This window comes from Lagenorhynchus albirostris, chromosome 8 (genome assembly GCF_949774975.1).
Source record: "Lagenorhynchus albirostris chromosome 8, mLagAlb1.1, whole genome shotgun sequence".
Taxonomy (NCBI): domain Eukaryota; kingdom Metazoa; phylum Chordata; class Mammalia; order Artiodactyla; family Delphinidae; genus Lagenorhynchus; species Lagenorhynchus albirostris.
In genome coordinates, this window is record NC_083102.1 from 1707917 (window position 1) to 1780005 (window position 72089).

A 72089-nucleotide genomic window follows, 5' to 3' on the forward strand; every position below is an offset into this window, starting at 1 on the left:
CGTTAGTCTCCAAATTTTGTAAAAGTCACATCAGATCAGAACAGCTCCACTGTGATAGTTTCCCTGATAACCAGCCAGCCTGACGTCCATGCCCCCTGTAACTCCACCATTGAAAAGTGAGCACACGCCAGTGTATGTGGATTTACTCATTTAAGTGACGTACATGTGTATGGCTATATATAAGTGAAACAGATGAGTGTTTTAAAAGGATGGGGTAAAAAATAAATAGGAACATACATTTAGTATTTCCTCCCACACGACACTGGGGCTGTTCTGCACCCTTGGCAGGCCTGCTCCTGGCCTTGGCAACCTGTCTGTCCTTTTCCTCCCAGGCCGGGCTTCCTGTCTCCTTGCCTGCAGTTAGCTGTGGCTGCAGTCTTGGGTGCCAGGTGCCCCGGCGTGGCCACAAACGTCTCTGCCTCAGCACATGGGAGAGTCACTGGGGAGCCCGGGCAGAGCCACAAGCCACGGGCCACGAGCCAGGGTCCACTTAGAGAAGCCCCTCAGCCCTCACCCGCTGCCGAAGGGCTGCGGTTCAAAAGAACAGGCCGCTTTGTCCGTCCCTGAGGCTTGGGCCTCATCTGTTCCAGCAGCTGGGGCACCTCACCATCACAGCTGCGCTTCATTCTTGTAAGTGACCAGGCTCCCAGGAAGATTTCGTGGATTTCTTCACGTATGAACTAAAACAGTGTATGTGGCTCTAAGTCATTACTATGTGATTTACTGTTTTCTCATGTTGAAACCACTGGATGTTTTATTTTCATATCTTGGGTTTATATATTCAAAGTGCTGAAGTACAACAGTAAAGCAAGAGTTAGGAGCGGCAGAGGACCTTTAGGTTACTAGCTTGTGGTCGACACTAGCTGTAGGTAAGTACCCAGCCGCGCAGGGGCCAGGCCTGGGAAGACAGAGTATTGTAACCCTACCGGCAGCCCCCCTGCGGGCCAATCAGAACCGCTGTGGAAATGGGCCAGTGAGCCAGGCTACTGTGTCAGAAGGGAGTCCCTTTACCGTTACGAGCAATTCCAGCTGGCCCACTAGACGCAGAGCAAATCAGCAAATTACAGAACCTCTGAGACAGAAGGTTTTAGTCCGTGCCTCACTTACTTCAACTGATTAAGCTCATGAATCTGAAGTTTTCTTTTTATAAAGACTAAAATTGGATGGGTTGTCAGCTTTTAAAATATCGTTAGCTTTCCTAAGTACAACCACCAAAATTAAGGTAAACCTTTCCCCCCGAATTATATAATTTTATTCCTGTGAATTCAACATTCAAGGATTTTCTTTGGATAGCAAGAGCGGCAGAGAGGACACACGTGGAAGGGAGAACTGTCCCCCAAGGAGAACTCCTCCAGAGCAAGGAGACACGTGTGGTGAAACACGTGTGAGCAGGACAGGAGGACCGTGTGCCGTGACGAGGGCGCCGGGTGAGCCTGGCTGCCCACGGAGAGCGGGCTGAGGCAGACGAGCGCTCGGGGCTGTCCGCAGCAGGGCCTGCAACACAGAAGGACGCGGGAGTTGGTCACGCAGGTTGTTAGTTTCATCATGATAGGAAGTTCCGGAAATTTGAGTGCGAGCTGTATACTGACAGACGTGGATCTTCTAAAAATGAAGACACTTCATTCTGTGTTAAAATGGCATTCATTATATACGTACTCTGCTAGTCTTATGAAAAAATGGAAAGGGTAGAAACCCACCTGGGATAACCCATTTTGAAACACAAATAGTTTATAAAATGCTGAACATTAATAATATAGATTTTCTTTTAATTAGGCAAGGAAGAGTAGTCTTTTTCAAAATTCTTGGTACTCTGTAGCTGCTAAACTTCTTTATACATTTTCCTCTTTCTGTGATTTTCTAAGCAAGTGTTTCCTCTGTGGGATTTGGAGTGTCGTTCTTTCACGGCTCCTACAGATGCAAGAGGAGGGCAGGCTGGGACCTGCGGGGAAGCTCCGGGGGGCGGGGGAGGAGCATGTGGGGAGGCCTTTTCCCTCGGCGCTTTCACAAAATGCCATCATCAAAGCGGAATTTCACACTCAAGGGCCTTGGCGCTCACCCCAGAGTGGGTGGTGAAGGTCCTGGGGCCCCACGTGCTGTGGGCACAGGCCGGGCCCCCCCCTCCTGGTGGGTCCCCCCCCAAGCAGCACTGCAGAGCCGCTGGCAGTCCTGTCCTGGGCACAGCCTACCTGTGTCTGGATCTTCCCCCAGTCCTCTTCCGTGAGCTCGTGGCCACATGTGTACTCCAGCTGCTGCAGCACGCTGCGGTTGAGGGCCAGGCAGCGGTCGATCTCTGAGAAGAGCTCGTCTATGTCCGTGTGGTAAGAGCACAGCAGGCGGTGGCTGATTTCTGTGAACTGGGGACACGGCGGGGGCACACTTACTCACAGGCAGTGAGAAGTTCTGGAGGTAGGTTGAAGGGAAGCCCCTTCTTGAGTCCCGACCACCCTTCCTGCTAATTTCCCTAAGGCCCTGCCTCTGAATAGTATTTCTTGGGGAAATAGACACACGGCGATTTCCTTAATCACTCCAAGTCCAGAGAATTGGTGCAGAGATTTTACCAGAACGGGGCACCTGGTTGTAAGCCTTGCTTGTTAGCAGGGAATACATTGATGAGAAGTTGAGAGGAGAAAGGATTAGAATTTTGCACAAGTAGTCACATGGTCATCCTGGTCTGGTACCAGTTACTCTAGTCTTCACAGGGATGGTCACTGCACAGTGCCGCTTTCCTGGGGACACCACCAGGCCATCGCTAATGAGAGCTGCTTCGCTTCCCCTTGCTCCACAGCATCTTCCCCTGTGGTTGCAGATTGTGAATGATCATTTTAGTGTGAACGTTTTAAAATATGTTTTTTAAAAAACATTTAGAAAGTAATCTTTCCAAGAGAAAGATTATCTCTTTCTTTCAAACCGGTTACTCAATTCTGCTTTTCTCACCAAGCTCTAAAATCATAATTTTGAACCCCACCCCTTGCCTAAGGACCTTAAAAAATAAGCTGAGTTAATCAGTTTATGGACAATTGTATGTCCCCTTGCTACAGAACACACCTTTAGGATTTACCTTAAAATCCTGTTTTCACTGCTAGCGTAAATATGGAGACGGCGTGTTACATTTTATCTCAAACTTTTGTTCTGCTTTAGAAGTATTAGCCTTAAATACAGTCTCTAATGTTCCGCCAAGCTCAGTCCTTTTATAAAAGTCTATATTTTGATACAAAAAGATTTAGAAAAGCACAGTGATCTCAGGACAAATGAGTGAGTTGTTGGCTGTGGCATGCTGTTGCCTCCTGATGGCAACAAACCAGAATTGCCAGGATGAATGCACGCATTTGCAGTGCAAGTTCCCTCACCTGTGATTCGTAAAATGCAACATGCCTAGACCACGTGGGAGGTACGTGGACTCATGTGTGACTTCCCCCAGATGGACCAAAGTGTGTGCATTTTTGGTCCGTTAAGTGGTAACAGTTGCTCACTGCAAAGTAGTGAAACTGTGATAGCCTCCAGCCTCCCTACTCTGGACTCAGTCTGGCCTTTGGAAATATTTACTGTGTGAGTCTCTCTGATCTCTGTGAATTGTAATCTCCCAAATTAGGAATCTTTTAAGTCTTCTGTGTATACCCTTCCATCAAGATGCCATCCACTCCTTTTTAAAAAAGACAAGGTCGTATAATTATTGGTTTATTAGAAATTTAACGTCTTAAACTTTTTAGGGTTTTTGTTAGTGTTTTGGTTACAGTTGCGCAGGTTTTAGATGGCTTGCCCATTTTCCCATAAGTCCTGCATGATTTTTCAGGAACATACACATTAGCAGGGATGCCTAGATAGGTGAGTGAGATTGTGATTCCAAAGGGCTTCAAGATTCCAGAAGTTGGTCTCCTTAGATGGGCTGGGAAGGAAAAAGAGTTTCATGGATTTCAGTTACATTGTAAAGACCTGGATTATCACTGTGGGTTCAAATCCAGATTCTCAGTTACTAGCTGAGTGACCTTGGGCAAGTTACGTTCGCTGTTGAGGGAATCTTATGAGAAAAGACTGGGCAAGTTCATTTGTACCCCCTCCCTTTTCTTTTTAATTCCACATACAAGCTCTATCATATGATATTTGTCTTTCTCTTCCTGACTTACTTCACTCAGTATGAATTTATCTACAAAACGGAAATAGAGTCACAGATTTAGAAAACAAACTTATGGTTACCAGGGGGTGAGGGGAGAGGGATAAATTGGAAGACTGGGATTGACATATACACACTACTATATATAAAATAGGTAACTAATAAGGACCTACTGTATAGCACAGGGAACTCTACTCAGTACTCTGTAATGACCCATATGGGAGAAGAACCTAAAAAAGAGTGGATGTATGTATATGTATAACTGATTCACTTTGCTTTACACCTGAAACTAACACAACATTGTAAATCAACTATACTCCAATAAAAAGTTAAAGAAAAGAAAAAGGCCTGTGAACAGCTGGGGCACAGGAGTAAATGGTTTTTATTAAAGAGATTTGGGGATAGGGATGTATTTGGTCTTATTTTTTTTCTCTCCCTGGTCTTCTCAAAGTGCTGTATGATATACTTGGAAAAAACCCTTTTAGTATAATTGTTTTTAGAACTTTCTAAAATGTAAGACTTCACCAGCTAGTCTAGATCAACACCGTCCGCAAGAAATGTCACGTGAGCCATGTCTAATCTTAAAATTTATAGGAGCCACATTAAGAAAAGTTTCTAAATAGGTGGAATTAAATTTAATATTTTACGTAACCCAACGTATCCAAAATATTTATCACTTCAAAATGTATCAGTTGAATAAGCTACTGAGATCTTTATATTCTTTCCTCCCTGAAAGGCTTTGAAATCCGAGCGTGTTGTGCACGCGCATCCCATCTCCATCTGGACTGGACGGCCACAGGTGGCTTGTGGCTCCCTGCACTGGACAGCGTGGCCTCGTGGCTCAGAAAGACATACACTAGAAAGGAGTGACCGTCATGTCTGGGCACAGAGAGGTAGCCAAGCCAGGGCCACTCCGATAGCTCCTTTGTTAAACGTTTCAAGACTGATGTAAGTGGTAGGGGTGATCTGTTGTTTAAAGGGTGTGGCAGTGGTGGCTGTCACCTGATGGCTGTCTTGCTCGTCCTTCCCCAGCACAGAGCAGTCTGCAGAAGTTGGTGTCCCATCCAGAAACGACATTCCCCATTCCCCCTGTGCTAGGTGGGGCCACGTGACACAGCATTTCCAATGGGAATGGGGTCTCTGGGCTGGACACACAGGTCTCTGAGGCCCAGGGGATGGTAGGGCAAAAGGATGGTGGGGGGACAGTATCTGTGTCTCACAGGGTGGCACGCTGTGACTCAGGTCACTGAAGCTTCTATTTTCAGTCGCTGAAATTAGGGGTTTATTTGTTTCAGCAATTAGCAGTGTCCTGGTTGAGAGATTGTGGCTCTTTCACGGAACTGGGCAGGATGAAAGGAACTCAGCCCATCGAACCTCGCAGTCATTTAGGAGCGTGATGCGTGGAACGTGTTCTCCATGGACGTGGGGGACTTTCCCATTTCAAGTATCCTACTCTACTGGACATCCCGTGTGCGCGGTTTGTCTGTTCATTTGTTTTTATGTGGATAACCTGGCGGGATGCCATGTCTGTGTAAGTCACCTCCATTAGAAGTTGCCTTCACGGACCTGGTGTTCCCTTCCAACTCCCATCTGTCCTGCAAGAAGACTCGAGCCTGCGCGGGCAGCGGGCAGCGGCTGTGGTGAGTGAGCCTGCCCAGCCTTGGTCCCTGGGTGTTAACCAGGATGCGTGCTGGGTTTCAGGGAAAGGCCGTGCTGTAACACGGCAGGCGGCCCACGGGCTTTGAATCCAGGCACCTGTGTTTTGGGGTTTTGCATGCAGTTGATTTTCAGCCATACTTGGAGGTCTGGAGGAAGAAGCTTTTCCATCTATGAATCCAGTTCTGTTTCTTGCTGATTCTAATTACACTTGCCTGGCAGCTGGACCCTGACTTATGGGCTCCAGCTGGCAGTGTTTCATTTTCTCTGTTCCTCAGCCTTTCAAATACCTGATAATCTCCAGATAAATTATTGAAAGTAGGAGAGTTCCCGATACTTTATAAAAGGAAGAATTACTTGGAAATGCATACAGCTGCCTTCCAATTAATGTTTTATAACTCACGTTTTCTGTAAATTGGGTTTTCTTGAAGTGTGAGATATTTCCCATTTAGACCTGTAAGGTAAGGTCTTTTCTTCCTCCAAAATGATACCTCAGAATAAAAAGGATCACGTTCTGTTCCAGAGTGTCTCAGATTGTGAGGTATGTTCTCAAATTAGTTCTGAACAGAAGTGCTACTTGGAGCAGACAGGTTGGTGTGAAAGGATCGCAATGCTTCTTCTCAGGTGAGGTCCCTGGACCCGCAGCATCTGCATCACCTGGTAACTTGTTAGCAATGCCAACTCCCGGGCCAGCCCAGCCCTCCTGGGTCAGAACCTGCAGGTAGGAAGCAGCCGTCTGTGGTTGAACAACCCCCACGGGGTTCTGATGCTCACTCATGCTTGAGAACTGCCATCATAGAAGTTTCCCGATTAATTTTTGAGTCAAAGTTATTTAACACAGCTTTAGTCATCATTCCTGGAGACGTAACCACCCAACTCCCAAGTGTGAGGTGTCCCCGTGAGCTTTCAAAGGTCACGTAAGAGAGCAACGGAGTAAATGTGGAGGCCACGAGTATTTATATATCCCTCTCTGTATATATATGTTAATGTCACGTGTGTGGCGAGGTATCTCTGTGGTGCTCTTCCTACACGTTAAGTGAGTTCTCACGGCTTGAGTTGGAGCTGGTGTGCACGCCGCTGGGTCCCACGTGGCCCCAGTGGGGACAGTCCCTGATGTCGCCTCCCTGCGCTGCAGGCCGCCTCCATTCCTTCTCACTGTCAGCTCAGGCGCTGGGAGTGCTGCGCTCAACGCTGGCCCACCGTGCAGAATTCTCCCTGGGTCCCCGGGTTCCCGCCTCTGTTTGTCTGTGGGTCGCTCTGTATGCCAGTTACGGGGGACACAGCAGAAACACTTGCTGAAGAAACGGGCTCGTCAGTTTCGCAGATGCAGCTAGTGCCTCTGTGGAGGGCGGGTCTTAATGCGCCCGGCCGGCCACGCTGGCCTCCGACCTTAGTCTGCTCCCTGCCCCTTCGTCTCTTCGGGGTTTCTCCATGACACGGCTGGTTGAAACTGATACCGTTGTCAAAGAGTGTTTCCTGCCTCTTTCCCTCCAGGAAGGTGGGGCGCACCCAGAGGAGGCCGTGAGTCTGGTGGGGAAGCAGGCAGGGGCTCCGGGGCGATGCTCGGGTCTGCAGAGGCCGCTTGAAAACAGCCGCTCCCCACCTGGAACCACGTTCTGAACGGGCGAGGTGCAGGGTCAGTGCCGGACGCAGGTGTGCTCGTTTGTATTTTCCTGTCCGCCACACCTGGCATCACTTTCACACTCGTTAACGACCATGCTTTCTTCCTCGGCTTAAATGGAAAGCATGGCGTAAATGAGAAAAATAACAATCCCCTTTATATGCAGTGGTGGTTAAAGACTTAAAATGCAGGTTATTCAACCTAAGCTAAGTAATTTTGCCTTTACCCTGCCGTTTAGCTGTGGCAGGGTGAGGGATAGAAAGCATAGATGGGTCCCAGAGGAGCCTGGGCCGGGCCGGGCTGGGGCACATCTTGTTCCTTTAACGACAGGGCGCCCAACCCAGCAGGAAGGCGGGGTGGGGCCGGGAGAGGGTGCGGAAGAGAGGGTCTGACAGCGAGGTGCAGGGGCAGAGGAGGAGCGGGCAGGCGTAGGCCAGGCGCCCCCAGCTGCTCCCTCACCCTCACCGCCTGCAGGGGACACTGCCGTCCCCACCTCGCCCTCCATCGCTGATGCCAGCTTCTCCCCAGCCTCGCCCCCGCCTCTCCTCAGGAAAGGCACTACTTTGCCGTAGGGATCTTCCGGTCTGGCCAGACTCACTCAGCCCACGAATGACCGTCATGCTCCTCCGTCTCTGCGACCTCTGCACGGCCCGTGCGTCCCCCGCGCCTGGGCTGGACGTGCGCTCTCTCCGGACGCCCAGAGAGCACTTTTGGCCCCTTCGCTTGACACTTGTCACCGGCTGGATGCTCATACCTTTTTCCTGTGTGTATTTCTTATCTCCTCGTTCCTTAGATTCATCTTGGCGAGGCCCTTAGCGTTCAATAAAAAATGTCGACTTTAAGTTTGCAATAGATTAGAAATGGAGACACATACATGCCCTAATGTGCATATTCTAAAGGACTGCAGTACAAGTTCCTTTGTGGGGATTAAAAAAAAGGACAGTGTCTGCGTGGAATGATGCTGAAGGAACCTGCCGTGTCAAGATTCAGTGAGGCATCAACGTTTGGCTTCTAATTATAACATTGACGTTAGCTTGTTAATAAACATACCGAAAATCCTTCAGTTTATATTTATGGCAAATTTCTAAAAGTGAACTGATGTGACTGTCTTTATTCTTGTGCTTCAAGTATTGGAAAGTTAGCAAGGGTAATATTTTAAAAACTTAAATCATTATATATTTACGGACTACCTATCGTGGCCAGGTCAGAGCGGTGTCCTAAGTGTAGCTATTATGAAATATTTCTTAAATGTCGAATTCCTGTGTTATTAGCATCCTTCTTCTCCTGTTTACTGCCTCACTGTCACACGGGTCAGAGGCCTTCCTTGATTGAAAAGGCAAGCACCACACATGCAAAGACGATCGAGGTCTAGTTTTCAAACTAGGGGTTAATATTAATTCTATGGACAAAATACATACATTTTTCAATTAAAAAAATGAATATCTTCTTATATTTTTCTTTTTAAGTTTCACATTTCAGATATTTGATAAATTAAGTAATTACAAATTCAGGTTATTGATATATAAAGCAATTACTGGTCATTTACAAGTACATCCTGGCTAAACAGTAAAAAAAATATCCTAACAAAAGTGCCCAGGTGAACTCTGTCTGCCCAGGAGGCCCCTCTCAGCATCCATCTTGATGTCAGCAATTGCTTACTAATGTGTTGACTTACGGCCGCCCTCAAAAGCCAAGTGAAAAGCCTGGAATTTACAGCATATCAATGAATCAGTTGATAAGCTTTTACTGGTTTAATATCCTCCTCGTCTTGCTGCTTGGAGCCACTTCAAGTTAGCAACAGAATGTTTGCCATCTCTATGTGATAAAGGAAGCCAAAGGACTAAACAAACTTTAAGACCATTATGCTGTTTGGCGAGATGTAAATGAAAAAAAGTAAGAGAAATCTCCTGCGGGAGGGTGTGGGAGCGGCAGCCCCTAAAGTCAACCACAGCATCTGACAAATCCCTAACCTCACTTTTTAAACAATGGTCAGGACTTTTAGCTTGGGTTGAGATAGTATAATGCATTTGAAAAGTTTTAATTGCAGCAATAAAAGGCCATACCTCAATTATATGACATATGCTAGCAGAATTTCTAGATAAGGATCAAAGGCATTCAAGGACCAACCACTGCATTCTGGGCAACACTTGGGCTTTCTGTACACACTGGTGACAGGTATGAGCACAGCAGCTCTAGTGACCTCTCCAGGCGGCTTTGATCTGAGTTCACCAGACGACGCAAGAGCGCACCAGGCCTCCTGGATCATCCCTACGGCCCCAGCGCCCTCCATGACAAAGGCGCTGCTGACTCAAGGTTACTTTCTGACGCTTACTTGTGGGTACAAAACGCAACATTTGACCCGCACAGTTCTTACCACGGGACTGCCATCTATTTAAAAGAACCTACAGTGTGACACAACTTCACTTTGCTCTGTTTCAGTCTTGTTAGGAACGTGCCAGTGATATTTCAGAGCAAGGCAGATCTGCGGAGAGAAATCCTCAGCATATGGAAGCATGACTATTTGTAGAAAGATGACCTCTGTATTCTCCTAATTAGTTAAGACCCAGTAGATGCAGGAAGACTAAGGTAAGAAAAGACTTCATTAATCCCCTCTGCAACAGAAGAGTGAAAATGCAAGGCCACAGTTCTTTTGCAAGTAAGATAGATTAATTTATAAAAATAGAATGGCCTGAGCTAATCTAATCTAGAGTATTAAAAACATATCCATCTTGGTGAGATCTTGAAACTTTAAAGGAAACAAGCACTTCCTCATTCATTGTGCCTAAAAATATCACATTATTATCCCTCTTTGCCTTTCTTTTCTGTTGATTAGACTTCTTTTCCCTGAAGGTAATTAAACCAGTGGTTCCCAAGTATGACAAAGAAGTTTTCACCCATCTGCCAGAAAAGAAAATAAGTGAATTCAGTGGAGTGAAATTTCTTAAAGCTAAATGGTTCAGTGTAAAGGCATATCCTTTACACTGTGTGTGTGTGTGGTCAAGTATTTCCAACTTTCCTGGTGTTGAAAAATAGTCCTCCTTTTATGAGATGATTCTGATGGTGTATGATGCTTGGTTTTAACTCTAACCTGGCAAAATAGAAAGGTGTTGAAAGTTGGCAGTGACCTTGTTGGAGCCCCGAGTCTCTCTTTGACCATCGGTAGACTCCAAAGGTCTGGAGACCGCTGGAGTACAGAATTGCAGCAGGCTGCTGGGGGAGAAGGCAGAAGCTGCTGCAGTGTCTTGGTCTCACTGACCAATGAGGTGGTAGACCCGACATTTATCTATCTGCCGTGGGCAGCGGGATGTATCGCATGAAATTTGCAATTTCAGTTGTGTAGACTAAACATAAGATGAATTTGCATTACTGTAACTGTCACCAGTGGTGAGTACGGAGATACAGCTTGGAAATGTGGCTGGTGGTTGCACGACACCCCAGGTTCAAGAACTGTTGTTCCACAGGTAATGAAGAATTTTACCGTATCTGATCCTGTGGTCACTGCACATTTTGCTTTGTAAACGCTCCAATTTCTAAAATTCAAACACTGGATCCCTCATAGTACACTGATCTAAAGTTCTGTGCACATTTAGATTGTGAGGAGGGTGACGGGGTGAAGACACGGGTGTCAAACTGCAGAGCTGAAAGGCAGGCCTGTGCAGGAAACCTGCCACTCCTGGAATGTCCCTGTCACAGAGCTAGTCTCCCGCCCCAAGGAGCCTTGATGAACTCACTGTTCACTTTGGCTTTGGAATTTATCTTTCACTGCATCTATTACTAGGAAACCTACAGACCCCAATTCTTCTGAGGCTGGGCTTCAGGGTACATGTTTAGCTCTGAAAAACTGTAAAGATGAATATAATGAGAATCCAGGACCAAGAGTTATATTTTTATTTTAAATATCTTCACCTGTGATTTCTAGACTTTAAAGCCTCATTATACTGACAAGCTTAAGTTAAAGTATTTTTACAGGTATTTAAAGGAAAATGATCAAACTTATTTTTTTACTGAAACACACGTTTGTTCCTCGATGAACTGAATAAATTCAGTTTCTATCATTAGAAAAATGCTATTTAGTTCTTTTGTAAAATGGGGTACACTATTAAACTAAGATAAAAGTCTTTCCTAAAGGCACCTCTGGATGATGATTTCTTTCTTTACTGACTCAGGGTGCATGGTTGTTTCATGTCTAACATTCTTTGTCATCAGGCTGTTCTAGTATTGCACTGTGAAATACTTATTCTACTCACAGGATTACAGCTTTTAAAAACCACAAGAAAATAGCCGAAACCCCTAAAGAATATATGTGTCTTAATGTATGTATAAGCCAATGCTCCACTGTTACTAAAAATCCAAGTGAAGGTGGTCACTTTGCCTTGTCGACCGTCAGTGTGTCCAGTGCTTTTCTGCACAGCGGCCTGGAGAGGTGGGGGCCGCTGACCCCTCGCTCCACCTGCAGCGTCAGCGTCGAAGCTTCTACCTCACACTGGGGTCACCAGGCCGTTCCCCCTGCCAGAGTGCGGGCAGAGCTCAGTGCCCAGTATGACATCTATGTTGTATTCTACTAATTTTATTTATTCACTTAAAAAGTATTTACATAATTAATCCATGTGGAACTTTTTTGAGGATAAGGTATGAAGTAATGTCTATTTTTCTCCTTCACATGAATGCATAAATTAATTGATTTTCTCAATCTTTTTCTTCACTGATCTCATGTGTGTCCTTTACTGTAGACTTAGAATCCCTGTGCACTGAGGTGGGTGACTTTCTGCTGGTTCATCACCTGTTCATCTAACATTTCACAAGAATCTTAGTTACCAAAATTTTATATATATTTTGATATTTAACAAGGATGTTCTACCTCATTACAACCTTATTGGGATATAACTGATGTACAACATGGTGTAAGTTTAAGGTGTACAGTGTGATGATTTGATGCATTTATATGTTGGGAAACGATGACCACCGGAAGGTTAGTTAACACCCCCATCATCTCACACAGTTACCATTTCTTTTTTGTGGTGAGAACGTTTCAGATCTCTTGGCAACTTTCAAGGCTATAATACCATACTGTTAACTGTAGTCACCATGCTGTGCATTAGGACATCTCCTAACTGGAAGCTTGCTCTCTGACCGGCATCTCCCCATTCCCCCCACCCCTCTCCCCAAGCCCCTGGCCACCACCATCTGCTCTGTTTCTTTGAGTTCGACTTTTTTAGATTCTACACATAAGCGGAATCATACCATATTTGTCTTTCTCTGCCTGATTTATTTCATTTAGCATAACATCCTCAAGGTTCATTCATGTTGTTGCAAATGGTAGGATTTCTTTCTTTCTCCTGGCTGAATTCCATTGTAGATGTACCACATCTTCTTATCCATTTATCTGTTGACGGACACTTAGGTTGTTTCTGTGTCTTGGCTGCTGTGCCTAATGCTGCCATGAACAGGGAAGTGCAGAGATCTCTGTGAGATCTCGGTTTCATCTCCTTTGGAAGGACAGATGCCCAGGAGTGGGATTGCTGGGTCATATGGTAGTCCTACTTTTAATTTTTTGAGGAACCTCCATACTGTTCTCCATAGAGGCTGCACCAATTTACATTCCCACCAACAGTGCAGGAGGGCTCCCTTTTCTCCACATCACCAACACTTGGTATTTGTTGTCTTTTTGATGACAGTCATTCTAAGAGGTGTGAGGTGATATCTCATTGTGGTGTTGATTTGCATTTCCCTGATGATTAGTGATACTGAAGACCTTTTTCATGTACCTGTTGGCCATTTGTTATGTCTTCAGAAAAATGCCTATTCACCTCCTCTGCCCAGTTTTTTAATCAGACATTTGGGTTTTTTGGCTATTGAGTTGTATGTGTTCTTTATATATTTTGGATAAAAACCCCTTATGAGATATATGATTTGCAAATATTTTCTCCCAATTTGTAAGTTGTCTTTTTTCATTTTGTAGACTGTTTCCAGTGATGTGCAGAAGCTATTAAGTTTGATGTAGTCCCTTTATTTATTTTTGCTTTTGTTGCTTGTGTTTTTGGTGTTATATCCAAAAAATCATTGCCGAGACCATTGTCAAGATTTTCCCCTGTGCTTTCTTTCTTTTTTAAAATATTTATTTAATTTAATTAATTTATTTTTCTTTTTTTGGCTGCATCGGGTCTTAGTTGTAGCACGGAGGCTCTTAGTTGTGGTGCGCAAGTTTCTCTCTAGTTGTGGCACGAGGGCTCCAGAGCACGTGGGCTCTGTAGTTTGCGGCACACGGGCTCTCTCGTTGAGGCGTGTGAGCTCAGTAGTTGTGGCACGCGGGCTTATTTGCCCCGTGGTGTGGGATCTTAGTTCCCTGACCAGGAATCGAACCCACGGCCCCTGCACTGGAAGGCGAAGTCTTAACCACTGGACTGGCAGGGAATTCCCTGCCCCTGTGCTTTCTTCTAGGAGTTTTGTGGTTTCAGGCTTTAGGTTTAAGTCTTTAATGCATTTTGAGTTAATTTTTGTTATATCCTCTTGATGAATTAATCACTTTATAATTATATAATGACCTTTTCTGTCTGTTACAGCTTTAAAGTCCATTTTGTCTAACAGAAGCATAGCTACCCCTGCTCTCTTTTGGGTTCCACGTGAGTAGAATATCTTTTTCTGTCCCTGCACTTTGAGCCTATTTGTGCCCTTAATGGTGGAGTGAGTCTCTTGTCGGCAGCATATGAGTTTTATTTTTTATCTATCCAGTCATTCTATGCCTTTTGATTGGAGAAATTAATTCATTTGCATTAAGGGTAATTACTGATAGGTGAGGACTTACTAATGCCACCTTATTGTCTTCTGGCTGTTTTGTAGTTCCCTTGTTCCTTTCTTCCTCACTTGCTGCATTCCATTGTGAATTGATGACTTTCCAGAGTGGTACACACTCATCCTTTCTCTTGATCTTAGTGTATCTACTGTAGGGTTTTGCTTTGTGGTTACCATGAGGCTTATATAAAACATCGTATAGGTATAAGTGTATTTCACACTGATAACTTTGATTGCATACAAAAACTTTACCCTCTTACTCCCCCCTTTTGTGTTTTTGATGTCACAATTTACATCTTTTTTATAGTGTATATTCATTAACAAATTATTGTAGCTATAGTTATTTTTAATACTTTTGTCCTTTAACCTTTATAAGAGAGTTAAGTGGTTAATACACCATAATACTACAATATTAGAATATTCTGAATTTGACTATGTACTTTCTTTTACAAGTGTGATATATATATTCATATGTTTTCATGTTACTAATTAGCCTCCTTTCTTTTAAGCTTGAAAAACTCCTTTCAGCGTTTCTCATGAGGCAGGTCTAGTGATGAACTCCCTCAGCTTTTGTTTGTCTGTGAAAGTCTTTAATCTCTCCTTCATTTCTGAAGGACATCTTTGCCAGATAGAGTATTCTTGGTTGGCAGTGTTTTCCTTTTAGCACTTGGGCATCTTCTGAGGTTTCTGCTGAGAAATCCAGTTAGCCTATGGGCATTTTCTTGTTAAGTTAGTTACAAGCTTATTGTCTCTTGCTGCTTTTAAGATTCTCTCTTTGTCTTTGATTTTTGAGTTTTATTGTAATGTGTCTTGGAGAAGATCTCTTTAAGTTGAGTTTGTTTGGTGACCTATGAGCTTCATACACTTGGATATCTAAATCTCTCCCCCATCTGGGAAGTTCTCAGCCATTATTTCTTTATATCCTTTCTGCCTCCTTCTTCCTCTCTTCTCCTGGGACTCTAATAATTTACAAATTGTTTCTTCTGCTGTATCCCAAAGATCACATATGCTTTCTTCACTCTTTTTCTTTCTTTTTTCTTTGTTCTCCTCCTACTGAATAATTTCAAAGGTTTTGTCTTCTAATTCACAGGCTTATTCTTCTGGTTGATCCGTTCTAATGTTGATGCTTTCTACTGAATTTTCCATTTCATTCATTGTATACTTCAGCTCCAGAATTTGCTTGGTTCTTTTTAATTTTTTCTGTCCCTCTGTTAAACTTCTCATTTTGTTCCTGTATTGTTTTCCTGATTTCGTTGAGTGGTTTTTCTGTATTTTCTTGTAGCTCATCGAGCTTCCTCAAAACATTTATTTTGAATTCTTTATCACGTAAATCACAGATCTCCATGTCTTTGAGGTCAGTTATTGGAAGATTAGTGTGATCCTTTGGTGTTGTCATATTTCCTTGATTTTCATGTTCCTTGAAGTCTTGTGTTGCTGTCTTTGCATCTGAGGAAGCAGTCACCTCCCCCAGTCGTTACTGACTGGCTTCAGGAGAGAAATCCCTTCCACCAGCCCTGCTGGGATACTGAGGCTTCTCAGACGGTCTATGGATATGCCTGCTCCACGCTCCTTGCTCCCTCTGTGGCAGAATTCCAAGCATGTGTGCCTTCTCTCAATCCTGCAACACATCAGGCTAGGTGCTGACAGCCTCCTTTGCTTTCCCAAGGTGAGGCTGGAGCTCGAGTCGGTGGTGCCTCCCTGCCTGCAGACCCGGGCTGGCTTTCTGCACATGCTCACTAGCTATCTGCCAAAGCTGGCTCTCACTATCAGGGGTGCACCCAGGGAGCCAGCCACGTGGTGTGGGCGAGGCATGTGGAGTGCTGGGGCCAGGAGAGGGAGCTACAGGAGAGGCATCCCCAGTGGCTCCTGAGGGGGCTTCTTGATGGAGTCCTCAACACTGTTGGTAGGATCCATATCCCTTTAATGTCCTCTGAGAGTCCTATTTACTGCTTCCCCAGTCTTTTCCATCCCCAGTCATGTGGCTCATAATTCAGTACTCTGGATGGGGTGAGGGAAAGATGAGCCTCTTTGGCAGTGTCCCACATGGCTGGGGAAGCCAGGCACTTACTCACATGCCCTCATTTTCCCCTGTGGGGGAAATCACTTGGCCCTGAGCTGTGCTTCCTTGGGGGGAGGGTGACGTGGGTAAAGTCAGGCTATTCTTTCCCTCTCCAATGTGTCCAAACTTGTATTTCTTTTTGTTGTTCCAACAGTGTGCTGGAACTTTGCCTTTGGAAACGTGGGCTTCCACAAAGGCTTTCTTGTTGGTAGGTGATTGTCTAAGGCAGTGCTCTCCAGGGGCACCCAGGCTGCAGGTGAGAGGGGCTGCGGCAGCCTGGAGCAGGTTCAAGGGCCACTTCAGGGTCCACAGCCTGGACCAAGGTGTGTGTGCCTGTGACTCGACGCTTGGGTGGGTGAGACTCCTCCCGGGTCCCTTGGCTTATGGAGCTGGATCCCACAGCTCCCACTAAGGCAGTTTTGTCCGTGGATGAATGCCAAGCTATGTTGCTGGTTAGGGGGAATACAAGTGAGGGACAACTTATTTGGCCATATTGCCAATGTCATCCTCAGAAAAACTTTTCCTTATCAGTATTTATATATTTCTTGTAAGTTTATTTTTAGGTATTAACTATTATGAAAGGGATCCTTTTCCATTGCATTTTATATCTGATTATTGTTGCTATACAGGATGCAATTATTATTGCATATTTATCTTGAATTTGAACATCTAATGGTTTAGTTCTAATAATTTTTCAAATGATTTTATAGATTTAAAATCCATGTGTATAGACAGTAAATATGGATTATATAATGCACACACATTGTATTTTTGTTTTCTTGTATTATTGCATTGGCAAGGAATGGCCAAAGTGTGATTGTGGGTAACCTATTTAGCATCTTTAGGGTTTCACTATCTAAAATAATGTGTTTTTAGTTTCTGATATATAGTCTTTATTGAGACAAGGAAATTTCATTTAGTTCTAGTTCGCTGTCATTATTAGGAATGGCTGTTAAATTTAATATATTTTCAGTAAAGATTGAGATGCTTTAGTATCATTTTTCTGTCATTTTCTTAAAATTTATTTTATTTTTGGCTGCATTAGGTCTTCATTGCTGCGTGCGGGCTTTCTCTAGTTGCAGCGAGCAGGGGCTGCTCTTCGTTGCGGCGCATGGACTTCTCATTGTGGTGGCTTCTCTTGTTGTGGAGCATGAGCTCTAGGTGTGTGAGCTTCAGTAGTTGTGGCTCACAGGCTCTAGAGTGTAGGCTCAGTAGTTGTGGCTCACGGGCTTAGGTGCTCCAAGGCATGGGGGATCTTCCTGGACCAGGGCTCGTACCCACCAGAGTCCCCTGCATTGGCAGGTGGACTCATAACCACTGCGCCACCAGGGAAGCCCCTTTCTCAGTCATTTTTATATTTTATATTTCTTTCTATGTTTGCTATTTTTATAGGAGGTAATTTCAATTATATTTTCAGATTTAACAGCACAAAGTTGTATACAATAGTCTTTTATAATTTAGAGATAATTTCCACATATGTGATTATGCCTCCCATTCTGTGTATCTGCATTCTGCTTTATCTAATTTGTTTTAACCCTGGTGAGACTTTACCTCGTAGTTGTACCTGTTTTTTTTTTTTTTTTGGAAGAGCTTTTTTTTCTTTTTTAACAGCTTTATTGGAGTGTAATTGCTTTACAATGTTGTGTTAGTTTCTGCTGTATAACAAAGTGAATCAGCTATACGTATACATATATCCCCATATCCCCTCTCTCTTGCCTCTCCCTCCCACCCTCCCTATCCCACCCCTCTAGGTGGTCACAAAGCACCGAGCTGATCTCCCTGTGCTATGTGGCTGCTTCCCACTAGCTATCTATTTTACATTTGGTAGTGTATATATGTCAATGCCACTCTCTCACTTCGTCCCAGCTTACCCTTCCGCCTCCCCGTGTCCTCAAGTCCATTCTCTACATCTGCGTCTTTATTCCTGTCCTGCTCCTAGGTTCATCAGAACCACTTTTTCTTTTTTTTAGATTCCATATATATGTGTTAGCACACGGCATTTGTTTTTCTCTTTCTGGCTTACTTCACTCTGTATGACAGATTCTAGGTCCATCCACCTCACTGTTAATGTTTTTTAAACTCTGATGAGCTGTTTATCTTATAGTTTCTCTTTTCCAAAGTACCAGCTATTGGCTTCATTTACCAGTTTTACTTTTATCCTAATAAATTACTTATTTTATTTTTATACTTTCTACTTCCTACATTTAAAGATTTGAATGGTTGGTTCATTATTCTTTCATCTTTCTTGTTCAATAATAAATGTATTTGACACTACTGTCCTCTAAGTAAAGCTTTAGCTATGTACCACAGAATAGCAGTGTCATGAACACCAGAATAGTGTATGTTAGATTCCCAAATACACTTTAAAATTCATTTATTTTATTGTGATTTTCTATTTTATTTCTTTTGTTTGTGCATTCCTCATTTATTCTTGAGCATGTCTTTGTGTAGAACATTTTTGTTTCATTTGGTTCAAATCTCCCATAAGCAGCTACTAGCAGATTTTTTTTCAATGTAATTCAAGAATCTGTTAATACAGAAATTTATCTCAATTGTTGTTTGTTGTAACTGTTATCCTATCATCTTACGTTTTCTACACATTATCCTTTCTTGTTGCCTTTTCCTGACTTGTACGGAATCTTTTTTTTTTTTATTTTTTGGCCATGCTGCGTGGCATTCGGGATTTTATTTCCCTGACCAGGGATCGAACCCGTGCCCCCTGCAGTGGAAACGTGGAGCCCTAACCACTGGACCACAAGGGAAGTCCCTGTAGGAAATCTTTTTATATCACCACATATATATCCACTTTGGTCTTCATAATTGCTATGAAGAAATCATTGTATGCATGCTTCCTTGGTGGCAGGGTCTTGGGTTGTTTATCGTTCTTCCTCTTTTATAATCATTGCTATAGTTAACATACTCATGAATGTATCTTAGAAAACATTATGAGCATATCTGGGGGGTAAATTTCTAGAGAAGGGATCAAAGGGAACTGTCAGCCAGCAGGATGGTACATTCTTAGTTCTACCAATGGCTTATAAGACTATTTCCCCCTCCTTCTTATCAGCTCTAGATAATTATCAAAATTTTCAATTCTTGCCAATCTAATAGGTGAAATAGGTTCTTATTCTTGCTTTAGTTTAGTTTTCTCTAATTATGAGTAAGGTTGAGCGTCTTTTTATATAGTAATCACGTATCCGTAGTCCTGTAAACTGCTTGTCACATATTAAGGAAATTTGCTTCTAGTCCTTTGAATTGCAAATATGTTTTCCTGATTTGTCATTGGTCTTTCAATTTTTTCTCCCTATACATATGTTTTGAAGTTTTATGTAGTTACCAATCCTTTCTGTTATGGTTTGTGTGTGTTTATCGTTTTACAGATCCTACCAGAGAGGTCCTTCTCACTCCCACATGAGGAATTTATTTTTAATGCCTTCTTCTAAAATTACTCTGTTTAAGTTTTCATGTTTAACTCTTTGTTCTGTATGGAATATATTCTGGTGTAAGGAGTGAATTCCATTTTTGTTTATACCCTCTCCTCCTCCCCTCCAACCCCCCCGCTTCCTTCTCATGTCTGACTCAAGCCCAACTCCTTGGGATTTAGAAACTGTACACTAGTTCTACATTTCATATAGAGTTTATCTTTACATTTTTTTTTTTTTTTTTTTTGCGGTATGTGGGCCTCTCACTGTTGTGGCCTCTCCTGTTGTGGAGCACAGGCTCCGGACGCGCAGGGTCAACGGCCATGGCTCATGGGCCTAGCCGCTCCGCAGAATGTGGGATCTTCCCGGACCAGGGCACGAACCCGTGTCCCCTGCATCGGCTGGTGGACTCTCAACCACTGCGCCACCAGGGAAGCCCTATCTTTACATTTTAATTGTTAACATTTCACTGCATTTGTATTCTCTCTTCGGATGTACATGTGTATATGTGGGTGTGTGATCTATTTAAGGGTTAGATGCAGACATCACAATACTTCACCCCTAAATCCTTCAGCATGTGACTCCTGAGAACCAGGACACTGTACCTGACAGTGACACTGCAGTGAACACACAACTGACACATGACTACTGTATAATATATGGTCCATGTTCATATCCCCACATATCCCAATTATAGCACTGGTTTTACATTTAGTTTTGATCCAGGATCCAACCAAAGACCTCTCATTACATTTAAATGTTATATCTCTCAGACATCTTTGTTCTAGAACATTCCTCTTCTTTTCTTTATAACACTTTACAATTGAAGTCAGCTGTTTTGCAGAAGATTCCTCACTTCGGATTTGCCTGGTTGCATGTGTCCTCACGACTGGGTTCAGGTGAAGCAGCTTTGGTATGAAAGTGCAAAGGCAGTGTTCGGTCCCGGTGCTCCCCGTGCACATTAGGGACCCGTGGGTCACTCTGTGCAGCTAGTGGCAGTCACTGGGCTGCAAAGATGTCTACCAGACCTTTCCAGTGTACAGACTTCTCATTCTTTTTATAAATTCTCACTGATGTGTGGGATGATTCTTTGAGATTGTGTGAAAATCCAGTTCCTCGACAGTTGTTCACCCAATAGCTTATAGTAATTTACTGACATAGTTCTCAAACTATCATTTGTGTGCATCTATACAGTCTGGATATATCTGTAGAATCCTGGGTAAAATGAAATTCGGTGACCTAGTTCAATCACCTTTCAAATTCCATTGAAGCACACTGGCATTTTAAAGTTGTGGATTAACGCTTCCTAGATCATGCCTATAGCTCAGCATGTGAGTTCCATCAAGTTGGAAAAGGTAGGAAAAATCATCAGATTGCAAGAGTCATTTCCTAAACAGAAGTGCAACAGAACAGGACCCCATCCCCTATCCCAGATGTCCTCCGCACCCTGTCCTGCTGGAAGGGGTGTGAATGACTAGGAGAAAACAAGGTAGAATCCCAGATTCTCGATCACAGCCTCTCACCCCCCTGCTTCTGCCCCCGACTTCTCCAAAGGCCAGAGCGGCTGCAGGAACTGCCCACCCTGCCAGAGGGGCGCCTCCTAGAGCCAGGACAGGGGACAGCATCGTGGGCATCTCCAGCCGGCCGGCGCCACAGAAGCCACTGTTCAACCTCCGTCATCGAGATCCACAATATTTTAAGGCCATTTGCTCACATAGTGCCTTTAATGGTCTCCTACTCCTGAGGGCAAATCAAGTATATTTTCTTGGTAAGTCTGAGGCACAGACATCACATAAGCCATGATTCTGATTTTTTGCACATACTGATAGCCACCTTGCTTGCAACAGTTACCTAAGCGATCAGGAAGGGTATTAGAAAAAAAAATCTATTATCGCACTGCTTTAGAGTCGAGCCTAAATCCTCTTACTCTTCCGATTCCCGCGCAGTCCTGGGACGCTGTGAAGAAGCCCCTCACACCTCCCACCCCGGCACACAGAAGGTGGGCGAAGTTGCAAGACGCCAGAGAAGGAGACGCACAGACAGCAGCCCGGCGGCCTGAGGTCAGGCCGGGGGTCGGACGACAGCACGGGGTTGACGTGTTGATGGCAGCTGCAGGGGGCCAAGGTCCTTACGCTTCACACGCCCACGGAAGTCATACAGCGGAAGAAAGGGGATCCCGCACACAGTGAAGGGTAATTTTCTATCACTCATTGTTCCACGTGGGAGTGCAGCCCCCAAAATAGGTACGTTTAGAAAAGATCGAAATAAATGTGTGGGTGATGCTTCCACAAATAAGTGTAACAGGGAAGTGTGACCGTGAGTTTTATCTTAGTGATTTGAGGGTCACATCGTCAGAATAGCATACTCTCATACCGTGCTATCCTAAAGAAACGTGGACTATAGCACTACATCTAAAACAGCATAAAGACTAACTTGAACAATATGTTAACATTAGTAATAAATACAAATTTTCCGGTGCCTACTGTGTGCTATGGGTCAGGGCTGGAGCAGCTCTGCAGGGAGGGGTTACTGCCTTCACAGCACAGGCGCGCACTCCGAGGCCACAGCTGCAGCTGTTGGCCTGAAGCCGCTGAGCTGGGGAGGGAAGACCGGGGACTGCGGCCCGGGTAGCCGCTCCTTCCTCTGGGCCCGGCCATTTTGTATGAGGCACATAACGGAAAGTTGTCAAACAAGCCGAAAAGTACAGATAAAATGGTTAAAGGAAAGGGTAGAAACTGAAGTTATTTATTTTTCTAAAACGCTCGCATTTTGGTGACCCCAGGAGGTCCTCAATAAAATGGTAGCACTGTGGGCCTTTCTTTCTTTTTTTTTTTTAAGTTCCCTTCCATTTCTCAGGGGATGTTTATTTAAACAACTGTCATAAAATGGCCAAACGGAAGTTGCTTTGAATTTAACCTTATTCCAATTTTATGAATTTATGATTTGACTAGAAGAGGAAACCTGAAAGTATGGGCCGACTGGGTTAGAAAGCCAGTTTAAGGTGCCCGCATCTCAACCATTTGTAAAAAGCCCCAAACTGAAGTAAGGCTCAGGGTTTCACGGCCTCGCTGGCCTCCATGACCCATGAGTCACTGGCAGGGACCCGGCCCGGAGCGTCGAGGGTCACACCCACCTTTGCTTCAAAGAACTTTCTCCTCAACTTGGCGTCCGTGGGCGGCAGCGTCCTCCTCAGCTCCCGGTACCACTTCCTGACCACGTGTCCCCTCCAGAAGGCCTGGATCCTGGAGCACAGAACCCCATCAGCCCTGCCGTGCCAGCCCCGGGACGCGGCCAGGCCACGGGGAAGACCCCCCAGCAGCTTCCAAAGGCCTCCGAGCACCCTCTCAGATGGGCAGGCACGTTCCTGCGGCCCGGGGACCCCTCACCTGGTCGCACGCTTTATTCTGAAGAGTCGGGCCCCGTCGTGAATCACTCTGGTTTGATACTGGTTCTTTCTACAGAGAGGACAGGTTTTTTTATTTCCGAACTTTTCAAAAGCCTGAAGGCATGCCTGAAGAAAAACATTTCGCTTAAAATTTTACGAGTAATTACTTATAAACAACATTTTTACTTCTAATGTAATTATAGTGTTCTTTTCTCTCGTTATTATGAGACAGTCCAATTCAGATTATGAAGGGAAGAGGTTTCATCAGATGTTAACACCTTCCTCCTGAAACTTGCTCCAAAAATGGTATTTTATAAGAATATACATGCAGATACATCAAAAACTTCTGGGAACACCTCACGTGAAGGCGGATGGTCCCTGCATACGGGCGACTGCACAGTGAGCTCCGAGGGCGAGAGCTGTCACCCACTCTGGCGTACCGCACCAGCCACACTCTCTCATACAAACATCGGTGGCTCTTCTGCCACAGAAAATTCACCTTTTTCAAAACAGGACGAATTGTACTCTAGCCTAAAGTCATATTTCTAAGCATAAATGGTGGTTATGGATAAAATAAATGGTTCCTTTGAGGAGCCTTTAAGTGAGAGAGACGAGGCTCCACCCCTCTGAGCTACAAGGATGCTGCGAGCAGTTCAGGATGGGACAGAAGCGGGTTACTCACCCTGTGGAACACATGGGAACATGAAAGCAGCACCTGTTCACGAGAAGACAGAGATGTTTGAAGTTTAAATTAGTTTAAAAGAGAAGCAGCATCAATGCATTAATTAAAAGAAAAATTCTGACTATTTAAAAAGTAGGCTGTGTTGTTTCTTTGACAAATTTACAAAGCAGATTAACAACTTTGATATTTACAATATTTAGCGTTTAAGTTTAGCATAGCACAGGTATATAATCTCAACAAGAAAAACTAACTTAACAACAATCTGAAACATCAAACGAACACATGAAGTTTGCTGTAGAATGAGTGTATATTTAAAACGGAAACAATTACAAAAGAGAAGTATTTCTGGGCAGATCCAAAGAGAGAGAGCACACTGGTGAGGACCCAGGCTGGGGGGCGGGGAGCAGAGAAAGGAAAACAAATATCTTTCCTTAGGGCTTTGTTCAACTCAACTGCACTCTTGAATTTAATTAGCAATACACCCTAGAGACATATGAATCACTTTTTCTTTTTTAAATGCAGGGAAAGTGTGGTCTCCAGAAAATTCCACCTTCCTGTGACCCAAATTCTCCACCAAGTGATGACATTCTGGGCTGTGACAAAGGAGCTTGGACTGAATGAAGAAAAAGGTAGCTGGCTCTTCTGGAAGGAAAGGCCAGGGAGGGGTGAGACCAGGACAGCCAGCACGAAGCGACTCAGGCGCCCGTGGCCTCTCTCCGAATGTGTGGGACGGAGACAGGCGGCAGAGGCATTTCACCAGCAGTGCAGGCTTCCACCTTCCCAGGGCCACGTGATCCTGGTGAAACTTTCCAGTTTCAAAGTGACCACCGCCCCCCCCCCCCACCGTGCCTTCGTCTGGTCTACACTTTTCTTCTTTAATGGGAAGAATGGAAGAAATATCAGAACAAATAGAACTTAGAAAGATCTAAAACCTTTCCTTGAAACTTACTGCATGCCACCAATAACCCTAAATTGGAAAAACTCAGTAATGAAGGTCCTTTTTAATTACCAGCCTTGAATCTAACAGCAGCCTTTCGTGCATTCAATTGCTCATTGTCAATAGAATCATCTTTCAGAGTGTTTCATCTATCAACAGACATTTGATGATCTATATTGAATAATATTTTACTCTGTATATTTAAAATATACTTTCAGGGCTTCCCTGGTGGCGTAGTGGTTGGGAGTCCGCCTGCTGATGCAGGGGACACGGGTTCGTGCCCTGGTCCAGGAGGATCCCACATGCCGCAGAGCGGCTGGGCCCGTGAGCCATGGCCGCTGAGCCTGCGCGTCCGGAGCCTGTGCTCCGCAACGGGAGAGGCCGCAGCAGTGAGAGGCCCGCGTACCGCAAAAAACAAACAAAAATATATATTTATATATATATATATAAATAAATATATATATATATATATACTTTTAAATGTCCATAAACATTTGTTATTGGCAAACACTCTCTGAGATAACAAAAATAAACGATTCAGCCTTGGTGAATACACTAAAAATGTCCCAGAAGTTCAGATTAGATTCTAGCTGTCCCAAGCACACTTCCTGAGCTGGCCTACTGTGGATCACGTGAACTGTTTATGTCCTCATCTGTTAAAGGGGTATAATGCCTACCTCCGAGACATACGAGATTAACTGAAGCCTTCTCAAATCATTAAATGTCGGGAAAATGCCAACTATTGTTTATAACTAAGGAAAAAGCTAAACATGAGAACAATAAATAGAAATGCAAAATAAACACGTGTCTATATCTATAACCAAAAATGCTATAGTGAGAAATTTATAAAAAACAACATGGAAGAAATGGTGGGCATGTTGCATCCTGATTCCCCCTTAAGATATTCAACTTCAAACTTTCATTCTTCATACCACAGTCAGGCTAGATATTTATAGCCTAATTACGAAAGAGGTTGCTGGGGCCAGAAAGATTCCTTGTGGCTTTATTAGCTCTTTTGCTACTAAAATGCTAAATCATCCTAGAGGTATTTCTGTGCTTTAAGGGCTAATATCTTTCTGAAATGTCCAACTTTCATATATGTAAGATTAGGTTCTGATCGAGAACTAGAACATAATAAGTATGTTTAAAATGACGTGTGAGTTCAAATTAGTAAAGAACTAAACTGTATGACTGTGAACTCACTCACTAACGGTGAAACTTACTGAAGCAGATGCGTGGAGGGTTTGTGTGTCAGTGCCGTAGGCGCGGCCGGGGCCCCGGGGCTGAATCTCGCGCCTGCCTTTCCCTGTATGTGCTGTAGCTTTTACAGCACATTTCCAAGTGCCTCTGTGCAGGCAGCATAAGGCTATGCATGTGAGAGATCACTGCACGGTGGCCATTAGCTCAAAAAAAATCTAAGAATAGCGAAGTCCCTAACTTTCAGGAGATTAAAATTTAATTAGGCAGACAAAGTATGTATAGAAAAAACCCCTATGACATAGATTGATTGTATATTATGCATATTATCATCAATCTTACTATGGTAAACTTTCATGAATAAAGATTGTTAAAAGATTTTACTTAAAGATCCTTCCACAGGTTCTTTGGAGAGATTCAGTCTTCGTTTTTCTTTCATGGTTTCAAGTCGCAAAACAACTTAAAAGTTCCCCACCCTTCTGCGCTCGGTGCCCTCCCGGCAGCGTCCCCGCTCACCCCCAGCTGCTCACAGCCAGCGGAATGGGAACATTCCTTTTGTACAAACTCTGTACTTGAGAACTAACAGTATTCAGTAAATAAGTCTGTTTAATGAGGGTGTTTAGCTCTTTCTCACACACATACTTTAATTAATGGAAACAAAATGTAAGTCTTTGAGGGTCACATAGGAGGAAGAGACTGGAAAATGAAGCATGGACTCCCTTAGCCCCAGTTCAGAGTCCAGTCACTAGAGAATGCCCCACGGGCCTGCTTATCTAAGCTCACGCTAAACACCTGCGGGCGAAGTTCGAATTCTTCTTTGCATATTGGGCACGGCTGCATGGACTCCCCTTGCAGGATGGATCTTTGCTTCACTTTTTCCCATTCGTCTGATGACAGTGGCAATGGGGGAGTCTCAAAGAGGCCCAGCTTCTGTGCTGAAGTTAAAACAATATGAAATATGAGTTAAATCTCTTCTAGAATATGGTAACTCATGCATAATTTTAATGACATTATTTTGCAAATATTAAAGCAAAACACTTCCATTGCATACTTCATTCCACCATATTTAGAATGCTGCTTTTTTACGGGTGCACAGAAGTCAAGGAGAATACTATCTTACATTTATGCTTTAGGCTTTTATTTACAAAGAATTCCCCATATCTATTTCATTTTCATGATTCTATAAGGTAGGCCGGACTGATATCACTTTTTTTTTTGCGGTATGCGGGCCTCTCACTGTTGTGGCCCCTCCCGTTGCGGAGCACAGGCTCCGGACGCACAGGCCCAGCGGCCATGGCTCACGGGCCCAGCCGCTCCACGGCATGTGGGATCCTCCCGGACCGGGGCACGAACCGTGTCCCCTGCATCGGCAGGCGGACTCTCAACCACTGCGCCACCAGGGAAGGCCTTTAGTATAGTTTATAGTGCTTGTTATCATTGGTGGATTTGCTTTGGCTGCTCTCTTCTTTCTTTCTTTCTTTTTCTTTTCAAAATTACTTTGTAATTTTTTTATTTTTAAGAATTATTTTTTATTTTGATAACTTTCTTTTTTTTTTTCTCCGTTTTCTTCTGAGCCATGTGGCTGACGGGGTCTTGGTGATCTGGCCAGGTGTCAGGCCTGAGCCTCTGAGGTGGGAGAGCTGAGTTCAGGACAATGGTCCACCAGAGACCTCCCAGCTTCACGTAATATCAAATGGTGAAAACCTCCCAGAGATCTCCATCTCAACGCTAAGACCTAGCTCCACTCAATGACCAGCAAGCTACAGTGCTGGACACCCTATGTCAAACAACTAGCAAGACAGGAACACAACCCCACCCATTAGCAGAGAGGCTGCCGAAAATCATAAGAAGTTCACAGGCACCCCAAAACACACCACCAGACACAGTCCTGCCCACCAGAAAGATAAGATCCAGCCTCATCCACCAGAACACAGGCACCAGTCCCCTCCATCAGGAAGCCTCCACAAGCCACTGAACCAACCTTAGCCACTGGAGGCAGACACCGAAAACAATAGGAACTACGAAACTGCAGCCTGTGAAAAGGAGACCCCAAACACAGTAAGTTAAGCAAAATGAGAAGACAAAGAAACACACAGCAGATGAAGGAGCAAGGTAAAAACCCACCAGACCAAACAAATGAAGAGGAAATAGGCAGTCTACCTGAAAAAGAATTCAGAATAATGATAGTAAAGATGATCCAAAATCTTGGAAATAGAATAGACAAAATGCAAGAAATATTTAACAAGGACCTAGAAGAACTAAAGAGCAAACAAACAATGATGAACACCACAATAAATGAAATTAAAAATTCTCTAGAAAGAATCAATAGCAGAATAACTGAGGCAGGAGAACGGACAAGTGATGGGGAAGATAAAATAGTGGAAATAACTACTGCAGAGCAGAATAAAGAAAAAAGAATGAAAAGAATTGAGGGCAATCTTACAGACCTCTGGGACAACATTAAATGCACCAACATTCGAATTATGGGGGTCCCAGAAGAAGAAGAGAAAAAGAAAGGGACTGAGAAAATATTTGAAGAGATTATAGTTGAAAACTTCCCTAATATGGGAAAGAAAATAGTTAATCAAGTCCAGGAAGCACAGAGAGTCCCGTACAGGATAAATCCAAGGAGAAACATGCCAAGACACATATTAATAAAACTATCAAAAATTAAATACAAAGAAAAAAATATTAAAAGCAGCAAGGGAAAAACAACAAATAACATACAAGGGAACCCCCATAAGGTTAACAGCTGATCTTTCAGCAGAAACTCTGCAAGCCAGAAGGGAATGGCAGGACACATTTAAAGTGATGAAAGGGAAAAACCTATAACCAAGATTACTCTACCCAGCAAGGATCTCATTCAGATTCGACACAGAAATCAAAACCTTTACAGACAAGCAAAAGCTAAGGGAATTCAGCACCACCAAACCAGCTTTACAACAAATGCAAAAGGAACTTTTCTAGGCAGGAAACACAAGAGAAGGAAAAGATCTACAATAACAAACCCCAAACAATTAAGAAAATGGTAATAGGAACATACATATCAATAACTACCTTAAATGTAAATGGATTAAATGCTCCAACCAAAAGACATAGACTGGCTGAATGCATACAAAAACAAGACCCGTATATATGCTGTCTACAAGAGACCTACTTTAGACCGAGGGACACATACAGACTGAAAGTGAGGGGATGGAAAAAGATATTCCATGCAAATGGAAATCAAAAGAATGCTGGGGTAGCAATTCTCATATCAGACAAAATAGCCTTTAAAATAAAGACTATTACAAGAGACAAAGAAGGACACTACATAATGATCAAGGGAATCCAAGAAGAAGATATAACAATTGTAAATATTTATGTACCCAACATAGAAGCACCTCAATACATAAGGCAAATGGTAACAGCTATAAAAGGGGAAATCAGCAGTAACACAATCACAGTAGGGGACTTTAACACCCCACTTTCACCAAAGGACAGATCATGCAAAATGAAAATAAATAAGGAAACACAAGCTTTAAATGAGACATGATACATCATTCTCAATGGTGAAAAACTGAAACCATTTCCTCTAAGATCAGGAACAGGACAAGGCTGTCCACTCTCACCACTATTATTTGACATAATTTTGTAAGTTTTAGCCACAGGAGTCAGAAAAGAAAAAAGAACTAAAAGGAATCTATATCGGAAAAGAAGAAGTAAAGCTGTCACTGTTAGCAGATGACATGACACTATACATAGAGAATCCTAAAGATGCTACCAGAAAAATACTAGAGCTAATCAATGAATTTGGTAAAGTAGCAGGATACAAAATTAATGCACAGAAATCTCTTGCATTCCTCTACACTAATGATGAAAAATCTGAAAGAGAAATTAAGGAAACACTCCCATTTACCATGCAACAAAAACAATAAAATACCTAGGAATAAACCTACCTAAGGAGACAAAAGACCTGTATACAGAAAACTATTAGACACTGATAAAATAAATTAAAGATGATACAAGCAGATGGAGAGATATACCATGTTTTTGGATTGGAAGAATCAACATTGTGAAAATGACTATACTACCCAAAGCAATCTACAGATTCAATGAAATCCCTATCAAATTACCAATGGCATTTTTCACAGAACTAGAACAAAACATTTCATGATTTGTATGGAAACACAGACGACCCTGAATAGCCAAAGCAATCTTGAGAAAGAAAAACAGAGCTGGAGGGATCAAGCTCCTGGACTTCAGACTATACTACAAAGCTACAGTCATCAAGACAGTATGGTAGTGGCACAAAAAACAGAAATATAGATCAATGGGACAGGATAGAAAGCCCAGAGATAAACCCACACACATATGGTCACCTTATCTTTGATAAAGGACACAAGTATATACAATGGAAAAAAGACAGTCTCTTCAATAAGTGGTGCTGGGAAGACTGGACAACTACATGTAAAAGAGTGATGGTGCAGTGGTTGAGAGTCCGCCTGCCGGTGCAGGGGACATGGGTTCGTGCCTCGGTCCAGAAAGATCCCACATGCCATGGAGCGGGTGGGCCCGTGAGCCATGGCTGCTGAGCCTGCGTGTTCCGAGCCTGTGCTCCGCAACGGGAGAGGCCACCACAGTGAGAGGCCTGCGTACCGCAAAAAAAAAAAAAAAAAAAAAAAAAAAAAAGAATGAAATTAGAACACTCCCTAACACCATACACAAAAATAAACTCAAAATGGATTAAAGACCTAAATGTAAGGGCAGGCACTATCAAACTCTTAGAGGAAAACATAGGCAGAGCACTCTATGACATAAATCATAGCAAGATCCTTTTTGACCCACCTTCTAGAGTAAGGGAAATAAAAGCAAAAAATGAACAAATGAACAAATGGGACCTAACGAAATTTAAAAGCTTTTGCACAGCAAAGGAAACCAAAAACAAGATGAAAAGACAACCCTCAGAATGGGAGAAAATATTTGCAAATGAAGCAACTGACAAAGGATTAATCTCCAAAATTTATAAGCAGCTCATGCACCTCAATATCAAAAAAACAAACGGTGCAATCCAAAAATGGGCAGAGGACCTAAACAGACATTTCTCCAAAGAAGATATACAGACTGCCAACAAACACATGAAAGAATGCTCAACATCACTAATCATTAGAGAAATGCAAATCAAAACTACAATGAGATATCATCTCACACCAGTCAGAATGGCCATCATCAAAAAATCTACAAACAATAAATGCTGGACAGGGTGTGGAGAAAAGGGAACCCTCTTGCACTGTTGGTGGGACTGTAAATTGATACAGCCACTATGGAGAACAGTATGGAGGTTCCTTAAAAAATTAAAAATAGAACTACCATATGACCCAGCAATCCCACTACTGGGCATATACCCTGAGAAAACCATAATTCAAAAAGAGTCATGTACCAAAATGTTCATTGCAGCTCTGTTTACAATAGCCAGGACATGGAAGCAACCTAAGTGTCCATGACAGATGAATGGATAAAGAAGATGTGGCACATATATACAATGGAATATTACTCAGCCATAAAAAGAAATGAAATTGAGTAATACTGTATGCTAACACATATATATGGAATTAAAAAAAAAAAGGTTCTGAAGAACCTAGGGGCAGGACAGCAATAAAGATGCAGACGTAGAGAATGGACTTGAGGACATGGGGAGGGGGAAAGGTAAGCTGGGACGAAGTGCGAGAGTGGCATGGACATATATACACTACCAAATGTAAAGTAGATAGCTAGTGGGAAGCAGCTGCATAGCACAGGGAGACCATCTCAGTGCTTTGTGACCGTGCAAGAGGGAGGATATATGGGGATATATGTATAGCTGATTCACTTTTTTATAAAGCAGAAACTAAGACACCATTGTAAAGCAGTTATACTCCAATAAAGACATTAAAAAAAAAAAGAGCATGTGGTCCAACCTCATTAGTAACTAATATGCATAATAATTAGATTTTTAAAATAAGAGCTCCTGAAAGAATGACTCATTTACTCCAAATTGGGATTCTCTTCCTGATGTCTAATTTGCATCTACCCTGCTCAGGTGACTGTTCCGAGGCTGCTCGATCATTTCTGTAAACTGTACCTGCACATGGAAGACAGTCACTAAATCACTGTCACATTCTCCAAGCCTGTGCCTCTCCTGTGAGATGCCGTGTCTAGGACAGAACTAGCACTGTTAGCAGTTCTGGGGAGAATGATAAAGTGTCCACTGGGCACTGCAGCAACCTCAGGCTCCCTCTTCGTGGTTCAGCTCCTGCCCACAGGCCTTCAGCTCCTCTGCCATCCATCACCTGCCTTCGGACGCAAGTCCCAGCCAAACTTACTTTCCATACCCAGCATCACTGAAAACTTCATGGTGCTTCATCAAAAAATTAAATATAGAATTACCATATGATCCAGCAACTCCTCCTCTTGGTGTATTCGCCAAAGAACTGAAAGCAGGGACTCAAGCAGATATTTCTACACCAATGTTCACAGCAGCATTATTCACAGTAACCGAAAGGGAGAAACAAGTGTCCATTGATGGAATGGATAAACCAAATGTGCTATATGCAGGTAATGGAATGGTATTCCATCCTAAACAAGAATGAAATTCTGATAGTGCTACAACATGAACGGACCTTGGAGATGTTATGCTAAAAGCAATAAGCACAAAAGCACAAGTATCGTATGACTGCTCTTATACGCGGCTCCTAAAGCAGTCAGATTCGTAGAGACACAAAGTGAATTCGCGGTTGCCCAAGGCTGGGGGCGGGGACAGAGTTTGGGAAGATGAAAACGTCCTGGAGCCGGACAGCGGCGATGGTCGCTCAACAGTGGGAATGCGCTTAATGCTACTCAACTGTGTGCTTAAAAATGGTTGAAATGGTAAATTTGATGTTATGTATATTTTTTCTCTCTTTTTTTTTAACATCTTTATTGGAGTATAATTGCTTTACAATGGTGTGTTAGTTTCTGCTTTATAACAAAGTGAATCAGTTATACATATACGTACATCCCCATATCTCCTCCCTCTTGCACCTCCCTCCCTCCCACCATCCCTATCCCACCCCTCTAGGTGGTCACAAAGCACGGAGCTGGTCTCCCTGTGCTATGCGGCTGCTTCCCACTAGCTATCAGTATTACACTTGGTAGTGTATATATGTCCATGCCACTCTCTCGCTTTGTCACAGCTTACCCTTCCCCCTCCCCATATCCTCAAGTCCATTCTCCAGTAGGTCTGTGTCTTTATTGCTGTCTAACCCCTAGGTTATTCATGACATTTTTTTTCTCTTAAATTCCATATATGTGTGTTAGCATATGGTATTTTTCTTTCTCTTTCTGACTTACTTCACTCTGTATGACTGTCTCTAGGTCCATCCACCTCATTACAAATAGCTCAATTTCATTTCTTTTTATAGCTGAATAATATTCCATTGTATATATGTGCCACATCTTTATCCATTCATCCGATGATGGACACTTAGGTTGTTTCCATCTCCTGGCTATTGTAAATAGAGCTGCAATGAACATTTTGGTACATGACTCTTTTTGAATTATGGTTTTCTCAGGGTATATGTCCAGTAGTGGGATTGCTGGGTCATATGGTAGTTCTATTTTTAGTTTCTTAAGGAACCTCCATACTGTTCTCCATAGTGGCTGTACCAATTCACATTCCCACCAGCAGTGCAAGAGTGTTCCCTTTTCTCCACACCCTGTCCAGCATTTATTGTTTCTAGATTTTTGATGATGGCCATTCTGACTGGTGTGAGACGATATCTCATTGTAGTTTTGATTTGCATTTCTCTAATGATTAATGATGTTGAGCATTCTTTCATGTGTTTGTTGGCAGTCTGTATATCTTCTTTAGAGAAATGTCTGTTTAGGTCTTCTGCCCATTTTTGGATTGGGTTGTTTGTTTTTTTGTTATTGAGCTGCATGAGCTGCTTATAAATTTTGGAGATTAATCCTTTGTCAGTTGCTTCATTTGCAAATATTTTCTCCCATTCTGAGGGTTGTCTTTTCATCTTGTTTATGGTTTCCTTTTCTGTGCAAAAGCTTTGAAGTTTCATTAGGTCCCATTTGTTTATTTTTGTTTTTATTTCCATTTCTCTAGGAGGTGGGTCAAAAAGGATCTTGCTGTGATTTATGTCATAGAGTGTTCTGCCTATGTTTTCCTCTAAGAGTTTGATAGTGTCTGGCCTTACATTTAGGTCTTTAATCCATTTTGAGTTTATTTTTGTGTATGGTGTTAGGGAGTGTTCTGATTTCATTCTTTTACATGTATCTGTCCAGTTTTCCCAGCACCACTTATTGAAGAGGCTGTCTTTTCTCCACTGTATATTCTTGCCTCTTTTATCAAAGATAAGGTGACCATATGTGCGTGGGTTTATCTCTGGGATTTCTATCCTGTTCCATCGATCTATATTTCTGTTTTTGTGCCAGTACCATACTGTCTTGATGACTGTAGCTTTGTAGTATAGTCTGAAGTCCAGGAGCCTGATTCCTCCAGCTCCATTTTTCTTTCTCAAGATTGCTTTGGCTATTCAGGGTCTTTTGTGTTTCCATACAAATTCTGAAATTTTTTGCTCTAGTCTGTGAAAAATGCCATTGGTAATTTGATAGGGGTTGCATTGAATCTGTAGATTGCTTTGGGTAGTATAGTCATTTTCACAATGTTGATTCTTCCAGTCCAAGAACATGGTATATCTCTCCAACTATTTGTATCATCTTTAATGTCTTTCATCAGTGTCTTATAATTTTCTGCATACAGATCTTTTGTCTCCTTAGGTAGGTTTATTCCTAGGTATTTTATTATTTTTATTGCAATGGTAAATGGTAGAGTTTCCATAATTTCACTCTCAGATTTTTCATCCTTAGTGTATATGAATGCAAGGGATTTCCGTGCATTAATTTTGTATCCTGCTACTTTACCAAATTCATTGATTAGCTCTAGTTGTTTTCTGGTAGCATCTTTAGGATTCTCTATGTATAGTATCATGTCATCTGCAAACAGTGACAGCTTTACTTCTTCTTTTCCGATTTGGATTTGTTTTATTTTTCTTCTCTGATTGCTGTGGCTAAGACTTCCAAAAATATGTTGAATAATAGTGGTGAGAGTGGGCAGATGTAATGTATATTTTACCACAACAAAAATTTTAAAACCTCAAGCCCCTCTCCTCATCCGACCCCTCGCGTTTCTTCCCTGCTCTCCCGGTCTCCTCCACCCCGGCTCACCAGGCTCCGCCACTCTGTTCTTATTTCAGTATTTCAGCTCCTCAAATGCCCCAGGTCTCCTGCCTCAGAGCCCTGCCTCTGTCTTCTCCTCCATCAAGAACATTCTTCCTCTGTTCTTCACAGGGATAAACACTTTTTATCCTTTGAATCTATGGCAGAAGCTAGCTCATGTTCACCAGCCTGTTCCCCTCCTCCTGGGCACATAGCTGGACCTTACTTCCCAGCCTCCCTTGCTAAAAATAAAAATAAGAAATAAAAATCAAAACCTTTTCTTTTCCTAACTTTGCAGTTTAAAATAATCTCGGACTTGTAAACGGTTGTAAAACCGTGTAAAGAATCCTCATGTGCCTTGCACTCGGCCTCCCCAGATGTTCACATTTTACACGCCCTGAGTGCAGTGGTCCAATCTAGCAATTTATGTTGATCCAACGCTCTTGATTAATCTATACTCCCCGCAGGATGTCGTTCTTGTCTCACTGACGTCGTTTTGTTCTGACCCTGATCACTCACAGGGCTCAGTTGGCCTGTCCCCTTGGCCTCCCAGGATCTGGGACAGCACCTCAGTCTTTATTTGCTTCTCTTGACGCTTTTGCAGAGCACTGGCCAGGAACTGTGTAGAATGTCCTTCCACCTGGGTCATCTAAGGTTTCCTCAGAGTTACATTTGGAGATGCATCTTTGGCGAGAACGCGCTAGGAGGGATCTGCGTCTTTCTGAGAGCCTGGCGTTGGACTTTGTCACTTGGTAAAGGTGCTGGCGCTTCTCCTGTGGTGAGCTGGTCCCCGGGGTAATGCCATGAGGCTGTGCCCCGACCTGTGTCTCAACGCGACTCCCCTGCTAGTTCCAGCGTCCTCAGATGGTTGTTATCAGTGTGCTCTTTACCACATGGTGATTTTCTATTTCTAGTTCTGGTCTACTATACTTATAGTTGTCATTCTACTGTAAGAAAGAGCCTTCCCCATTACTTATTTATTTCTTCAGTTATTTATTTATGTCACTGTAGATTAATGGATATCTACTTTATTCTGTTTTACTGATTCTTACTCTACTTATCATTACTATCTTCATTTTCTTACTCAAATTGGCCTCATTATCACTTTTAAACTTCAGTACAGACATATCTTTCTGTAAGATCATAAGTTAAAATAATTTCTGTACCAGAGAAAATGGTACTATTAATCTCAACCAGATTCTTTAGGTCTAATAAGTCAAAATATGAATGAAGATTAGCTTACCTAAAGTTAGTGGTGGTGGTTTTGGATCAAGAACGTATTCTTTTTCTGGATCTTCCGCTTTAGGGCCTTGTGTGGTTTTTTTAAGTCCAGTATCTATTGTTGCTTTTGTATTTCTTTTTAGAGACTTGGATCTGTTCTCTGTCCAAGAATGTACATTTGTACATTTGTCCTTTGTCTTAGAATGATCTGCTATTGAAAGATTTCCAAGTTGAAGATCACGTAACATGTGATCTTGTAAAGCCACTGCAGTGACTGCTAAGTTATCCTGTTTAGATGAATGACCCTAGAAAGTGGGGAAAAAAGCCTTACATGCAGAACATTATCGAATGTACCATTTACAGGAAAGCTTATGCTCTAACAGTCAACCTGGATGCCACACCAGACCAAATCCAGTAGTAAAGGATGCTTCACCCAGCATTACCCAGGTCAGGGGAGCAAAGCCCAGTCTCACCATTTATGTTAACGACATAGTAACATCTTTTCACTTAATTACTAAGGCCTTAATCGTAATATGAATAAATGCATTCTGATGTATATAAGCTGTGCGTGCCTGAGCACATTCTGTTTCACTATAATTAGACTCCAGGCAAAGCTTACTTCTGTTACACTAAAGAGAAACTTGCATTTACGTGTATGCTTTTTTAGTGAAAACTTATACAAAATGCAATTTCCATGCAGCTAAGAGATGCTTACACCAAGTACTACAGCTGACAGTTCCTCACTGAAGCAAGGTTTGCAAACTATTTTTTATACTTTCAAATAGCTGAATTAAAATATATTCATGAGTGGGGCTTCCCTGGTGGCGCAGTGGTTGAGAGTCCGCCTGCCGATGCAGGGGACGCGGGTTCGTGCCCTGGTCCGGGAAGATCCCACGTGCCGCGGAGTGGCTGGGCCGGTGAGCCATGGCTGCTGAGCCTGCGCATCCAGAGCCTGCGCTCCGCAACACGAGAGGCCACAACAGTGAGAGGCCCGCGTACCACAAAAAAAAAAAAAAAAAAAAAAAAATATATATATATATATATATATTCATGAGTAAAACAATGTGTATGTTTTAAAAAGGATTTTGTACCTTATTTTTTAACATGCTGACCCAGGAGAAGTGGTTTCTTGGCTATATCAAATTATATCATCATTTCATATCCCAGTTCTTTGATTCTTCTACTGTAAAAAAGCCAACAGAAGGCCAACGTTAGAGTGTACCTAAAATCTCTGATGACGTTTACGGGGAAGAGCAATGTGGAGAGTCTAACTGATGATGATGAGTGCGCACCAGCACAGCACTCAGCTCTCTGCTCTGATCCCAGAGGAACTCAAGCCGGTCGTGACTCGATTCACCTGTCCTCAAGCAGGTCTCCTGATAGTTGGAGGGAACCTATTAATATGAATGAGAACAATCTGTTGCTAAATATAATGTTACTATACGTGAATACAACAAAATTTCAGACTACAAAGATCAGAGAATGTAAGTGAAATACCTCTTAAAGGGATAAGATTAAAACAGGGATTTGAAGGACAGAGAGCAGGCAATGAACATGCTACCCCACAGGTACAAGAAAAGCACAGGCACTCCAGAACTCAGCAGGTGTTTATGTTTTAGAGAAGGGAACAGTGGACGCTCTGGGATGTAAGAGGAATACTGTCTGACTTCACTCTGTCCACAACAGAGACATACATGGCTTCTAATCTTGCTCTACCTGTTTATACAAGATACGCAGCATATCTGAGTCTGTTCCCCCACCTCAAGACAGATATAATAACGCTCTCCTTGCAGGGTTACTGTTAGGATTAAATGAGACAACCTTTGTAAAGTATCTAAAATAGGTCCTTCTACACAGAAGATACTCTGTAAACAGTTATGCTTGATCCAGTTCCCTTCAAAGCTGATGGAAAGGCGCTTCCCTGGTGGCGCAGTGGTTAAGAATCCTCCTGCCAATGCAGGGGACACGGGTTCAAGCCCTGGTCTGGAAAGATCCCACATGCAGTGGTGCAACTAAGCCCACGTGCCACAACTACTGAGCCTGCGCTCTAGAGCCCACGAGCCACAACTACTGAGCCCACGTGTCACAACTACTGAAGCCCGCACGCCTAGAGCCTGTGCTCCGCAACAAGAGAAGCCGCCGCAATGAGGAGACCACGCACCGCAACAAAGAGTAGCCCCCGCTCGCCGCAACTAGGGAAAAGCCTGCGTGCAGCAACGGAGACCCAACGCAGCCACACACACACACACAAAGCTGGTGGAAGAATTTGGAATTGGCCCTTTTAGTTTTTAGACAAGGGTATATCTTATGAAGACAAGAGTACAAAATATATTGGGATAGGGAGGAACAGTAAACTGCTGGAGTAATTAGGGAGTACTGCTGAGGGCTTGATTGTAAGACAAGAGACAAATTAATCCCAAACATGTATCTCAGGATCAACACCTACATTCAGTTAGTCCCACAGAATGAGCTTCCTAAGGGGTGAGTGCAGAATGAGGAAAGCAAGCACAGTGGAAAGGAGTCTGTGAGATCCCCAAGACCCCTTAGCAGTGAGGTGACAGCTTCTACGGCAACCCCGTTCCCCTTCAATTCTGGCATCAAGAGGAGAATGAAGGAGTTTCCATCTAATATTTCATCACAACAGTCTAGGCTGAAGAAATGGTAGAAGGTATTTAAAATGCTGAAAGATCACTAACAGAATCTTCTACTTTCAAAATGCCTACAACCTGGCAGAATATAGTTTGCATCATCCTAAAAATTGTTTAATAATCATAGCTAGCTATCTGCAGTCGACAATTTTATCTCAAGTGTCTACACTGTAAGCCACTGGGCTTAACATCAAGAGCTTTTAAAAACGGTGCCCCTTGTAAGTCCTGTAGTGTCGTTAAATTTCAACATTAGAAACTATTTTCAACTATTTAGTCCAACTTCATTTTAAAAGGAGAAAACATATCCAGAGATTACTGACTCCTCCAAAATTATATAATTAGTCTGAGGCAGCAGTACGGTTAGAAACTTAATCCTTACCCAGTATTAAGAGCTAAAATTAATAGGAATATTTTTTCTTCGTAAATTCCATTGTTAACAATTAGTTAAAAGAGGTAGTGCTTGGTAAAAAGATACCACTGTGGTGGCAAAATTGTTACCGATTTGTCTAAGTGACTTTAAGCTAATTTATAAACATGCTAGTTAAAAACACAGGAACACCAGAGAAAGTTTTTAAAAGACAATTGGACACACTGTGTTGCCAGGTTTTATAACTTAGGAATTCCTTGTTTTACATTTTTGATGAGATTCCACCCAGGTTGGCCAGAAGCACAGAAACAGTTGTAGAATGACAGTCCTCCTGTCCCTGGGTATCCGTGGGACTGGTTCCAGGACCCGCCGGTTTTCACCAAAACCCCAGGATGCTCAAGTCCCAGAATCAGCCTCCACCCGACCCCCGTCCTCCGCCAGGGAGAGTGTAGCACTGCGGTACGTATTTACTGAAGAAAATCCGGGTATGGCCTGCAGGTGGGCCCCGCAGTTCACATCCTCGTTCAAGGGTCAACTGCATATGTTAACCGTGGGCCCCATTTCAGTAACGGGCTGGTTGTGGTTCTCAGTGACCGTTCTAGGCCCTCCCAAGGGATGGCCACGGAGTAGGCGGGCTGCCCTGGGGACCCGAGGACCTTTGGGTCTGCACAGGACAGTCCCGGCCGCTCCCGCCTCCAGGGCGCCCCCTCCCCTGCCCTCCCCAACCCATCCCACCTCTCCACCCTACTCCACCCGGGGCCGCACCTGCAGCGGAACCGACCCCGCCCTCTGCACACACACCGCGGCCGACGCCCTCCACCTCTGCGGCTCGCTGTTGCCTAGCAACCGCCGCCGCTCCGGTCACACGCCAGCGCGCATGCTCAACGGCCCAGTCCTGCCCCACGCTGAGCACCATTTTCCGGAAGCCCGCTGCGGCTCTGCCACAGTGCGCATGCTCGCAGGTCCCGCCCTTCTGCAGCCACACTGCGCATGCTCACCGGCTCTGCCCTGACCATAGTGCAGAAGCCTCTATCGCTTGGGCGGTGCTTTTACACCGCGCATGCTCATCTGCTGCGCGCCGCACAGGGCCGCGCCGCGCATGCTCGCCGCCGCGCGCGCTCGCGCAAGTGTCGGGGGCGGAGTGTGGAGTGCGGGGTGCGGACGCACGTGGGGCGCGTCGTCGAGTTCCCCGGCTCCGTGGTTTCCTTCGCTTAGCGCTCGCCAGATTTCGGCGCCCGGAGCGCGCCCTGCTGCGGGTCCTGGAGCCCTGACTGCCCAGAAAGCCAGGCCGCTGGCCCTGCCTCGGGTGTAGCCTGGACACGCCTGGCCCACTTCCTTTCCCTTCTTTAAGCATCACATCCTGCACTGCCCGTTGTCCAGTGTCCGAAAACCATTGTTTCTTATATTTGAATTTTTTAGTTGACGGAGGTAAGCTTAAATCCAGTCGGTAACGCTTCATCGCGGCACAACGCAGAGGCCAATAGAAGTTTGTTGAGACAGTGACTCAGCTGTGCTATTTAAACTTTTATTGAAATCAAGTTCAGCTGAAAGTACAGAGAAAAAATACAAAATGCAAATAGTCCTTTTTTTTTTTCCACCTCTCTGAAAGTGAGGTCTAAAGAAGTTACCAAGTTGATTGGAAATAGGTCATTGATTGTTAAAGGCCCAGAAGTTAAAGTTTTTGATGTACATTGGAGTAAATGATACACTGATGAAACAAGATAATCTGAAGCTTTATTGAAGATAATTTTTTTCCTAATGGAATTAAATTTTCTAAGATGGCCACTCCTATTTGGAAGTTTGTTGAAACAGACTAAAAACAAGGTAAAATTTTTTGATAAAGCCAAATTAAATTCATAATGAAGTTCATAATCTTTCACATAATATTTCAAACTTTTCCGACAAATATTGTAATCTTGATTTACATTCCAGTTGGTGATGGGTCTAGGAGACAAGTAAGGGTCACTAGTCCTCAGGACCTTTTGTTTTGTGACTCAGCACAGAGGAAAGAGTGGGAAAGCTTTGGATTCAGATAGGTAGATCTTACTTTTGGGTTCTATGTGTAAAGGGGACATTTCTTACTTCTCCCCTCAGTGTCCACGAGCCCTTCTCCACCAGTTGTCCTGGGGATGCTTCAGTCCTGGGATGGAACATATGCCCAGCTTCAGCTCATCAGAAAATCTCAGTGCCCTGGCCATAGTGACTCACAGTAAGTCCCCTACATATGAACGAGATCCATTCTGAGAGTGTGTTCATAAGTCCAGTGTGTAAGTCCAACAGAGCTAGCCTAGGTACTCAACTAACACAATCGGCTATATAGTACTGTAATAGGTTTATAATACTTTTCACATAAAGAATACATAAAAAACAAAGAATGAAGAAAATGTTTTCAATCTTATAGTACAATACCTTGAAAAGTACAGTAGTACAGAACAACAGGTGACACACAGGGGCTGGCATCCCGTGAACAGGCAAGAAGAGTTACTGACTGGAGGAGGGAGAGGAGGTGGGAGACGGTAGAGCTGAAGGATCATCAATAGGGGACGGACGGCAGCTGCAGTGTCGCTCACGCCGGATGCTGATGGCACAGGTTCTGGTTCCTTGCTGGATTCAATTCTATCTACCCTCCTGAAAAAACGATCCAGTGATGTCTGGGTAGTAGCTCTGTTTTTCTCGTCATAGGTGACGCGGTAGCACTGGATTGCATTCTGAAGGGCTGCTGCAACCTTCGTGTGCCGTTCTACGTTTGGGTCCTGTCCCTCAAAAACTCACAGTGCCTCCTCAAATACAGAAAATCCCCTTGCCATTTCCTGCGTCGCGAATCTCTTCTTAGCAGTACCAGCTACATCACCGCTGCTTTTACGCTTGCTTCTGGACATCCTGGGCTAGAAATAAAGGTACTGTACTGCTCTACTCTATACAGTACTGTACAGTGACGTACACAAAAGCACAGCCCCTTGTAGAGGATGCACGCATGTGACCACGTCCACCAGACACGTGAACTACCTTACGTGATTGGACGTGTGAACGCACGTTCGCATCTCTGAAAGTTCGAAACTTGAAGGTTCGTATGTAGAGGACTTACTGTAATTGGAATGAGCATAGGACCTAGTGGGGCTGATCAGATGGACTCAGTATATTTGTGGCAGCTACTGGAAAATTCCTTTAATTCTTCCTACTGAACGTAGAAACAAGAAAAGACGTGAAACTGCAGCTGTGCTGGCTATCTTGTCATTACAAGGTGAGAGCCTGAAGCTGTTGGGGGCCATCGTGAACCTCCGAAGGAGGATTATACAGGAAGTGGCAGAGATTTGGACAGAGTCCAAGCCCTGGTGAGATATTTTAAGCCCTGAAGGTAGCCCAGCTCTGAGTCTTTCCACTTACCTGAGTGAATAAATCCCCTTTATGCTTCAGCCAGTTGAAGTCTGGTTTTCTGTTACTTGTAATGGGAAGAATTCAAACGACAAATAGGTATATTATTACCACCTTGAGGCTCTGGTGGGCTTAAGACGGCATACGCATGTGAGCTGCTTAGCTCAGGGCCTGCTGGCCTTTGCATCCACCTTGAGGCTCTGGTGGGCTTAAGACGGCATGCGCATGTGAGCTGCTTAGCCCAGGGCCTGCTGGCCTTTGCGTCCATTTTAAGGTATTTTTATTGAACGTAAGCATCTAAGAAAAATTCCCATTTTAAAAATTCCTTCCCTCCATCCAAGTGTTTAGAATTTCAGGACAGTTTTACTACCTGCATGTTTTCTATCCTAAAGAAATGGGTCTTTCTTCTTAGCTACACAGAATATTTTTCTGCAGGCATTTGCTTAAAAACTTAGTCTTGCAATTATTACTTTGTAATTCTTGACAGAAAGCATAGCTGACATGATTGTTATTTGAAGATGTTATGAGGACCATGTTCCTCACCCTCCTCCAGATAGAGTGTTCTGTCCATCATCATGTGACATTCTTGGATGGGAAGGTTTCAATAACTTGTGTAACCCACCTTTCTCACTCTCAAAAGCATGCTGTCAGTGATGTGTAGTTACGCTTCTAGCGTTTTTGTTTGTTTGTTTCAAGATGGGCTTAAGAAATTGCCGTATGTAGAGTGTGTTTGCATCCTCTGAAAACCCCAAGTGCATTTTCCAAAGTAGTGTCCAGTGCCCTTTATGGAAGCACCCATGTCACCTGAAAAGTGGGTTCACCTCTCGGTGGGTGTTGAGCCAAAAGACACAACCAAGCCAAAGAGCGGGAGAAGAAAGGACTTACTACAGAAAGTCTCCTGCATGCGAATGAGTTCCATTCCAGGAGCGTGTTCGTTGAGTCCAGTTTGTTTGTAAGTCCAACGAAGTTAGCCTAGGTACCCAACGTTTACAGATAATGCCAGACACGTGAACTAACTTACGTGATTGGACATGTGAACGCATGTCTGCATCTTTGAAAGTTCGCAACTTGAAGTTTCATATGTAGGGGACTTCCTGTACTTGCAGCAAGTAAGGAGAACGCTGGGGATCTTTTCCAAAGTGGTGTCTCCCCAGACAGCAAAGTTGGGGAGGTTTTAAGCTAAGGGTACTTGCATATTCATGAAGGGGCTTGAGCAGAGGAGAATTCAGCACTGAATTGGGGCGAAGGTTGACAGAGTCCAAGCTTTAGTTTATCAAAGTCATGCTCTTTGAGTGTCAATGTCATCATCCCATCCTGTACCTGGTGGGGGCCTTAATTTCTGCAGAACTCAATGACTGTATCAGATTGTTATGTACACCCCTTGAGGAGGAACTCTGTTTTATGGCTGAACTGTTGTTTCTTTTTTTTAAAAATTTTTAAACTTTTTTGGCGGTACGCAGTCCTCTCACTGTTGTGGCCTCTCCCGTTGCGGAGCACAGGCTCCGGACGCGCGGGCTCAGCGGCCATGGCTCACGGGCCCAGCCGCTCCGCGGCATGTCGGATCCTCCCAGACCGGGGCACAAACCCGTGTCCCCCGCATCGGCAGGTGGACTCTCAACCGCTGCGCCACCAGGGAAGCCGTGAACTATTGTTTCTTGACTGCTTTTCCTTTGGCCCTCACTTCCCTTAAGATCAGTCATTACTGAGACCTGTTCAAAGGCAAGCATTGTGGCCAGGCTTAGATCACAAAATGGCTCAGGCCCAAAGTGGCTTCTCTTATGTCTAGAAAACCATGCCTGTTCCCTTTCTCTGGGGTCCCCCTACCCTATCTGCTTACACTTGCATGATTAATATATTTTAGAATTTCAAAAACATGCATTGGATGTTCTGGGAATGGTCTGAAGAGAAAGGTGTAAGGTCGGATCTTAACAAACGGCACCGCGAAGCAGAGGAAAAAGCTTCAAGTGAGCTTTATTAGGGAGCGCTCCCGGGCGAGGTGCACTGGTCCGAGAGAAAGGGGGCCAGAGAAGTCGCGCCCGGGCGAGGGTTGGGCAAGACTTTATAGGGGAAGAAGGGAAAGGGGTGTGGTGAATCTGGGAGGGCGCAGGGTATTCCTTATTTGGTGGTCTTTTCGGGTATCCTGGGGGACCGTTAGTCCCGCCCCTCGAAAGGCGGGAAGGCTGGGCTGGGTTCAAAGTCCGCAGGTCAGTTCCTGGAACTGGGTGGTCCGGAGAATTTCGGTCTGATGCAACCTGTGAATCTGATTGTGTTCCCCTGCCTCGGGCCAGTTGGCCTTACAAAAGGAACTGAGAGGAAATTAGATGCACATGGAGACGACAAGCTGGGTCTGGCTGCTTTGCTGAGTTGCACAGAGGACACAGGTGTGCCTGGAACTAGCACGCCGTGTTCTGTTCTCCGCGGTGCTGAAGAAAGAAGCCGCCTGTGTGGTGCTATAGTTTAGAGATCCAGGCATCAACATTGTGACAAGGAGGGTGATGGTGCCCACACATCTCAAAGGAGGGGCAGCCAAAGACAGGAAGGGCCGGCTATTTAACGGGAAACACTTATATGAGGGGGGAAATCTTATACTATATTTCGTCTGTGTAGGAGCAATGCAGGTGCTACTGAGTCCAAGCGCATACTGCTCCCCGCACAGCAGACCAATAAATCCAGAGACAAGGGCTTGGGGCCAGGAATGGTGACTATTCAGAAAGCCAGCAGACTGAGAAGATGGCGGACTCGTGTCCTAAGAACCATTGTACCCAAGTTAGCATTCAGGCTTCGATTTTGCTGAAAGAGGAGGGGTTGTTGTAGGCTTCTTGCTGCCAGAATCCTTTGTTCACAGGGTTCCTTTAAACCTCCAGCAAGAGAATTGTTATTTTCCGTTCTGACACTTTTTACCTCTACATAAACGGAAAGTGTTACACCTTTAAAGGTCAAGCCTGGGAGGCAGAGCGTTGAGAAAGGGCTATTATGTACAATATGTATTTCAGGCTCTAGGCAACCTTCTTTTACAAAAGGTGCAGAGCCAGCATGACCGAGCACAGGCCACTGAGCGCAAGGTTTAGATTCAATATGGAGTCAGGTGTGTTCTTCTTTGCTGCACAGGGAAAGTGTCCAAAACCTAGAACTGGTAGTTGGAGTTTGTCTCCTGGTTGAGGAGGAGTTTTTTCCACTATTACAACAGAGACAAATTCTTGGAGACTAGCGGTGGGAAAGTATGGATTCTTAATACATTTGGTCCACACGGATTGGGTTTGCCCATCGGCCAAGGCTCTGAGCTGATGGGCTGGAGGCAGGGTCAGAGTGGTTCTTCCTAGTTTAACCTCCTCTACTTCCTCCTCACATAGTCAATATGTTAATTGACCTGAAGAATATTCTGAGTCCTACTCGATGCACATTTTACTCCTGCCTGTCTCACCACGGTCCTTGACGCTGAATATATTATAAGCGCATAATACAGAGCATTTCTGTACAGCTTCCCGTTATTAACATCTTGCGTTTGTAATGCTGTATTTGTCCCAATCAACCAACCAGTGTTGATACATTCTGATTAACTGAAGTGTATAGTTTAAGAAATCACTTCTCTTTTTGTACAGTCGTAAGTGTTTTGACAATCGCATAACATCATGTGTCCACGATCACAGTATCATTCACAGAATTTCACTGCCCTAAAAACCTCTCCCTTCCTTCCCCCAGAACCTCGGGCAAGCACTGACCTTTGTACTGTCTATGGTTTTGCCTTTTCCAGAATTTCACAGAGTTGGAATCATACAGTGTGTGGCCTTTTCAGACTGGCTTCTTTCACTACTAGCAATATGCATTTAAGTTTCCTTCATGTCTTTTGATAGCTTGATAGCTCATCTCTTTTGTTGCTGAGTAATATTCCATTGTTTGGATGTACCAAGTTTGTTTACCACTCGCCTACTGAAGGACACCGTGGTAGCTTCCAGGTTTTGGCGACTGTGAGTAAAGCTGATGTAAACATTTGTGTGCAAGTTTTCGTGTGGACCTAAGTTTTCAACTCATTTGGATTTTGCTGGATTATACGAAGGCTATGTTTAGCTTCGTAAGAAACTGCCAGGTAGTCTTCCAAAGTGGACCTTTTGTTTTTGTGTGTGTTTTTTGCGGTACGCGGGCCTCTCACTGCTGTGGCCTCTCCCGTTGCGGATCACAGGCTCCGGACGCGCAGGCTCAGCGGCCATGGCTCACGGGCCCAGCCACTCCACGGCATGTGGGATCCTCCTGGACCGGGGCACGAACCCGCGTCCCCTGCATCGGCAGGCGGACTCTCAACCACTGTGCCGCCAGGGAAGCCCTCAAAGCGTACCTTTTGAATCCCCACCAGCTCCACATGCCCGTCAGTACTTGATATTGTAAGTTATTTGAATTTTAGCCATTTTGATAGGTGTGTGGTGGCATCTCATTTTTGTTTTAATTTGCAGTTCTCTTATGACAGGTGATGTTGAGCATCTCTTAGTATTCCTATTTGCTATCTGTACATTTGCCTTGGTGAGGTGTCTGTTCAGATTTTTTGTCCATTTAAAAAAATAGGTTACCTTCTTATTGTTGAGTGGTAAAAGTTCTTTGTATATTTTGAATATAAGTCCATGATTAGATATGTGTTTTGCAAAGATTTCCCCCCAGTCTGTGTCTTGTCTTTTTCATTCCCTTAACAGTGCCTTTGACAGAGCAGAGTTTTAAATTTTAATGAAGTCCATCTTTTACAACTTTTTCCTTTCATGGACTGTGGTTTTGGTGGTGTTTTTAAGAAGTCATTGCCAAAGCCAAGCTCACCTAGATTTTCTCACGGGTTATCGTCTACACATTTTATACTTCTGCATTTTACATTTAGGTGTATTATCCATTTGGAGTTAATTTTTGTGAAAGATATAAGGTCTGTGTCTAGATTCCCTTTTTTTTTTTTTTTCTGGGCTCTCTATTCTGTCCCATGTATCTGTCCATTCTTTCACCAGTGCCACATTGTCTTGATTACTGTAGCTTTATAATACGTCTTTTAGGTTGGGAGGGGTAGTGCTTGAACTTTGTTCTCCTTTTTTAGTAGCGTGTGGGCGATTCTGGGTCTTGTGCCTTCTCAAATGAACTGTAGAATCAGTTTGTTGGTTGCCACAAAATAATTTGCTGGGATTTTGATTGTGTTGTAGCCATAGATCTAATTGGGGAAGAAATGATATTTTAAACGTACTGTCTTCCTCTCCATGGACATGCAACATCTCTCCATTTGTTTAGATCTTTGATTTCTTTCATCAGAGTCTTGTAATTTTCCATACATAGGTCTTATACATATTTTATTAGATCTATACTTAAGTATATCATTTTTATTGGAGCTAATGTAAATGGTTTTCTGTTTTTAATTTCAAATTCCACTGGTTCATTGCTGGTATACAGAAAAGTGATTGACTTTTGTGTATTAACCGTGTATCCTGCAACCTTGCTATAATTGCTTATTAGTTCCAGGACTTTTCTTTTTCTTTTTGCTAGTTCTTTGGGATTTTCTATATAGACAATGATGTCTTCTGAGAACAAATATAGTTTTAGTTCTTCCTTCCCAGTCTGTATACTTTTATTATTTACTTTTATTGTCTTTTTGCAGTAGATAGGACTTTCAGAATGATGTTGAACAGGTGTGGAATGAGGAGACATTCTTGCTTTTCTTCCCCATCAGACAGGTAAAGCGTCTAGTTTCTCACAATTAAGTCTGATGTTAGCTGTAGGTTTTACACAGACGTTCTTTATCAAGTTGAGGAAGTTCTCCTCTATCCCTAGTTCCCTAAGAGTTTTTATAATGAATCGGTGTTGAATTTTGTCATATGCTTTATCTGCGTCTATTGATGGGATCATATGATTTTTTTTCTTTTGATGCCTGTTGAGGTGATGGATTACATTAACTGATTTTTAAATGTTGAACCAGCCTTGCCTACCTGGAATAACTTTCACTTCGTCATGTGTGTAATTCTTTTCCTACATTGTTGGATTCTATTGGCTAATAATTTGTTGAGGAACTGGCCTCTGTTTTCAGCAGGGATAGTGGTTTGTAGTCTTCCTTTCTTCTCATGTCTTTACCTAGTTTGGGTATCAGGGTAATGCTTCTGTTTTTCTGGATGAGATTGTAGAGAATTTGTCTGAGTTCTTAAAAGTCTGGTAGTGAAACACTCTGGACCTGCTGCTTGATTGCTTTGGCAAGTTATTAGTTGTTAAGGTACTGTCTTGAATATAGGCCTATTCAGATTATCTATTTCTCTTTTTATGAGTTCTGTTACATTGTACCTTTTAAGGAATTGGTCCATTAGATTTAAGTTATCAAATTTGTGGGTGTAGAGTTGTTCAGAATATTCCTTTACTATTTTTTATGTCCAGTGGGTCGTTAGTGATCCATTGGTAATTCCATTTAAATTTCTGATTAGCAATTTCTGTCTTCTCTCTCCTTTCCTTGGTTAGAGGTTTATAAATTTTATTGATCTTTTTAAAGTACCAGCTTTGGTCTTGTTGATTTTTCTCTATTGTTTTCCTGTTTTCAATTTCATTGATTTCTGCTCTAATTTTTTAAAATAAATTTATTTATGGCTGCGTTGGGTCTTCGTTGCTGCACTCGGGCTTTCTCCAGTTGGGGCGAGTAGGGGCTGCTCCTTGTTGCGGTGCGTGGGCTTCTCACTGCGGTGGCTTCTCTTGCTGCGGAGCATGGGCTCTAGGTGCTCGGGCTTCAGTAGTTGTGGCATGTGGGCTTCAGTAGTTGTGGCTCGTGGGCTCTAGAGCGCAGGCTCAGTAGTTGTGGCGCACGGGCTTAGTTGCTCCATGGCATGTGGTATCTTCCTGGACAAGGGCTCAAACCCGTGTCCCCTGCATTGGCAGGCGGATTCTTAACCACTGCGCCACCAGGGAAGGCCCCCTGCTCTAATTTTTATTATTTCTTTTCTTCTGTTTGCTTTACGTTTCTATTGCTCTTCTTCCTCTAGTTTCCTAATGCAGAAGCTGAGATTACTGATTTAGAATTTTCTTATTTTCTAACATATGCAGTCAATGCTATAAATTTTTCTTTAAGCACTGCTTTTGCTGCATCCCACAATTTTTGATAAATTGTATTTTCATATTCATTTAGTTTAAAATATTTAAAAAAATCTCTTGAGACTTTTTGATTCATGTCTTATGTAGAAATGTGTATTTTATTCCTCAAATATTTTGGCATTTTCCAGCTATGTTTCAGTTATTGATATCTAGTTTCATTCCAGAATGTTGTCTGTCTTGATGAATATTCCATGTGAACTTGAGAATGTACGCTGTGCTGTTGTTGAATGAAGTATTCTTTAAATGTCAGTTAAATCCAGTTGATCGATGATGCTGATCAGCTCAACCATGTCCTTAATGATCTGCTGGCTGGATCTGTCAGTTACTGAGGGCAGGCTGTTGAAGTTTCCACCTGTAACAGTGGATTTACCTCTTTCTTCTTGCAGATATGTAAGTTTTCACCTCACATATTTTGACGCTGTTGTTAGGTACATATGCATTAAAGATAGTTATGTCTCCATGTAGAATTGACCCCTTTATCATTATGTAATGCCTGTCTTTCTCTTTGATAATTATCCTTGTTCTTACGTTGGATTTGTCTGAAATTAGTACGGCCTCTCCAGCTTTCTTTTGATTAGTGCTGGTATGGTGTATCTTTCTCCATCCCTTTACTGTTAATCTAGCATTGTCTTTATTATATAAAGTGTGTGTCTTTTAAACAACATGTAGTTGACGCTTGCTTTCTAATCCACTTTGTGAGTCTCTGTGTTTTAATTAATGTATTTAGACCATTCACATATAAAGTGATTCTTATATAGCTGGATTAATATTTATCATGTGTTTTCTATTTTTTGCACTTGTTCTTTATTTCTTTTTTATCTTTTCCTCTTTTTCTGCCTTCTGTGGTTTTACTTGAACATTTTATGTTGTTTCATTTTCTCTCCTTTCTCAGTATATCAATTATGCTGCTTTAAAAAATTATTTTAGTGGTTGCCTTAAAGTTTACCATATACATTTCCAACTAATATAAATCCAATTTCAAATAACACTATACTGCTTCATGGATAGGAGTAGACCCACCCCCTCTCCCATCCCTATAACACTGCTGTCATCCATTTCACATATCTATAAGCTATAAATCACCCAATATATTGCTCTTTGTTGATTATATTGAATGAACAGTAAATCTATTAGATCAGTTAAGAACATGAAAGATTTTGTTTTGCTTTCATCTATTCCTTCTCTAACAATCTTTTTTTCTTTAAGTATATTTGAATTTCTGATCTATATCATTTTCTTTCTTTCTGAGGAAATTCTTTCAACATTTCTTGCAAGGCAAATCTACTGGTAGCAAATTCCTTCAGTTCTTTTTTTTTTGTCTGTAAAGGTCTTTATTTCTTCATCATTTAAAAAACTACTTAGGTGAAATTCACATAGAATAAATTAATCACTTTATTTTATTTGTTTTTGGCTGCATTGGGTCTTCGTTGCTGCACGCGGGCTTTCTCTAGTTGCGGCGAGTGGGGGCTACTCTTCGTTGTGGTGCGCAGGCTTCTCATTGTGTTGGCTTCTCGTTGCGGAGCATGGGCTCTAGGCGCATGGGCTTCAGTAGTTGTGGTGCGTGGTCTTAGTTGCTCCGTGGCATATGGTATCTTTCTGGACCAGGGATTGAACCCGTGTCTCCTGCATTGGCAGGCGGATTCTTAACCACTGCACAACCAGGGAAGTCCCAAATTAACCACTTTAAAGTGAACAATTCAGTGGCATTTAATATCTTCAAAATGTTGTGCAACAACCACCTCCATCTAGTTCCAAAACGCTCCTGTAACTCCATGGTGAGAACAAACTCCCACGCCCGTTCCCTCCTCCTCCAGCCCCTGGCGATCACCAGGCTGCATTCTAACTCTGTTCTGGATATTTCATGTACATAGAATCATGCATTGCGTGACTTCTTATGCCTCATCTCTTTCACTTGTCGTAATGTTTTCGAGGTTCATCCATGGTGTAGTATGTATCGGTACTTTATTCCTTTCTATGGCTCAATGATATTCTACTGTGTACACGCCACAATTTGTGTACCCATTCATCTGTTGTTAAGACGTTTGGGCTGTTCCCACATTTTGGCTAATGTCACTGACACTATAGTGAACATGCATGTAAATGCATTTGTTCAACTATGTGTTTTCAATTCTTTTGTGTATATACTAGGAGTGAAATTGATGTCATACGGTAAGTCTATGTGATTGCCAAACTGTTTTATATAGCAGCTGCGCCATTTTACTTCCTACCAGCAACATACAAAGGGTCCAGTTTCTCCACATTATCTCCAACACTTGCTGTTTTTGACTTAGAAAAACTATCGCCATCCTAATTGTTGTAAGGTGGTGTCTCGCTGTGTTTTTGATTTGCATTTCCGTAAGGACTAATGACACTGAGCATCTTTTCATGTGCTTGGTGGCCATTTGTGTATCATCTTTGGAGAAATGTCTATTCAAGTCATTTGCTCATTTTTAATTGTCTTGTCTATTTGTTGTTGAGTTTTAGGAGTTCTTTATATATTCTGGAAGTGAAACTTTTATCACGTGTGATATATTGGCAAATATTTTCTCCCATTTTCACTCCCTTGATAGTCTCCTTTGATAGGCAGAATTTTAAATTTTGATGGGGTCCAATTTATCTATGTTTTTTTTTTTGCGGTACGCGGGCCTCTCACCGCTGTGGCCTCTCCCATTGCGGAGCACAGGCTCCGGACGCGCAGGCTCAGCGGCCATGGCTCACGGGCCCAGCTGCTCGGCAGCATGTGGTATCTTCCCGGACCGGGGCACGAACCCGTGTCCCCTGCATCGGTAGGTGGACTCCCAACCACTGCGCCACCAGGGAAGCCCAATTTATCTATGTTTTTCTTTGGTTGCTTGTGTTCCTGGTGTCACACCCAAGAAATCATCACCAAATCCAATGTCATGAAGATTGTCCCCTATGTTTTCTTCTCAGAATTTTATAGTTTTAGCTCTTACATTTGGTTATTTGATCTATTTTGACTTAATATTTGTATATGGTGTAAAGCAAGGGCACAACTTCGTTCTTTTGCATGTGGATATCTACTTTTCCCAGCACCATTTTTTGGGAAGACACCATCCTTTCCCCATTGAACGGTCTTGGCATCTTTGTCAAAAATCAGTTAACCATAGATGTGAAAGTTTATTTCTGGGATCTCAACTCTATTCCATTGGTCTATGTGTCTGTCCTTATGCTGCTGCCATATTGTTCTGATTACTGTACTTTATAGTAAGTTTTGAAATTGGGAAGTATGAGACTACAACTTTGCTCTTCTTTTTCAAGATTGTTTTAGGTATTCTGGGTCCCTTGATTGAAATTCCATATGAATTTTAGAATTTATTTTTTCATTGCTTCAAAAACGCCATTGGGATTTTGATAGGGGATTCATTGCAATGAATCTGTGTACTGCTTTGGGTAACACTGTCATTTTAACAGTATTAAGCCTTCCAATCCAAGAACACAAGATGATTTCCATTTACTAAGGTCTTTCATTGCTTTCAGCAACATTTTGTAGTTTTCAGTGTAAAAGTCTTACACTTTCTTGGATAAATTTATTCCTAAATACTTTATTCTTTTTGATGCTGTTGTAAATGGAATTGTTTTCTTAATTTCCTTTTCAGATTGTTCATTGCCAGTGTCTTTTTCACTTTGGAAGGATAATTTCACCAGATGCGGAATTCTAGGTGAGTGGGTTGTTTTTTCTTTCAACACATTAAATATTTTACTCCACTCTCTTCTTGCTTGTGTGATTTCTGAGGAGAAGTCTGATGTAAACCTTATCCTTATTCCTTTATAGGTAGGGTGTTTTTCTTCTCTGACTTCTTTCAAGATTTTCTCTTTTTCTTTGGTTTTCTGTAGTTTGTATTTGATATGCCCAGGTGTACACTTTTTGGTATTTATCTTGCATCATGTTCTCTGAGCCTCCTGGATCTGTGGTTTGCTGTCTGTCATTAATTTTGGAAATTCTTATCCATTATTATTTCAAATATTTCTTCTGCTCCTCTCTTTCCTTCTCCTCTGGTATTCTCATTACATGGATGTTAAATCTTCAGTAATTGTCCCACAATTCTTGGATATTCTCTTTGCTTCTTTTCTTTTCTTTTCTTTCATTCTTTTTTCTTTTTGCACTTCAATTTGTTTGCACTTCAAGCTCACTGAGTCTTTCCTTAGTTATATGCAGTTCACTGATGAGCCCTCAAAGGCACTCATTTCTGTACAGCGTTTTTGATTTCTAGCATTTCCTTTTGAATCTTTCTTGGAGTTTCCATCTCTGCTTACATTACCCATCTGTTCCTGCATGTTGTTCACTTTTTCCATTGGCGCTATTACTATATTAATCATAGTTAAAAAAATCCCCATTTGATAATTTCAGATCTCTGCCATATTGGAGTCTGGTTCTCATGCTTGCTTTGTTTCTTCAGACAGCAGTTTTTTAATGCCTTTTGTATGTCTCATTATTTTTGGTGAAAGTCAGGCGTATGTATTGGGTAATAGGAACTGAGGTAAATAGGCCTTTTGTGTAAAGTTTTATGTTTATCTGGCAAGGAGTTGTGCTGTGTTTAATCTTTGCTGCAGCTGGAGGTATCAAAGCTTCCATTTCCCCTGATGTCTTTGTTTTTCTCTCCTCTACTGCCTTTGGATTTCCCCTGAAACTCTCTCTTAGGTAGATGCTGTGTTTCAGCTCTTAGTTATAACCACTCTGATTCTCCTGGAGCCCTGCTGATGTGTAGCAAGGTATTGGGGAGGAGAAGCATTCTATAATCTTACAATTAAGTGGGCTGGCGTCCTTGGGCTGTGACCTTTAGAAGAGTCCCTCAGCCTTCTCCCCATCCCCTCATGTGAGACAGGAAGACCAGCGGGGGCTCGATTCACCCAGTTGTCCTCTCCCCAGGTCACACTGTCTCCAACAAGAAAGTTTCTCCTGAGGGCTGGTTCTTGGGCAAAGAAGGGAAAGCTCTGAGTATATTTCAAAATACCTCGTCCCTTGCCTGTCCCCTCCCACTGCCACAGACACCGGAGGTCTTCCTGCAAGATTCACCATGAGAACATGCTCAGGCTCCTGTAGGTAAAACGCACAGAAGACCCGCCCCCAGTGGTTTTTAAATCTTAAGCTAGTCCACACCCAGGCTCCAGAGATTCTCCATTACCCTCTAAATGAGCCTGCCAGCTGCTGCTGGAGCAGAGGCTTCCCAGCCAGTGAGCCGGGAGTCTCTGCATTCACTTCTCTCTGGTTTTCTGGTGATGGTTGGCCCTCTGGCCTCAATCTTCTGGTCATTCTAAGAAAAGTTGTTGATTTTTTTCAGCTTTTTTCTTGTTGTGAGGATGGGAGTGATGGCTGCAAGCTATTTATACATCAAAGTAAAAAGCAGAATTTGTGAATCTAGATAAGTTTTTTTTTTTCTGTAACTGTCTTCTTGTTGTGTTACTTCCTTTCATTCCCTTTCATTGCATATTTTTTCTTTCTCCCTCATTATCAGTCCTTCTAGTTTTTCAAATTTTTATTTTATATGATCCTAGAATTTTGTTTACTTATTCCTTTAGCTGTCTAGTACCTACTTTTTATTTGGTGCATATATTATTTCTAAACTTTTCTCAGATTTTTTTTACTTTCATAATTTGTTGGTAAGTTACTGAATGAATAGATTTGGATCTTTATTTGTTTATTTTCAAGTGTTGGGTTTTAAAAAGAAAACCTTTACTGTTTTTGTAAAATCATAGAGCCTTGTTATAAAATTTCTACAATATATAACTGTACAAAGAAGAAAGTAAACATATACACACACATGTAAACATACTCGGACATACTTAAAATCCCACCACCAAGGAGTAATTATCATGAACATTTGGTGAACATCATTTAGCCATATTTCCAATGCATATATACAGAGAGACAGATTACGAAAGCAAATTTGAGATAAAGAGAATCCCACTATACATGCTTTTTTAAAAATATAAAGTATTGAGGTTATTTTTAGATAAAATATTTTACTACAATAATTTTGTTTCTAAAAGATCTTTCTAAAATATATGAAAACAGTGAAATAGTGCTATCCAGTTTCATGATCAAATTTATCTACCAAAACATTTATAAAATTTGCTCTCTGGAAATATCCCTTCTACCTTCCACTATCAGCTATGCCTCAGCTTCTCTGTCCGTCTCTCACAGACAGAGGACACTCTGAACTTTTAAGAATATGAGACAAAGAAGTCGCAAAGCTAAAATTACAAATCTTGTGAAAGAATCAAGACAATGTTGTTGATGAAAATGACACGGTAGCCTCACAGGTAAAGCTATCACTGATTGAAGATCTGGTAGATTTAGACCAGGTAGTGATTTCAGAGGAGAAAAGGACAAGGATGATGGCCAGGAAGGAGCTTCAAAAGAGAAAGGTTTAGAGGTGGAAGGATTAAGAGAAGCTCTTGGGAACACATTGAAGAATGTCTTGAATCATCTGTGACAAGAGACTCTGCTTTAAAAGGCGAAGTTGAAGTGAAGGGAGGTTACAGTGCAGTTTTTAGGTCTGGCGCTATTTATTCATATTATGACCCATCCATTTGGCTTCTGGTTATACATCTGTCACAGCTTGTAATGATGCCTACAGTTCTCTACTCCCTTCATGTTGTGGAAATAAAGAAAGACCGGCCAAGAACACACAGGCTGTTGATTCAGGGCTTGCTATCGCAAGGGAGTCGGCCACCAGCACTTGTTTTCAGCAGAGCCTTGGAGGCAGGCAGGGGAGTGGGGGGCTGCACAGTGAAAAAGGGGAAGGCTCAGGTGTGCCCTGCTGGAGCCTGTCGGCACAGGGAAGCTGGAGGTGGGCTAAACAGAAGTGGGACATCTTATACGACTGGCTGGTGGCAACTTAGCTCTTCTGCTTTGCCCTGAGTTGACAGTAGGGGTGAAACACACGGAAGCTGGCATGGACCAATCCTGACTGCCTGGCCGATGGCTGCAGTAGGCTGTGGTCTGGCTTCCTGGGCTGGTTGCTGCAGAGACTGTGGGTCAGTGTTCTGTTGTCGCGTACGGTCTGGCTGTTGTCCATTTGTATACTTAGTCCCTCCATGTTTCCATGCCGTGTCAGTTGCCTGTTGTCACAATAATGCCCTATTACAGCCCCTCTCCACCCCAGACTCAGGGGGGTGCAAACCATAAGATTCATCTGACTTACGCGGGAGCCTACCTGTTGGCAATTTTGGCTGGGCTTAGCTGGAGGCTATTCTCGCCTCATCTGGGATGACTTCTCACATGAACAGCCAACTCACTAAGGAAGAAACCAAAAAGAGCTATCATTCAAATGGCATTGGCAGGCCATCGGCGGACCTGGGCTAGCTGGGGCAGCTGGGGTCACTCAGTCGTGCCCCACAAGCTTTGCATTTCCAGGCTGGCTGGCAAAGTGCAAGGGGGCCACTCTGGCCTTCGTTGGCACGTGTGTTACTATACTGACAGTCAACGCAAGTCACAGGGCGAAGCCCAAATCAGAGGGGCGGCACCGCAAAGGACCGGAGAGCGTCTGGGTACAGGAAGAAGGGGCAGGTCCAGCTGGTGTGCGAGCTCTTGGCCTGTGACTTTGTGTTTGTTCACCCCTCGCGCCTGGGCGTGGCCACATCGCGTGCTTTGTCTGGACAACTGAAGTTGTCAGGTATGAGAAGACAACTTCATTGACATATGAAACATATCATTACTACGTTTTAAGTGAGATCTTAGCTCATGGGTCCAGAATTTATTAACTCATCCAGACACCGTTTAAAATGAGGCCATTAAACTACTTTTATGCAGTTGCCTATGTATTTTTTTCGCAGGTCAAAGGTAAGTTGGAAGTAAATGTGTGAAAATTTTGTGTCATATGTGTCATTCATATGGTATTTATTTTCACTGTTACTGAAATCCTCTAGAAGTTTCCAAATGAAGTATCCATTCTTTTTTTTTTAATTGCACTCAATTTCTTAGCTCTGAGCCTTTAGGTAGCAACAGTCTTTTACATAGGTTGTACTTTTCATTCATATTAAATCCTATTATAATAACTGTCACTATCTCTTTATTACCCTTAAAATGATTCATAAAGAAAGTGAGTTTGGAGTATATTTAAGTACAGCAGGTGTGTGAATCTTGTAGGAAATCGTCACGTTTTGTGCACACAGCAGTGCATGAAGTTGAATGCTGAAAGGCTCCAGCTGCCTCAGTTGTGACGGTGTCGAATAGGAAATAAACACCGCACTGGGACAAATGTCACGTTAAGAACTTTTACGAAGCTTAAACTTCTTTAACAGAAAAAGAGGTAGTGTTATGTAAGTAGGAACACAAAAAGAAACTGCTAAATGAAAGATAATACGTGAAATATTAGTCCTCTTTTTCTCAAGCTGTTCTATTATGCTATACTCCTCTCAGTGGCTTGGTTTGGGATATTCTCATGTATGTTTTAATTGAAGTTTGTTTCTGTGTTATTCTCGGCATAACTACTTTATGTGGCCACATCTTTAAATATATGTTTGTTTATTCATTAAACTAATATTTATTAAACGTCTATTCTATGAAAGTATGATGCCAAGAACTCTACAGACGTTACAGTTAAGTCAGTTCAGAGCCCTCCCTGCCCTCAAGGAGACTTTAGTTTCGAAGGAGGAGAAGAACGAGTGTGTGAAGAACTGAAGTTAAGGTAAAAAGAGCTTCCCTCCACTCGTGGAGAAGCGTGGGTAAGCTGGCGGTGGGGTGGGGGGAAAGACGGCCCTCTGGCTTTGGGGTGACAGGCTGGAATCAGAGAAGCCTTGCGGGAGAAGGTGGACCATGAGAGCCCAAGAGATCTGGGCACGAGGCGCAGAGCAAGCGTCCTGGAAGGAGTCACACAGGTGAGCAGGTGGGGAAGCTGTGTTCGGGGCCAGGTGACAGCAGGTTTGGCTGCGGAAGGAGGGGAGAGGGGACAGGTTTGCAGAGAGCCGGTGGGAAGTGGGAAGGACCAGAGGTGCTGAGTGAGGGCAGGACCCGTCGGGACTGTGCTGTGAGGAGCCTGACCTGGCAGGAGTCTGGCCGAGAGAGGAGAGTCTGGGCCAGAAGAGCTTTCCGGGAGGGCTGGAGCAGCATTAGGGATGCGGGCGGCCAGGGCGGGGCGGGCAGGGGGGCGGGCAGGGGGGCGGGCAGGGGTGCGGCCGGGGGTCGGGCAGGGGGGGCGGGCAGGGGGGGCGGGCAGGGTGCCCCGGAACTCGGGGACCAGGTGCTCGGAGGCCGCAGGAGACAGTGTTCTGTGCACGGAGCCAGTACTTACCTACGTGGCCTCAAACAATCACAACTCATTAAAAATATAGCACAAGGGAGATCAGCTCGGTGCTTTGTGACCACCTAGAGGGGTGGGACAGGGAGGGTGGGAGGGAGGGGGATGCAAGAGGAAAGAGAGATGGGAACATACGTATATGTATAGCTGATTCCCTTTGTTATAAAGCAGAAACTAACACACCATTGTAAAGCAATTGTACTCCAATAAAGATGTTAAAAAAATAGTTTCAGTGGCCTCAAACAATCACAACTCATTAAAAATAGTTTCAATGTGGCAAAGAAGAAAGCTTTAGGTTCCTAATTGAGACTTTTTCCCTGCAGGAATTTCCATAATAACTTAAAAGCAGATGTCGCGAGCCGTGGACCTCGGCGTCACTAAGGCCCCCGCGTGGGTGCGGCAGCCTTCGCTGGAGCTTTTGCTGTCGCTCCCGGCGTTGCCTAGCTCAGCGCTTCTTGCACAGTTTGTCACCTCTGATCTCGCAGAGGGAGGCCCACGGCTTTCACTCAGCAGTCTGCAATTTCCCTATTTTTGTTCTGTGACTATCAGTTGTTGCCCAAATTGCGTTACCTAATTTTTCTGGGTCGTTATGGGGGGGAAGGGATTAGTCAGATTTTGAAATGTTAGCTCAGTTTTGAATTGACGGATTTTCAGGTTCTGGCAGGACATCTGAATCCAAAAATACACTAAAAAAATGAAAACCAGCAGTCTCATGGAATTGAACATAGTTTTGCTTGTTTTTCTTATTTGCGGTGTTCCCAGCACACAGCTCTGCGGCCCACCCCCAACAACAGGAGACACCCAGCGAACGTTTGTGGAATTCATCCTTTTCTGTGTTGGAATACCCATATGATTTAAACCCTCCAACCCTCCGTTAGGGATAAAAAAGGAGGACTTTTTTTCTTTGATTCCGGAAGGGTTTTGAAGTAAAAGGTCAGTGTGTCAGCTCTTAAACCATTATAGTTGCTATGTTTATTAGGATAAACTGTTCTTAACACAGTGCAATAAAGCTTGGGTTTTAGAAGTAAAAAGACAGGTTCAAATCCAGGCTCTGTCACTTACTGGGTGTGTGTGTGATCTTGGGCAAGGTCTAGCCAAGCTGCCCAAGATCTTCTTTGTGCCTTAGTTTCCTCACCTGGAAAATGGGAGTAATAATATCTGCCTCCGGGGATTTTTGTAGGATTAAGTTAGGTAGTATACGTAAATTAAATTAGGTGATTTTGTAGGATTAAGTGAGGAAATATATGTAAAGCACTTACCCGGTGCCTAGTAGGTAGCATGTGCTTGGAAACGGTTGGCGTTTTTGCTATTAGTAGTGGTTACAGGTGGTGTAATGTACAACCAGGCAAAGCTGGTGTTTCTGTCCCGATGAATTTGATGGCCGGTCCTTATCAAAGCGTCCCTTGTGGTAAAAGTCCACGCGGGAGAGAGCTAGGCTGTGTAGTGTTGCCGACGTATGGAAGTCTTGCTTCTATACCGTCTGGTTGGGCACAGATACACTACAAATTATTTTTCAACTATGAAAATAGAAGCAAATTAACTTGTTTTATTTGAACTTATGCTACTTCGTTTAAACTTTACAACTGGGTTTCAGACAACAGCAGATTGAAATCACAGTTCTCTGAACAATGGAAATTTCAGTGCTTGTAGTATGTGAGTTTTATTTATGTCTTTTCCTTATTATTTAAAGCTCTTCGCGCTTGGAGAATGTAGTAGAGTTCTATCATTTCAGACCTCAGAATTAGCATTGAAAACATGGGATTCTTTACCTGGATTGATGAAAGTAATTTATTGTTTGCTGGGTCAAACACAGCATGCTATTTGTCACACTGTGGTTTGTGTATCTTTCTAGAAGCTTTCAACTTTGATCTGAGTCAAAGTACACTCAGTAGCACAGATGACAGTTAAAAAAAACTCCAGTGATGTGCATTGTCACTCATAGAAACTCTAAATCAACAAGTACAGAGACGCAGAGTGAAAAACCCAAGTCCTTTAAAGAGGCTTGTACGTTCTTGTGAGAGAGCAGACCTGGGTCTTTCTCGGGCGAGACAAAGGTGTGGGACAGTTTATTAGTTCAAGGCTGAGCTCCCTGGGTGCCATCTGAAGGCGCCTCTTCAAGGACAGATCTGGCCCTTGCCGGTATTTTAGGTAAACACTCGCATTTAAAAGACCTTGCACCGCAGGGCTCCCCGCACATAAAAGCGGCTTTCTTAAACTGTCATCAGAGCGGATTTTAGAACGTGCTTTTAATACTTACAAGGTTGATGTTTGCCTTTTAAAAATGCTATTTGAGATAGCTTTTTATTTAACTTTCCCCTCGGCGTGGCTTTTACCTGATTGGCGGCAGCATTAAGGAAACTCGCCTTGTTGTGAGACTAGACAAAGATTTAGGGAAATGTTGCGCATGTGACCTTTTGAAAGTCAAGGCTTTAAAAAAAAATCCTTGTTCAAACACCATAAAAACTGGATGGAAAACAAAGGCATATAATCTTCATCTGAACATTTGGTTTCAGATTCTTTTTATTGAGCTTGGGTTGATTATACTGGGAGGTAAATTAATTGTTTTCCGGGATGCTCTGTACTTCCATTTCCTCTCCGGTTTTAACGAGCAATGGCTCAGATCAATAAAAAGGTAAAAGAAAGAGGTTTGGGATGTAGGACATTTGGATGCACTTAACCCTCTCTCTTCTACATTATGATTCTCTTAAAAGAAGTTTAGCTCTGCTGTTCAATCTGCATCTGTAGACTTAATGATTGGTAGGAAATTCAAGCTTGCATATTACAAATATTATTAATAGCTGCAAAATAATACATGGTATGGGGGTACCAGAGTTTATCCAGGCATACCTTTATTTATCGGCATCCCCTTTGTTTCCTGTTGGAAGCAATAAATTTCCTTTACATTTATATTTCTATACCTAGAATATTTTTAAAGTCAAGTATATTGACTGTACAGTGCCATGCATTTTGACAAACACAAGCAATCCCGTAACCACCACCCAAATCGAGATGGACAACATACCTATCATCACAGAATGTTTCCTTCTGTCCACTTGTCATCAATCCCTTCCCTTTGTCCCCAGCCCCTGGCAGCCACTCACCTACTTTCTGTCCCCCCAGCTTTGCCTACTCCGGAATGTCATATACATGAAATCACGCCGTATGTGACCTTTTGAGTCTGGCTTTCTCCCTTAGCACAATGCAGTTGAGGTTCATTCGTGTTGTGACATGCACCCCAAGTTCCTTTTTATTGCCGAGACATGTACCGATTTGTGGGTGTGTCTCACTTTGTTAATCCAGTCACAGGTTAACGGGCATTTGGGTTGATTTCCGTTTCCGGCAACTATGGATAAAGCCACTATAAACGTTCATATACTGGTTTTTGTGTGATCATATCTAGGAGTGGGGGGTGCCATGTAAGTGTGTTTAACTTCACACGATGCCGTCGGCGTGTTGCTTCGCGTCCTCTTCAGCCCGGGCTGCTGTCAGTTTCCCCTCCTCCTAGTAGCCATCCTCATAATGCAGGTGGTACCACTTCATCGTGGTTTGAATTTCCCCAAATGGAGAACGGTGTTGAGAATCTTTTTGGGTGCTTATTTTCCATCTGCATATTCTCTTTGGTGAAGTGTCTGTTCTTTCGCCCATTAAAAAAAAGAGTTGCCGCAGGGAGATCAGTTCCGTGCTTTGTGACCACCTAGAGGGGTGGGATAGGGAGGGTGGGAGGGAGACGCAAGAGGGAGGGGATGTGGGGATATATGTATACGTATAGCTGATTCACTTTGTTATGCAGCAGAAACTAACAGCATTGTGAAGCAATTATACTCCAATAAAGATGTTGAAAAAAAAAAAGGGTTGCTTGAATTCATTGTATTTTCTGGATACAAGTCTTTTGGTGGATAAGTGATTTACAAATATTGCCCCCCAGTCTATAGCGTATCTTTTTGTTTTCTTAACAGTGCCTTTGCAGAGCAAACATTTCTAATTTGGATGAAGTCCAATTCATCAATTTTTATTTCCATGGATTGTGCTTTTGGTGTCATGTCTAAAAAATCTCTACCTAACTCCAGGTCACAAAGACTGCTCCTATGATTTCTTCTAAAAGTTTTATAGATTAACATTTGAGATTTAGATCTGTGATGCATTTGGGGTTTATTTTTATATAAGCTGTGAGGTTTAGATGGTGGTGAATTTTGTTTGTTTGTTTGTTTTTGTTTTGCATACAGATGTCCAGTTATTCCAGCAGCATTTGTTGAAAAGACTATCCATTTTCTACTAATTGCCTTTGCCTCTCTTTCAGAGATCAAATGGCCGTATTGGTGTGGGTCTGTTTTTGAACTCTATTCTGTTCCACTGATATGCTTCTTCTGTTCCTTGCCAATACCATACTGTCTTGATTGCTGTACCTTTATAATAATTCTTGAAATCGGTTAGTGGAGGTCCTCCAAGTTTGCTCTTCTTTTCAGTTGTTTGGCTGTTTTAGATCCTTGTCTTTCCCTATCAATTTTTGAATCAGCTTGAATGTATACACAGAAGTTCTGCTGGGATTTTTTAAAAAATCTATTTTTTTATTTTTGGTTTATTTTGGCCGCATTGGGTCTTTGTTGCTGTGCGCAGGCTTTCTCTAGTTGCAGCGAGCGGGGTCTACTGTTCGACACGGTGCACGGGCTTCTCATTGCGGTGGCTTCTCTTGTTGTGGAGCACGGGCTCTAGGTGCGCAGGCTCAGTAGTTGTGGCGCATGGGCTTAGCTGCTCCGCAGCGTGTGGGATCTTCCCGGACCAGGGCTCAGAACCCATGTGCCCTGCATTGGCAGGTGGATTCTTAACCACTGCGCCACCAGGGAAACCCTGCTGGGATTTTGATTGCAATTGCATTAAACCTGTAGGTTGATTGGAGAGTCTTCCAATCCATGAACACTGTTATGTCTCCCCCCACCCCCACACTTTTTTTTTTCTTTTGCAGTACGCGGGCCTCTCACTGCTGTGGCCTCTCCCGTTGCGGAGCACAGGCTCCGGATGCGCAGGCTCAGAGGCCATGGCTCACGGGCCCAGCCACTCCGCGGCATGTGGGATCTTCCCGGACCGGGGCACGAACCCGTGTCCCCTGCATCGGCAGGCGGACTCTCAACCACTGTGCCACCAGGGAAGCCCTGTCTCCCCTTTTAATTAGATATTCCTTCCTTTCTTTAAACAGGTTTTACAGTTTTCATACCTAAATGTATGATTTTTGGAACTAGTATAAATGTTACTATTTAAAAATGTTTCTAATTCTTCATTGCTTATATACAGAAACATGATTTTTGTGGGTTGACTTTGTATCCTACAAACTTGCTAAGCTCACTTAGTTTTAGAAGCTTGTTTTGTAGAACCTTTGGGATTTCTGTAATCACGGCATCTGAGAACAGGGAAAATTTCTGTATGCGTTTTAGTTTTCTTTTTTGCCACATTGAATTGGCTAGGACCTGCAATATGATGTTTATATAATGTTAGTTTTAGGTTTTTTTGTTTTTTGTTTTTTTTTTTGTAGATGCCCCTCATCAGATTAAGGGGTTTCTCTTTATTCCCAGTTTTCTGAGTATTTTGTCATGAGTTGATGTTGAATTTTGTTAAGTGCTTTCCCGCACCAATTCATATGATCATGTGGTTTGTCTCCTTTTGTCTGTTTATATGATGCATTACATCGATTGATTTTTGAATGTTGAAGCAGCCTTGCATTCCTGGAATAATCCCCGCCTCCCCGCCTGACAATGGAGTATTATTCTTTTCTTTGTATTGCTAGATTCAATCTGCTAATATTTTGTGGGGAATTTTTGCATCTATGTTCATGAGGGATATTGTTGTGTGGTTTTCTTGTACTCTGTTTGCCTGGGCAGTGTATTAGATAAGGTAGAGTTTCTTTCTCTTATATATTATATGTGAATATATGTGAAAGTTTAATTAGGTAATATTTGAACCCACACCCTAATGTAGGGACTAGAAGATCACCACTGCCTTGCATGTACCTCTGTACCTTTTTCATTCTATCTCAGGGATTCTCTTACAGAGGAAACCCACCATTCTGAATTTGGTGTTTATCATTGCCTTGCTTTTGTTCATACAGTTTTATTCTATATGTTTCGTATCCTCAACAATATGTTTACATTTCCCCCCTTATTTTTCAGCTCTATACAGATGGTCTCATACTTAATATTATCTTCTAGGACTTTTCTTCATTTACTGTTATGTTTTTTAGATTCATCCACACTGTTGCCTACAGTTGTAGGTCATCTGTTTTTTTTTCTTCACTTTTATTGTGCCATGTTTATACCTCAATTTGTTTATTCATTCTCCAGTCAATGGACATTCAGGGTTCTCCTAGCTTATTTTTTATTAGACTTAGGGCTGCTCTAAACATTTCTACACAGGTTCCCTGGTATAGAGAGACAAGAATTTTTCTAGGGTATATTCCTAATAATAAAATTCCTAGGTAAGGTATGTAAGTGTCCAACTTTATTAAACAATGTCAAAATGCTTTTTATAGTGATTTCATAGTGGTTACAATAATGTATATTCCCAAGAGTGGGGTGTAAAGTTCTCTCCAATCCAGTGTCTCTAACATTTGGCATTGTTAGGCTTCTTAAGTCTAGTAAGTGTAACGTGTGACCCCATCATAGTCTTAGTTTGAATTTTCCTGATTACTCAGGTAGAACAACTTTTCGTATGATAACTCTGTTATTTCCTCTTCTGTGAAATCCCTGATCATGTCTTTTTCTATTTATTTAGTGTCATTTACCTTTACCTAGTCTGTTCATATGTAGTGCTTTATATATTCTGAATATAGGTCCCTTGTCAGTTAGATGTGTTGCTAATATCCCAGTTCGGGGCTTATTTTTCATTTCCTTTATATTCTTTTTTGACAAAGAGAAGCTCTTAATTTTAATGTAGCCAATTTATCAAGCTTTCTCTTTATAGTTAGTGCTTTTTGTCTTCTGTTTAGGAGAAATTTCTCTACCCTCGGATCATATTCACCTATACTGCCTTTGATTTACCTGGACCTGAGTTCTGTGTATGATGTAATGTAGAGATCCAGTCTGATATATATACATATTTTTTCACTAAAGACACTTAATTTTCCCAGGACCACTTAATAAATAGCTATCCTTTCTTCAGTGGTATACAGAACTGTCTCTGTTTTATATCAACTTTCCATATATACACGGGTTTAATTCTGTAATTTCTATTCTTTTCCATTGGTTTGTGGTCTATAGCTGTGCCACCACCTTAAATACTCTGGATATATGTGGAGTCACCTGGTACATCTGGTTGGGGCAGAACTCAGCATGATATTGAGTCTTTCTGTGCATAAACATAGTATCGCTCTGCATTTGTTTTGTAGTTCTTTTTAAATGCCTTTCAACAAAACTTTATAAAATGTCCCCATGCAGGTTTTACCCATCTGTTGTCAGACCCATACCTTGTGATTTATAAAGGTTTTTATTGCTATTTGAATGGTATTAAAATTTTTTGATTTTCTTTTCTGTCACTGTCAAGAAATGATATTGATTATTGTATATGGATTGTATGGTAAGCTATTTTGATAAACTCTATTTTCAGTAATTTGAATATTCTTTGGGTCTTCTGGACAGTTGTATCATCTGTAAATAATGAAATCCGTTCCTTTCCAATTCTCATGCCTTTAATTTCTTTTTCTTTTCTTACTATGCAAGCTATACCTCTTGTCCAATGTTGACTGTTAAGAGACTGCGGTGTCATTGTTTCATTTGTGATAGGAAAAGAAATGCTTCTAATGTTTCACCACTAAAGTGAACTTTGATGCAGATTTTCGTAGATACTCCTTATCTGGACAAACATTCTCCCTCTATTCCTATTTTGCTAAGGGATTAGTGATCTGTTCCTTGAAAGTTTGGTAAAAGTCACTTATAAAACCACTGGAGTATGGCATTCTTTTTGTGGGAAAAGCTATTGATTTAATTTCATTAATTATTATAGAATGATTTAGGCTTTGCTTTATTTCTTGAGTCAGTTTGTTATATTTTTCAAGGAATTAAAAACTTTGTTCTAAGTTTTCAATTTTATAGGCATAAAGTTGTTCTTAACATTATCTTTATAATTCCTGAAGTGTCTCTCGTGATGTCCCTTTTTTCACTCCTGATATTGGCTATTTGTTCATCTTCTCTAAATCCTTGCTCAGGTCAGAAACTTATCAACTTCACTAATTACTTCAAAAAGCAAATTTTGGCCTTTGATCTTTTTTTTTTTTTTTTGCGGTACGCAGGCCTCTCACTGTTGTGGCCTCTCCCGTCGCAGAGCACAGGCTCTGGACACGCAGGCTCAGAGGCCATGGCTCAGGGGCCCAGCCGCTCCGCGGCATGTGGGATCTTCCCAGACCGGGGCACGAACCCGTGTCCCCTGCATCGGCAGGCGGACTCTCAACCACTGCGCCACCAGGGAAGCCCTGATCTTCTTTATTGAATGTTTGTTTTTATGGCATTAATTTCAGCCCTTTATTATTTCTTTCTCTATGTTACCTCATTTATTTTCAGCTTTCTTCTTTTCTAACATATACATTTAAGGCTAAAGATTTTCCACTAATTACTGCTTTAGCTGAAGCCTACAAACTTGATACATAATATTTTCTTCATGAGTTTTTACTGCTACCTTTACCCCTAAGCTACTGAAACCTCTATACATGAATATTCTATATCTTACCTATTATCAGCCTGGGATACAAGGGAAAAGGTAGAATGTGTAATTTGTGTGCACGTGAGTCCTTTGATGGAGCATATGGCACTGAGGCAGAGATGTTTTGTGGTTAGAAAGGAAGCTGGTAACTGTCCCGATTTTGCCTGAATGAAGGAGTAAGGTGAGGTATTGAACCCCACGTATCTGGTCGGTGTGTATAATCTTTTTGAAACTGCTGCAGAATTATCTATAAGAAGTATAATGCTAGATACAATCAATTTAACACATATTTATGAAATGTTGTCTATGTCAGGCACCACTTCCTTGAGCATTTTAAATTTTAGGGTACGAGGAGGAAAATATGTAGGCAGATAATGTTAGTAAAGCGTAGTAATGATTATGATAAAGGGATATAACGTGATTTGTGAGAACCCTGCTCAGTCCGAGGACATGTGCATTTGAGGAGGTCTGACACAGGAAAGATTTCCTGGGGCAATGCCTGAGCTGAACTTCGAACCTTATTTGGGCCACTGATTCAGAGCATACAGCACAGTTGGGAGGATGTCACCCCAGCCCTACAAGGCTACCATTCCACTAGGCAGCTGCTTCAGAAGAACGGAGAAGGGGGTAGGAGCAGTGAATTTCATGGACAGGAGCCGACTGCCACACGGTATTTGCCATCAGATGAGTTCCCTGGTCAGAAGCAGTGTTACATGGAATATCTGTTGATGAAAACAGTATTGCCTAATTCCATGGATGGCAATTTTGGCAAAAGCATTGTGGGGAGGGAAAGCAAATCTCTGTCTAGAGTACCTGTCTATTCCAGAGAGAAGACAAACCTACCTCTCCCATGATGGAAATGCTATCAGCCCGCTGTCAGGGGTCAACTGGTCTCCCTGGGGTCTGGTACCTCCCGAGGACTCAGCAATGGCCTCTGCTGCTGGCAATGTGGGACTCAGGGTGGCCACAGCCACAGCAGCCTCTGTGAGTGGACGTCCACGCTGCTGAGCCCAAGAATAACCTTCATTCTTGGTGCTGTAGCCCCTCTGTTCAAAAGTCCATGTGACACGGCCGTGGCGACTGGGAGAGAGGCTGTCGGACATTCACGAAGCCCATCCAGTCCTTCTCTGATGAAGCTGCCGTTTGCTAAGCCTTCCCACGAGACACAGATACACTCACACTCTGTGTCCATTGGAGAGGTCTCTCCACGTGTTTCCTCACACCTTGTTGTCACCTTTCCAAGTGCATTCCTTCCAAATCTTTGACCATCCAGCCAAATGGATAGCCACTGCTCGGGAAAGCTCTGGCCATATTTCCTTCCGGGCAGAATGAACAACAAGATGCTTTACCTGAAGTTCTGCCTGCTAGGAGGATTTCCCTTGACCACTCCAGAGCAGCCTGTATGGGGCTGTAGGGCTCCAGCTGCCCAGTTTTGGGTGGTACCAGCCTATCGTACACGACCGTTCACACAAGGGGCCTGAGCTTTTCATTCCTAACTCAGCTGGTCACTGCATACTCTTCCTGAGGCCTCGGGTGTGGGATGAGATCCTGCAGCGCAGGTGCCGGGGGAGCTCAGCCACTTGCTCATGCAGCATACTTGTGCCCTCAGAATCTGCGTGGGTCTGATCTAACGCTTGTCTCTTCATCTTGATGATGGAGAGCTGCTATACAGGCCCGATTTTATGACAACATCCAGTTCGCGACGAAGAGGAAGAAAAAGAAAGGAGAAATGGAGAAAGGTAGAATTAAGAAGCTCGAAGGTTTTTCTTTACTATATCTTAATCAGACATTTGAGGATCCTATCGATAAGTTAAAAACAACAGATGATCTTGAAAGCAAGCAATACACTATGTTTCCTGTCATTGAGTCCTGAAGATTTTACCTCAGATTTAAAAATCTCATCTATCCCTTGCCTTCCAACTTTCTCTCTGTCTTTACCAGGACCACTGCTGTGCAAAAAAGGTCAGTTCCTCTTTAAAGCAGTCGGACGATCTATCTAAAACGCAGACTTGGCCATGACACTCCCCACGTGAAGGATTTAATGGCTCTGCATATCATTCAGTAAATACCCACGCCAAGTGCCTGCCAGGTGCCGGTGCTGTGTGGGGCAGTGGGCTGCAGGATGCCCGGGATGATGACGGAGGTCCCTGCCATGTGCAGCTCACAGTTCAGCGCAAGGTGGGGTGGGGCCCACCCAAGAGATAGGTAAGCCGATCGCTGTGCCCAGGGCCCATGCCAGACCTATGAAGAAGTAGCTGGTGTAAACTGGGAGGAGAAATCTCTGACATCCTGCTTCCTGACTCCAGCTTGTTTAAATCTCATCAGTGGCCTCGATGTAGAATTACAGTTACCAGAGGGGAAGGATGGGAGGAGGGATAGTTAGGGAGTTTGAGATTGGCAGTGTGTATTGGGTTGGTCAAAATGTTTGTTCTTTTTTTCCCATAAGATGGCTCTGGTAGCACTTCGTTGTCTTTAACGTCATTCAAAACAATTTTGTTAGATTATATGTGACAGCTGTCATATCAGTGTGCATTTAAAAAAGACTTATCAAAATTAGTGAATTTTTGTGTAGCCATTTTAATACTGAAGATGAAGAAAAAAAGCAACATTTTCAGCATATTACACTTTATTATTTCAAGAAAAGTAAAAACGCAATTGAAATGCAAAAAAAGATTTGTGCAGTGTATGGAGAAGGTGCTGTGACTGATCGAATGTGTCAAAAGTGGTCTGCAAAGTATCGTGCTGGAGATTTCTCCCTGGATGATGCTCCACAGCCTGGTAGACCAGCTGAAGTTGACAGTGATCAAATCGAGACATTAATTGAGAACAATCAACGTTATACCACACGGGAGATAGCCGACGTACTCAAAATATCCAAATCAATCAAGCGCTGAACATCATTTGTACCAGCTGGGTTACGTTCATCGCTTTGATGTTCGGGTTCCACATAAGAGAAAAAAACTTTCTTGACTGTATTTCTACATGTGATTCTCTACTGAAATGTAACAAAAACATTCCATTGTTAAAACAAGTTGTGACGGGTGATGCAAAGTGGATACTGTACAATAATGTGGAACAGAAGAGATCGTGGGGCAAGCGAAATGAACCACCACCAACCACACCAAGGGCCGGTCTTCGTCCAAAGGTGATGTTGTGTATATGGTGGGACTGGAAGGGAGTCCTCTGTTATGAGCTCCTTCCAAACAATTAATTCCAGCAAGTACTGCTCCCATTAGACCAACTGAAAGCAGCACTTGACGAAAAGCATCCAGAATTAGTCAACAGAAAATGCATCATCTTCCATCAGGATAACGCAAGATGGCATGTTTCTTTGATGACCAGGCAAAAACTGTTAACAGCTTGGCTGGGAAGTTCTGATTCATCTGTCGTATTCACCAGACATTGCACCTTCAGATTTCCACTTACACACTTCTCTTAATGGAAAAAATTTCAATTCCCTGGAAGATTGTAAAAGGCACCTGGAACAGTTCTTTGCTCAAAAAGATAAAAAGTTTTGGGAAGATGGAATGAAGTTGCCTGAAAAATGGCAGAAGGTAGTGGAACAAAAGGGTGAATACGTTGTTCAATAAAGTTCTTGGTGAAAATGTAAAATGTGTCTTTTATTTTACTTAAAAACCAAAGGCACTTTTTGGCCAACCCAATACATGTCTATGGCTCCCAGTTAACGCTGGATGAGAACAATGACAGCAAATCACACGTGGTCTAGGTGTTGGCCACTCTTTTAAGTTCAGGTTCAGCATCAAGACACACACGCCTGCACTGGCTGCCCTTCGTTGATCCCGCGCCCTGACAGCGTGATGCTGGGTGCGTGGGAGCCGTTTGTCAGGCTGCTTCGAAGGCACAATTGGCCACATACAGCACAGAGGTCACGAGCCTCGCGGACAGGCAGCGGTGGTGCCGCAGCTCTTGCGTTGCTTCTTTTTAGGCTGAGCTCCAGCTGTAATGCTGTCAGAGCCAAGTCCCGTCCTTTCCTTACACCCGATTCTGGCAGGTCCTCTCTGTGAAGGTGCTGTCAGTCTTGGGTGTCTGTCCTAAAACGCCTTTGTAAGTCAGGTTTTGTTTTTCTGGGAACTTGTAATACAAACTATAAGTTACATTTGAATTCTAGGGTTAGTTAAGACAGCTCATTTAACTAATATTGTGGCAAAAATATTGAACATTTGCAATAAACCGGATAAAATACTCTGATCACGCCAGCGGCGACACCACTGAATAAGCAACAGGCTCCCCTTTTCTGTGAACCTGAATCCCCGGCTCCTTCACCACCCGGCAGCCTTGGACGTGGTGGGCTGCGGCCCTGTCTCTGGACCCACCTCCGCTGCTCTGCTCCCCACCTCGCTGGGCTCCTGGGCAGCGC

At 42.9% G+C, this 72089-nt stretch overlaps 1 protein-coding gene and 1 long non-coding RNA gene across 2 annotated transcripts; one reads left to right on the forward strand and one right to left on the reverse strand.

The window, feature by feature from the left end:
- The first annotated feature begins 840 nt into the window (after positions 1-840).
- LOC132524429 (uncharacterized) lies at positions 841-8438 on the forward strand. Its single transcript, XR_009541860.1, has 3 exons — positions 841-2406; positions 4845-5056; positions 5404-8438. It is a non-coding gene; the product is annotated as an uncharacterized LOC132524429 (long non-coding RNA).
- On the reverse strand, positions 1894-40115 carry RNF32 (ring finger protein 32). Its single transcript, XM_060156272.1, has 9 exons — positions 40083-40115; positions 37394-37485; positions 36325-36607; positions 26649-26791; positions 23723-23755; positions 23042-23166; positions 22789-22897; positions 2187-2354; positions 1894-1908 (listed from the first exon to the last, which is right to left on the reverse strand). Exons 2-9 carry the CDS (start codon positions 37406-37408, stop codon positions 1900-1902), a joined length of 885 nt encoding a protein of 294 aa, XP_060012255.1. The 5' UTR covers positions 37409-37485; positions 40083-40115; the 3' UTR covers positions 1894-1899.
- Between the last annotated feature and the right edge of the window lie 31974 nt (positions 40116-72089).

Excerpts from the sequence above, each read along its gene's own strand:
- RNF32 (XM_060156272.1), bottom strand. Across the intron at positions 23,756-26,648 it reads AATTCGAACTTCGCCCGCAG|GTGCTGCTTTCATGTTCCCA; the intron begins GTGTTTAGCGTG and ends TCTCGTGAACAG. Across the intron at positions 23,167-23,722 it reads GTTCCCATGTGTTCCACAGG|GCATGCCTTCAGGCTTTTGA; the intron begins GTGAGTAACCCG and ends GTTTTTCTTCAG.